The sequence below is a fragment of the Amblyomma mixtum genome, chromosome 7 (genome assembly GCF_055824585.1).
Source record: "Amblyomma mixtum isolate Tamu chromosome 7, ASM5582458v1, whole genome shotgun sequence".
Taxonomy (NCBI): domain Eukaryota; kingdom Metazoa; phylum Arthropoda; class Arachnida; order Ixodida; family Ixodidae; genus Amblyomma; species Amblyomma mixtum.
Window position 1 is genome coordinate 77,141,553 of NC_143018.1, and position 72,089 is coordinate 77,213,641.

The window sequence follows — 72,089 nt, forward strand, 5'->3', positions numbered from 1 at the left end:
GTCCTCGGAGCATTTAAATTGCTCTCCTCCTGTCTCAGTGTGCATGTGTCTAGTAACATCAGCAAAGTTCGCTGAAACGTAGCCGCAGGAGGGGCAGCTGAACACATCTCCTATCAATGCTGGTGATTGTCGCCCGAACGAATTCTGTTCCATGAGTGAATACAGGTGCTAGGGTTCTTTGCTGCTTGTGTTCAGAGCCCTTCCATGCTGGTCATTGTCCGCCAATTAGCCCAGAACACACTTCCGTCGTGGTAGTCAGGAAAGCACGCCGCTTCTGCAAATAAAATTGACAGAATTTGTGGCGTTAGGGACAACCAGTTTCTTTTTTTTGTCGCGCTTACTCCGTCCGCATTATTTTCATGCGATGGTTTAAAAATGCCAGGTGTTTGGCTGCATGAAGAACAATTCTCGCCAAGATTCATGCTAAAATAACACACCGTTCGCGCACATTTTTAGGAAACGCACCACCTCAATGACGTCTCCAGTATTAAGGAGAGAATTCATGGAGCCTTTCAAATTAGTACCTATAGTGTATCAACCGTCGTGTGCTGTTAAGGCAGCTCTGGTACCACACATAAAGTGGGCAATGCTGCCCATGACATTGTGCTGTATAAACCACTTTATGTGGTGGCGTTTTACTTTGACGTATTTTGTAACGCTCTAGCCCTTAAAGCTTGAAGCGGTCAGCTGTCCAAGTTTTGTGCTGAACGTTGGGTTTGATACTGTATTTTATGTGCTTTGATGCGATGAACTTCAAGCTATTTTCCTCCTGCACGTCAGCCCTAACGAAAAAAAAAAATTGGCTGTGGCTTAGCTAAGATTAAGCCCGGATATCTCGAAGCGAAAAGCGAAAAGGGCACATCTTGTAGTTGAACGTTTTTTCCTCAGTGTGCGTACGTTTGCCTCGAGTTAAGGGTGAAGAGTGTGCAGCTGTAAGAATTTCTATATCGCACTCTGAAGGTTTCTCGTTGGGGAGCGTACTGTCATGTAGAGTCCCACTTCTAGACCCTGCAGGTTTAGGACACGTGTCGCGATTGATGGGGCTTTCGCCAGTGTGCGTATGATTGTGCCGAGTTAATGTTATAGAGTCTTCAGTTGTGAAAGGGCACATCGGACACTCATACGGTCGTCCTCCTCTGTGGCACCGCACATTTCTACTACCATCACACTTCGCTAACTCCGCTAGGTCCTCGGAGCATCTAATTGGCTCTCCTGTCTCACGGTGCTTGTGTCTCGTAACCTCGGCAATGTTCGCTGAAACGTTGGCGCAGGAAGGGCAGCTGAACAAATCTGCTTTCAATGCAGGTGACTGCCGCTGAACTGAATTCTGTTCTATGAACGAAGACGACGCTAGGGGTCTCCTCTGATTGTGTTCTCCACTCTGGGACGATGGTCGTTGTGCGCCAATGAGCCCAGAACATACCTTCTCTCGTGGCAGTCAGGAAAGCACACCGCTTCTGCAAATAAAGTTAACAGAATGCGTCGCGTTAGGGAAAATCAGTTTTTATATTTCGACTTACTCAGTCTACAGTGTTTTCTCGCAGTATTTTAAGCATGCCATATTGTTGGCTGAAACGAAGAATAATTCTCGCAAATATTGATGCTAAACTAGCACTCAGGACGGAGACATTTAAAGGAAATGCAGCACGTCAATGACATCTCAAGCATTCGAGAGTTGTCTCAAGCAAGATTTCAAAATAGCGCGCGTAGTGTATCTACTGCCGTATGCTCATGTACAGCCTATGTTGAATCGCGTTAAGGCAGCTCTTATGTCACACTTTATCATAGACTTTATTTCGTGCGCTCGTTTTCTTTGTGGCAAGGGAAAAGGCGGTGGTGGTTCAGGGACAGCAATTTGGCGCAGAAGCTTAATCTTAAGATATTTCGGGTGTTGCATAGAAGCCGGAGTTATGAATAGGCTTCAAATACGCTTTTAACCTATGAAAAAATTACCGCCTCTCATTACCTGCACAATGCATTTAACATTCAGCATGTGAATTCCTGCCGTTCCGAGAAAAGTGCTCTGGCCACAGTTTGATTGAAAAACGTTGGCGAGCTCCAGTGGATCACCTCTCCGGCCCATCCTGGGGTTCGTTTCACTCACGGAGAAATTCCACGGGGGCGCCGGAGGTTTCCCTTCCGACATGACCTCGCATACGGCACGCCTGGTTTGAATGGAGCGGCTGTTTTGTAGGTTAGCTCTGCGTAGTGATGTGATAACAACGGGGACACAGCGCCAACAGCATTGGCGGAGGAGGTGTGAAAAGTTGTCTCCTTCTGTGCAGCTTGATCTAGCTTATTTCGTTTTTGTGACAACTACTCAAATGTCGATAGCTTATCAACCATGGCCATTTTGATACCTTGAGTCCATCAGAAAGAAATGTAGAGGCGGAAAAGCGACGGCCCAACACCGAGACGTAATCATGTCTCTATATAATTTCACCATTACAACTACAAACGTCAGAATACCTTAGTAAGTTTGTTATCAACGCGCTTGCTGTTGTTCGCCTCTCCTTTCCTTCTCCGCATACAGAACCGGATGGTTATGCCTCGTGCAATTTAATATTTTTTCTACGTCAGGAGAAAAATGGTTACAGCACAATTATTACAGCCCGACTAGAAAGCAAATAAATCTCATATTTATTTTGTATGCCCTCAGTGACCTGCTGTCACTGAACCCTTCGCTACGGCGTCCATCATAGCGTGAGTGGCATTGGGACGTTAAACCCCAATCAACGAACCAACCTCTCACACTCCTTCCTTTCATCATTTTCGGTGCTTTGCTGGGCAGGAGTGCCGATAGAGAATTAAATGGAAAATTCATAGGGACACATAATTACATCATGGGTCGGGCACGAATGCGATCGCATTCGAATCTGTACGTGCATTTGCTGTTCGGTTTGGTGAAATAAGTTGCCCCAAGCCAGCCAGGTAACTTGATAACCGAGGACACAATTTTTCCCCCTATGATGCAGCTAACACTCTCAGATTAGAGAGCGTTCGGATGTGCGGTCTCAGAACACGTAAAGAATTTCCGGTGATCTACATTGTTAATGCGGGAGCATTATATGGCTCTGTTGCGTAAGCAATAAGTGTCCGAAAATTAAGTCGCTCTCTGAACACAAATATGTGAAAGTTGAAAGTATGATCGTTACAGATAGTGCATGATAAAATGTTGCCGTGGGAAAAATTTGGTTGATCAGGTGTGATTAGGTGATCAATTAAACGCGAAAAAAATGCACTTAGACATCAAAAAAGCCATGGACGTCGATATGGTACATAGACGTCAGAATAGCCACGGACGTCGTATAGCCTGTGGACTTTTTGCTTTCGATTTGCTCCAGTGCGGGTCGCCGCAGTGATCCAGAACTTTTTCGTAGCCCTCCACTACTGCACCCTTTGCTGTCTTTTGTCTTTCGTTGTCTTCTCCATCCTTTCACGGCGCTGTTCGTGTGCGTGCCGAGAAGCGTCCGCCGCTACTTTGGCCACCAGTCTAGACTGGCAGCTAATGGGGTCCTTATACAGCTGTGGCTGGAAATTCACAAAGTCTACTCCAAACTTTTCCATGACAAACGTTTCCATGGCGCGAAAAGTCCACCTGAGGGACCTGCTGGTTGTTCCTGAGCCCTAACGACTGCATCAGTCGTCCCACCCCTTATGAGCCAGCTGCTTTTCATAACGGCGGTCCTGTAACGTAACTCGGTCTACAAATACCAGGGGCGTTTTGTTTGGGCGCACGAGTACCACAACTACTTCCTGCTAGGTGCTGCGACATTTGGTCATGTCAAACGGCGTTTGGTGAATGTTGGCCCTAATAGAGACTGCAGCCTTTCCTGGCGTTTCAGTCTCTGCTCTTGCTCATTTATCAGGGGCGGAAGGGCACTAGTACCCTTATATCCTGTGACTGGACACAACCGACTATGTTCCTGTGTCAAGAACGGTATGCATGAAAGCAATGTCCTGTTCTGTGTATCTTCTTCTCCAGCTGCATCATCAAACAGCTCTTGCGACAGTGAAGCAAATCTGTTCCTACAACCACTAACAGTGCACTTTGATTCCGTCGCCCTGCCCCTTCTAACTCAAGCTTTCACTTATCTGTCAGACACTTAAAATAAGTGATTTCATTGTGGTCATATCTGCATAAGCCACATTCGAATTTCGCCTCGCCCGATTCTGCCACGTAGTCTGGTTTAACTCCATATGGACAGAATTTTTGCTGATGCCCTTCTCTGTACCACCTGTAGCGGCGCACCGGTCTAGGTTTGTACGTTCTCTTGGAATTCTGTCTTTTTTTGTACTTTCGCGCGTGGTGAAAAGAATGCGTGCGCACGCGAAGCGTTGTTTCGTGACAAAGAAGAAGCAGCCTTCCTGCAGCGTCGGTCATGGACCTCGACCCTCCGGCCAAGGATGGCACGAAGACGCCAAAGGCATCCAGAATCTCCAAGAAGGCGACAAAGAAAGCACCCCATCACCCGAGTGATACAGAACAGGAAAAGGATTCGTCCAGAGCATCGCGTAAGAAGCGAAAAAGGAACGCCGAAAAATCACCCGATCATCGCAGAGACACAAGAACCCAAGAAGTCGCCGATGATGGTAAGCACGTTTCTGACCAGGCAGGCAAGCATGAAGCGCTTGCCGAGACATCGGCGATTAGAGCTGCAGGCATTTCTGGTACCACCAGAAACGATGAGCTGCCAACGTCGTCCCAGCTCCCGACTACTCAGCGCGGTGACGTCACCGCGAGCAGATTACAACCGCTCGGCCCCACGGAAACAGAGCGCACCATAGTGCCAGCTTCGAGCGAGGGACAAGCGATGCTCCCAACAGCAAGCGACGAGTCAGCTGCTGCTGCCACAGGCGGCGTTCCTGGTGACCTCGCCACCGTTCCAACTGAGGAAGTCCAGAGCGCTGACGCAGAACCGCCGCACACGACGCGCACCATACGCAACGCGTCTGCAGACCAAGCCGGCGTCGAGGCTGTGGAAGCGACCAAGCCGAGCTGCCCTGCAGACCAGCCGAACGCGAGGTCTCAGAGCGCGCGGCCGCAGCCCACCGTGGAGCGCCCTCAAGATGGGAAGAAGCCTTCGGGGTTTCGGATTACGGTAAGCAAAGCACTGCGAAAAACGAAGGATAGGTTTTAACCAATTTCCATGAGTGATGACGTCTCTAGCGCTGTACTTCTTTCATCACGGACCCCATTGGGCCCAACAAAGAGCACCGCAGACAGCCTGTTACATTTCAAGTGGGAGAGGTTTTGCACTGTCCCAAGTTCGTGGGCAATTGAATATGTTCATGAGCTCATAGAATTTTTCAGTAAAAATTTCCATTTTAACCCTTCATCAAGGAGGCTCACAGGAAACCATAGTATTAAAATGAGTCAATTTAAACTTGCGCCAATAATATCATTTTGAATCAGAGTGCTTATGTCCCACCATTGCTCCTGCTTTTCTAGTTCTGTTGTTTCCCACTCGCTGCTGCCTGCTGCCTGCTGATTGTGGCCTGAAGCTGCGTATTATCAAAATTTGGCTGGTCTTGTCCTGCAGTGCTGCATTGCCGTTTTGTGGCACGTTTTAATACTTTTGTGGACGATGTAACTGAGAGTTGTTGCTAAGGAAAGGATAGAAACTATGTGTACTTGAACGCACACTGCACACAGGAAAACAACAAACGCTGCTGAAAAGTTTCGTTCCTAGATGGATAGTAACAGGCTGTAATGTCTACTGGTCATGGCAGCTACCGAGAATTTTGCACGTTTTTGACCACTACGGCTACGTTCGGCGAGCTTTATATTGACAATAACTGATGCCGGCAGATCAGTTAATAATGCAGTTCCACTTTTTCGAACAATGCGGACAAACAGTGCGTATATCGTAAGATTTAAACGCACACCATAGGCAAAAAAACACAAGGGACGCGCGTTCACTGGAAAAAATTTGCTCCAGGTTTTCGCCGTTGCCCAGTCGCCCGGTATTAAGGCGAAAGCCTTTAATGCCTCATACGGTCGTTAGCAGCCGTGTCGGCAGCCGTGTCGACAGCCTTGTCGGCGGATGTGTCCGCGTTTTGAAGGGTGTTCACCGAGATATGCGAGACAGTTATTGAGAAATTTTCTTTCCGCAAATACAATTTTTAGTTTCTTCATTATGCCCTTCTTTCTTCTTTCACTCCCACTTCCTGTCTTCCTGAACGGTGCGGTTCGGGAGTCCACCGAGATATGCGAGACAGTTACTGAGTAATTTCCTTTCCTGAAATACATGAGTAATTTCCATTTCTGAAATACAATTTTCAGTTTCTTCATTACCGCCGGTCTTTCTTCTTTCACTCCCACTTCCTCCCTTCCTGTACGGTGCGGTTAGGGTGACCACCGAGATGACAGAGAATTTCCTTTCCTCAAAAATCGTTGCGTTCAAAGGGCAAGGCATCGCACCGAACGTGTGGTGGCGTTACTCCCTTCCTTTACGATGCCGTTCGGGTGTCCACCGATATGACAGAGAATTACTGCTCCATTTCCTTCCCTCAAAAAGCATTGCGTTCAAATGGCAAGGCATCGAGCCGAACGGGTGGTGGCGTGCCTCCCTTCCTGTACAGTGCGGTTAGGGTGTCCACCGAGATGACAGAGAATTACAGCGTAATTTCCTTTCCTCAAAAAGCGTCGCGTTAAAAGGGCAAGGCAACGCGCCGAACGGGTGGTGGCGTTCCGTGGACTGCCTGGCAGCGCTGCAACACGCTGTCGCGTTCCACTACTAAAGGCGAGCTTAAGCGTCATTAATTAGCAGTTAACTAGTATTAAGGCGAAAGCCTTTAATGCCTCATAATGTCGTTAGCAGACGCGTCGGCAGCTCAAAGAAGTTTGTTCCGGAGAATGGAGTACCACAGGGATGCATTTTAAGCACTACACTCTTTGTCGTAAAAATGAATTCGTTAGCCCAAATCATCCCAAAATCAGTTATGTACTCAGTTTATGTTGATGACCTCCAGATCGCTTGCACATCAACCAACACATCAACGTGCGAGCGACAAATACAATTGACAATAAACTAGCAGAATGGGCAGACAGAAACGGATTCCAGTTCTCTCCTCAAAAAACAGTGGCCGTGATGTTCTCTCTCAAACGAGGCCTTCAGAACAATCCCGCTCTCCACCTAAAGGAAATAGAATTACCGGTAAATGAACAGCACAAATTCCTAGGTATAATTTTTGATAAAAAGCTAACGTTCCTTCCACACATTAACAACCTGAAAAAGAAAGCTTCCCGATCCTTAAATGTTCTGAAGGTGCTTTCACGTAAACGGTGGGGGTCCGACAGAGCATGCCTTTTGCACATTTACCGTGCTCTAGTACGATCCTGTCTAGATTACGGGTGCATCGTGTATGGGTCAGCGAGACCATCATACCTAAAACGACTGGACCCCGTGCATAACCTCGGTTTACGTCTCTCAACTGGCGCTTACAGAACATCCGCCATAAACAGTCTCTATGTCGAAACAAATGAACCCTCCCTTACAAATAGAAGAGCTATACTGACATCTGCATATGTACTAAAAACACGTTCATTGCCAAAGCATCTCTGCTACCCCATAGTTACAAAATGCCAATCCAGACAACTCCTTAACAACAAACCACAAGCAATCAGACCACTACTCCTCCGTTTTGAAGAAATATGTGAAGAATTAGGTGTACTGGACACATTGCCCAATATTGCCCCGAGACCCCGCCCACTGCCACCTTGGTTCATCTTTCCCTCAGTATGTGATCTTACGTTGACCCACATACACAAAAATCGAAGTCCACAAGAATATATATTGCAGGAGTTCTTGGCATTAAAACAAAAGTACGACAACTTCATAGAATTTTACACAGATGGCTCTAAAACCGCACACTATGTTGGGAGTGCAGTAATACATGAAAAAGAAGAAAAAATAGTTAGGCTACCTGAGTGCGCATCAGTTTTCACCAACGTTTTTAGATCACTTTCAGTTTGCAAGCTCCCCCGGGCCGAGCCCGAGAAAGCGGCCCCCGTCCGCTTCCACTCACCACGCGGCGCTGCTGTCGCTGTCGGCCCGGAGCCGCCGGAGCGCTCGCGCTTGGCAGTTGCTGTGACAGCCTGTTCTCATCCGCGATAACTTTGGGAGCGAACACGTCGAACTCAAATTTGCTGCACTTTTGTAGCTGTCACGTTGAAACTTCAGTCTCATGGTTAAATAAATGTTTCGCCTGGCTAGTAAGGGTGAGATAAAGCGCAGGGTGATGCCAGTTCGCAAAATACCAATCGTTTGCATTGCGCTTTATCGCATCGCGTTCGCGACCTTTAGCGCTATGCGTATCTTGGAGTAAAGCTATCAATATTTTTTCGGTAGGATGCACGAAACATCAATGAAAGGTTAAAACTAGCGATGTTCCACTTCTAGATCAGTCCCGAAATTCCGCGCTATATTATCAACGAAGCACCGTCCATACCAGCAGCATTTTGCACGTTCTTTAGAATGCCAATTTCAGTGAACACAACTATAAATGCAGACACACTTAGCTGGATGCAGGGAGGGAATAACTATAGAAGAGCTTTTTATTCGCAATGATCGCACAGACGGGAGTAGCGTCCTGCACTTTCATTTTTAGAATGTTAATTTCATTGAACACAGACAAGCATTAAATGCAGACACACTAAATCGGAAGCACGGAGGGAATGACTACAGAAGGCGAGCTTTTTTATTTGCAATAACCTTTTCTCTGTTCTCCAGCCGAAGGTTGTCTCTCGCATAGAAGTGCATGCGTTTCACTATGACAAAATGCAGCAGGTGGCATGTAAAAGTGGCCATATGCTCTGCACATCCAAGCCGAGCAAGGTTTTGCAATTGCAGCTCGTCTAGCACCTCCCAAAAAATGTCCCCAAAAACGGGACCTTCTTTCAAAGAATTCGAGATTGCTTAGTTTACAATGTTGGTAAACTCTAGCATCTTTTTGGTGGGATGCTTTAAGCACCTTTGCTTGAAGCTTTTGTATACTGTAAGATAAGCGTCACTGCCAACAACTGGCACAGGAGTGCTGATATCTTCCATGCTGATATCTGCTGGCTGCTCCAAATCAGGCGGCGGCGACGATGGCGTAGGCGCGAAGGGCCACGCTGGTCGGGCAAACAGCGTGGCGAGCGCCACCGCGCGGCAGGAAACGGGAAGGCGACAACCCGCGCACCGCAGCTTTCTAACTGAAAGGGATCTAAAAACGTTGGTTTTCACAGCAGAAAGTTATGCCATTGCTGCGGCAGTTAAAGAAATAATCACGAAAAATATTCCAAATAGTGTCATCTACACCGACTCACTCAGCGTAATTACAGCACTCAACTCCAGAAATGCAGTTCAGCCTATAATAGGAGACATAATACATAACATAATTAAAGCAGACACACAAAGACTGGCAATAAAGTTCTGCTGGGTCCCTAGTCATGTGGGAATCATGGGGAATGAGAGGGCTGATGCATGTGCCGCACGTGCTAGTAATGTACAAATAAAACAAGTAGATATACCTTATAACGACTGCATGAAACTAGTAAAAAATAAACTTAGAGGAAAATGGCAGGCCTCTTGGGACAACGAACTTAACAACAAGCTACATTTAGTAAAGCCTGTCCTTGGTGAGTGGAAGACCTGCGGGCATCAGGAGCGTTTTATTGAAGTGATTTTATGCCGTCTGCGAATCGGACACACACACATTACACACAGCTTCCTGCTTGCAAAACAAGAAAAACCAGTGCGAAAAATGTGGAAACGAACTTACAATTAATCACATTTTATTCTCATGTGTGAAACTTGAAAAAATAAGAAAAAAGTACTTCACTCAATTTTACAATGAACGCATTCCTTTTCACCCTGCACTGATCTTAAGCGACAATGCAATTGTTAACATATCGTGTGTTTTTAGCTTTTTAAGAGAAGCAGGTTTTCTCGACAGACTTTAATTTCTAGCTCAGAGCTTTGCTCCACTTTTTATACACCTCAGTCGTCTTCTCATTCCCGAGAAGAATGCTGAGGTTTTTACTTGAATGGTTGGGAGCCTCGGGATCCTTGCCCAGCCAAGGATTGCCACTGAGGTTACTCGACCTTCTTTTAAAGGTTTAATTCTCACATTTTCAAAATTTTTATTCCAGCAATACACTGTAGCAGCAAATCAATTTTTAGGCTCTTTACACCATCGATTTTTTTTCGCTTTTTAGTAAAATGCTACAGAAATCAATTTTCATACACCTTGAGCTTGGCGCATGATAGCCTTAGATGCTTATGCGCCACTAAACCCAACACAACACAACAAGCAGCCGTGTCGACAGACACGTCGGCAGAAGTGTCGACAGACGTGTCGGCAAATTCGTCCGCCTTTCGGCGTCACTGCTTAAAAGGCTCAAGGATCCAGCATGAATAAAGGCGCATCTAGTGAATGCATGGGCTTCATAAAGTATAAGTAGTAGTCAAGAAAAGAGAAGAAAAGAAGAAAACAAAAAACAAAATAAAAATAAGATGTGGAATTAAAAAGTAAAAACAATAAAATTAAGAAAAGAGCAAAAAATTAAATAAAAACAAAATATGAAAAATAAAAAGTAAATGAAAACAAACAGTGGCCAGGAAACGCTTTCGCCTTGCAGCACTTTTGAGAGCCAAAGTGCCCCCTGAAAATAAGTCATTAACCTGTAATTAGTCGCTAATTAATAATTGGTCATTACTTCGTCATCAATTATGTGTGAAGTCATCCAGTGGTGACGTCACCAGTGTCATATAGGCAAAGTGGTGCGGAAAACGCTTTCGCCCCTACGCACTTTAGATAGACAAAGTGCCCCTGAATGTTTTGTTTCTGGAGGCTACAGTATGAACGTTCCATCATACCATGAGACATTTTAGGCAAGTGGATTACTAGACAGCTCCGAATAAACTATTTACCTCATATTCACGTTCCATAAAAGTTTTTCTGGCCATAAAAGGGGATAGTGGGGCAGAACGAGGCACGGAGCAAAACGCAACAGCTTGTTACTCACCACCCCGTCGGATTTAAATGAGCTAACATGCTACCTTGGTATTTATGCGCTATGACCCGCCGCATGAGCATCATCGAAAGGTGCTGAAAAGGCGCAGCATTTTGTCCTTTAGACTTGTCAGAACTGTGCAGCTAAATCAACCTGGTGTCCAAGGTTAGTGCAGGTTAGGAATTACCGTTGTTTATTGGTGTCATGTTATGCAAAGTTATAGAATTTTCGCGCCCCTGGTGACTGAGATAAAATCATTTTAGCAGCATGCTAGATGCTGAGCAAAACGCGATATTCTATCGTAGTTCGGTTGGACTAAATAAATGTAATGGCTTTGTTGCTTTCTCTAAAAGCTGTGCGCGTGTTTTTCCGCGCTCTAGGAAAGTCTGAACGTACAAGAGAAAAAACTTAGGCAGTGGCTTAGCTCTGGTTAAGCCTGGATACGCAAGCGAAAAGCTGCAGTTATGCTTGGTTTGACGTTATGGCTGTCGCAGTTCGCGCACAATGCACTGGGAGCACCACGATAACAGTGGGGGCGTTCGGCCGTTCACACACTGCCTGTGCGGAGGCGGAGGAGGTGGTGGTGGTGAAAACATTTATTCAGAACAGGAGGTGTTTGGATCGGCCCGTAAGGGACCGATCCTTACAAACACTAGGTGGAGGTCCCTAGTTTGGGACCCCAGTGGCGGTAGCCGCCGCCCGGGCGCGCCCGACTAAGGCTTGTTGGGCCTGTAAGTCGTGGCAACCGAGCAGGGTCGCCTCCCAGTCCTCCCGGGTTGGGTTGGGGATAGGGGGAATGGCCGGGTTGGAGGGGCAGGCCCACACCATGTGATAGGTGTCCGAAGACACCGCACCACAGTGCGGGCAGTTGCCGCTAAAAGGAGGGGTCAAAATGTTTTAGTGCTGCCGGGCACAGAAATGTATTGGTGAAGAGGCGGAGAAGAAGCCGCTCATCCGCCTTCTTGAGGCCTTTACATGGGCTAGGGTAAAGGCGATGGCTATCTTGAAAGTAGGTTGCGATATTTTTGAACGTATAAACCGGATTAAAATCGGGTTCCTGATCAGGTGGGGAGGAGAAAACAGCCCGGTGAGAGAGCGCGCGGGCGGCTGCGTCTGCTGCCTCGTTTTCTGCCAACCCCTGATGAGGAGGGGCCCATATGAGGTGACGGTGTGCGGGGTCCGTATCCCGTATGCAATTTTGGTATATTCGATAGGCTAGGAAGGGAGTGCTGCCTTGTTCGACGTTCCGACAGGCCCCTCGCGAGTCGGAAATTATGTATTTTGAATTGGAATGTGAGGCCGCGAGAGCAATCGCGACCTCTTCTGCTTGTGTTGCACTGCGGGCTCTGAAAGTTAGGCCGTTAACTGTGTTGCTGTTGTGAACTACCGCGGCCGTGTACCATCCCCAGTGATGAGGGCCGGAGGCGTCCACGTAGTATACACCAGTTTTGTTGCCATAATATCGGGCTAGCGCTTCCGCTTGTGCCAGGCGCCGACCATTATGGTCTTCATGTGACATGTTTGCTGGAAGAGGCCGCACGTGGAGGGCACGTCTCCACAGTTCCGGGATGCGAAACCTGTCTTCCATTGGAGGGGTGTATTGTATATGGAGTCGAGCAAGAATGCGGCGACCCGACTCCGTTAGCGACAAACGCGTGTACTGGTTTGTAAGGTGCGCCTCCCGGAGCTCCCGGAAAGTATTCACCACCCCAAGTGCCATAAGCCGGCTGTTCGAAGTAGTGATGGGGAGGTCAAGGGCACGTTTAACAATTTTGCGAAGGATGACCTCAAGGGCATCCTCCTCTTGTTTCCGTAGGTGGAGATAAGGAGTCGAATAGAGAATTCGACTAGTTACGAAGGCGTTTGCCAGCCGCAAGGCATCCTTACTTCGTAACCCTCCGCGTTTGTTGGAAACCCGGCGGACCATGCGGCCCACCTGGTCCCCCACCTTACGGAGTTTGGCCAATGTAGTGTCTGGCCGCCTGTGTTTGTGGATGTAGAGTCCGAGTACCCGTATCTCATCACTTTCGCGTATGGGACCACTCTCGAGAGAAAGAGATATTTTAGTTGTGCACTTCTGTGAGGGGCGGAGGTGCACAAATTCCGATTTTTGAGGGGAACATTGAAGACCGCAGCGGCGGGCGTAGCGGTCTACTATCGTCGCCGCTGTTTGCAGGCTGGTTTCAATATCCCCTGTGCTGCCCTGCGTGGCCCACAGAGTGATGTCATCGGCGTACAGGGCGTCCTGCACGCCGGCGACACCACTCAGCTGGGCCGGCAGGTGCATCATGGCCAGATTGAAGAGCAGCGGGGAAAGTACCGCGCCTTGAGGGGTTCCCCGCGTGCCGAGTAGGTAAGGGCCATGGTCTCTATCTTGAATTCGAATGTAGGATTGACGATCCATTAAAAATTGGCTTATGTATCGGAATGTGTTGAGGCCACAGTCGGTGTGACTTAGGTTAGTGAGTATGATCTCATGTGTTACATTGTCAAATGCCCCTTTAAGATCCAAGGCGAGTACGACCCGGTCATTATGGGGGCATTCGAGGGGGTCAAGGACTTCCCGATTGAGTTGCAGGAGGACATCCTGTGCGGATCTGTGTGGGCGGAATCCGAACATGGTGCTCGCAAAGACATGTTTGTATTCAAGATATGTAGATAACCGATCCCGCACCATCGTCTCCATTAGTTTGCCCACACATGAGGTGAGAGAGATGGGGCGGAAGTTATCTGTGTCAATTGGTTTGCCAGCTTTAGGAATAAAAGTGACCAAAGCCGTTTTCCATTCGACTGGCAGGAGGGTGTCCCCGCGCCAAATCGCATTGACGTATTCCAGGAGGGACTGGTATGCCAAGTCGGGCAGGTTCGTCAAAAGCTTGACGGTGACCTTATCCCGTCCTGGCGCAGTGCCCCGTTTCATTTTGGCGAGTGCCGCCCGCAGATCATGGAGCTGGAAAGGTTGATCCAGCTCCGTGTTCTCTCTGCCTGCATAAGAGTACGCAGATCCACGGGGGTCTTGGGCTGTACACAGATACTGGTCCCGATGTTTCTGTGCCAGTTGAGTCGTGTTGCCAGGAAAAGCGTGCATTGCTCGCTGCAAATGTTTTTGTGTTTCGGTTCGTGTTTGGGTTGGGTCGATTAGGGCTCGAAAGAGACGCCACGTGTTTCGGCTGGACATTTGTCGCGCGGCCGTGTTGCATCTATCTACCCAGGTGGAGTCGGCGAGTTGGGCCGCGTACTCTGCCGCTTTCTGGGTAAGCTCGGCAATTCGAGCTTTAAGCTTTCTATTGTGTTTCTGGCGTCGCCAACGGCGGACGAGGCAGCGACGGGCTTCCCAGAGGTGTAGAAGGTGGTTATCTACGTCCGCGACCGCCTCTGAGAGCTGGATGTGTGTTTCGTGCGAGGAAAGGTGTGCCAGCAGCTGTTGGGACCATGCTGTGTAGCCTTGCGCGGAAATGGGTGTATTATCAAGTGAGTTAAAAGTTTGCCTGAATTTCGTCCAATCTGGGATACGGGCTTGTGTTCTAGGACGCTTGAGAGGGCGTGTGCGTAGTGTAGTGTTAATGATGCAGTGGTCGCTACCGAGGGTCTCCTCGGTGTTGAGCCAGTCTGCGTGTTGTATGTTGCGAGTGAAGGTTAAGTCCGGGCATGTATCCCGTGTCACGGAGTTTCCTAGCCGTGTTGGGTGGACGGGGTCCGTGTGGAGGGTGAGGCCCAACGTGGACGCAAGCTCCGCCAGCCTACGTCCGCGCGACTCCTCCTTGCGATACCCCCACAGCTGACTGGGAGCATTAAAGTCGCCCACAATCAGCAGGGGATCGCGGCCCGCTACTCTTAGCGCGCGGCTAAAGAGGTCCGCAAAAGTCACTCGCTTGAGTTTGGGAGCGCAGTACACGTTGAGTATATGCAACGGCGGGTCCCTGCGGCGGAGTGGTAGGATAGTCACCATTACATAGGAATACTCGAGCTTGAGGTCGAGATCCACTAGGTTGGCTGTGTAGTCTTTGTGAACGAGAAGACAAGACGCGGGATCCTGTTGGAACGTCGTGTAATTTGAAATTGTGGCGCCCAGGCCTGGCTCTTGGAGGGCAACCACGGCTGGTAAGGACCCGAAAGGTTCAAGGTAGAGGCGGAAATTGGCCCGCTTAGTGCGGTCCTTAAAGCCTCTACAGTTACACTGTGTTATTGAAGTTGACATGGCCGAATTGGAGATGGCGGGACTCCTTTGATTAAGGTGTCTCGCCATGATTTAAAATTCTTGGGGGGGAGGAGGAGGGATTGGCTCCCTCAGAGCCAGCTACTTGCGCCATCAAGGGGGTGATGATGGAAGGAGCGGGGCAGCTGTCCTCATTGTCCGAATCAATAATCAGACGGTTGAATTTTAAAGGACGGGATACGTCCCTAATGGACCCCGTCCGACGGAGGAGGCGGGGGTTGTCCAAGATGTGTTTTGATACTACCGCGGGGACGGCAGATTTGACCTTGGTCAAGATTTGGTACATGGCGGTCTCGATCATAGATCGTAATTTAGAGGTTAAGCGCTCCTCCATCGCGGAGATGGCTGTCACGAGGGCAGGCGAGATCTCCGCGTCGCTCTCCATTGCGTCCGAGTTCTGCGGGCTCGGAGCGGCGGACGCCAATTTTGATTCTAAATTTTGAATTTTGTTGAGCAAAAGCTCATTCTGTGCCCGGAGCACGTCGATCTGTTTTTTGTATTCCGCGTCGAGTGCGGAGACGGTAACTGGGGAGGCGGGGGAATGGGAGGAGGAGGAGGCGATCTCAGCCCAGCTGCTCACCTGTTGTTTGCCGTGTTGAGACGCTGATGCCCGGGCGCCGGCAGCGCCATTTGTCTTGAGCGCAGGGAAGTGGCCAGCGTCCCTGCCGCTGGGCGGTGGCGGTGGGGGCGTAGTCTTGTTCCCGGGCGGTGACTTCACCGAGGATGATGATGATGACGTTTTGTTGTCGATGCCGTCAGCCCCACGCGGCGTTCCGCCACCGGCACCTGAATTGGGATGACTGGGCTGCCGGCCAGGTCGCTGTTTTCCAGGGAACTCGGAGCGCCTAGCCTTGCGGCCGGGCACCTTGAGCTGCCTGAATTTCCCCGTGCATTCCCGGGAGTTGGTGGCGTGGGCTTGTCCACATACTGCACAGGACGGAGTGCACTCATGCGGTGTCTCCACCCCGTCGACGGTCGACACCGCACTGCCACAAAGGCCACACGTTTGATCCGGGCAGGGGCATGTGTCCGCTCGGTGTCCCACGGTACCGCACCGCACGCAGGCCGGGACCGTTTTCTTATAGGCACGCACAAGGGTGACTTCTGAGTTGTAATGAACGTATCGCGGCACCACTTTGCCCACAAAGGTGAGCGCCGCGACGTCTGATTTTCCAAGCTTGCGGATATCGGCAAGCTCTCCAGCACGCCACTGGATCTTGTTTTGCAGAGTCTCACTGGTCTCGTGCTTGGCCACGGTGATGACGCCGCGGCACACGTCACCAGTGAGCTTCAACTGGCCGTACATAGAGAGCTGGCCTTTCGGTGTTGTTAGTTCGAAGTCCCGCAATAGCTTGTCTGCGACGTGCGGCTCTCGGGTGCCTGCCACGATCAGGTTTTGCTCCCATGTGGGGAGCAGGCTGAGCGATGCTGCGGCCTTGGCGCCCAGGTAGGCCGCGAACGCTGCTCCCAGCTCACCATGTTGAAAGACATCCTTCAGAGCGACGGTCACCCGGGGCTTCAGGATGATAACGATGTCTTCGGGATGAAGCCGCGGAAGCCGCTTTGGTTTCCAAGCAGGTCCCTGGGGCCCACCGTGAAGCGCTGCAGCGCGCGCAGCAGCGCTGTGCCGTGTTGAGCGGCCTGGCGACGTGGCGTCCGCTTTCTTGGAGTTAGCTTTCCGCTTGCGGGAGCGGCGTTCCACTAGCTTGAATAACTTCAAGTTCTCGATGGGCGCAGAGTCCGGGCTATCAGGCGCTGGATTTGCTGGAACCTCGGACCAGGCCATGGCGTCCGGGTCGTAGCCACGTTGTAAGCTTGGCGAAGCCATCTTGCCGCGGGTGGGCGACTCACTCACGGCCGGGCGCCGGCGTAGACGTTAGGCCTAGCGCCGCCGCCACGATACCCAAGTGAAGATCGGCCCTAAATGGCCTAAATTTTGCCCCACCTGTGTGCGAGAGGTATGCACAGGTAGCTGTCGTCTTCGGGAAGCCAGACGCGGCTGTGTTGACGGGGTTGCGGTCGAAGATCCGTGGCTCCAGCCAAAACTTGGCGGAGCCGATGCACTGACGTCCTCTCGCTCCGCGCGCTCACAGCGCCCCCTAGCAGCGACTCGGCGGAGGAGGAGACGGTAATCGGCGCGGTTAAAATTCAGGGGGCACTTTGGCTCTCTAAAGTGCTGCAAGGCGAAAGCGTTTCCTGGCGCAGTTTTTCGTATTTTTTTTTCATTTTTGTTTTGTTTCTTTCTTATTTTTATGTTATTTTTCTTTTTTTTCATTTTATTTTCATTTTCATTTCTTTCCTTGTTTTTTCTTTGGCATATTTTGTTTTTCAATTTATTTTGATATTTGTTTCATTTCTTATTGTTTTTAATCTTCCTTTGCTCACTTATATTGTTTTTTATTTCTATTTTTTTTATTCATTTTATTTTATTTATGAAACCCATGTATTCACTACATGCGCCTTTATTCATGCTCAAAACTTGAGCATTCGTTGCGGAGTGGTAGCGTCTCCGCTTCAAATGCCGAACGCCCTGGTTCGATTCCCATACACGACGCAGTTTCTTTCCAAGTGAAACCCATGCATTCACTAGATGCGGCTTTATTCACGCTCAAACATTGAACCTTAGTGACGGAGTGGTAGCGTCTCCGCTTCAAAGGCCGAAGGCCCTGGTTCGATTCCCAGCGCCTGCGCAGTTTCTTTTATTGCGAAAGCAATACTACTCGCACTTTCAAGCCTTCGCGTGAGCCGGCCGCAGTTACCTTTGACCTTTAGCGGAGTGAATATGGGCGACCAACTCGCTGCTTCAGATAGCCCGGCTACAGTTACGCCGCGCCGCGCCGCGCACCTGTGGCGCTACTGCCGCTGTGACGTCATACCAGATGTAGATTGTTTTCTTTCTCTCAGTCGCAACAACATCAAAAACAAAATATAAAAAAAAATTACCGTAGACTCTGAGTCGCCGCGCAGCGGCGGCCGGTAGCCACGCGTGACCTGTAGACGCGGCGCACGGCGTTCCTTCAGTTGGAGGCGCTGCGCTTTTGCTTTCGCAACCTATCAGGCTTAACCAAAGCTGAACCCCCGTCAATTTCTTTTTAAGTAGTGACGAGTAGGCGGCGACTGCTGCGGCCACCTGCGCCGGGTGTGACATCACTCCTTTCGCGCATGAGCAGAAGTGGCAAATCTGGGCTCCGGCTCACGCGAAGCGCGGTGTTGACTATCCTAGTACAGCTTTCCGCTTCAAAACAATGAATGCCGACCAGCGCACCGAAAACGTCAAGAAACCTGTGCGGAGAGGCAAGCTCGGAGATATCGGGGCTCTACCCTGCGCGGTAAATTTTGGGTGGGGATGTTCAACAAGTGCCAAGCAGGGGTGTGAATCTTGCCTCTGGCAATGCTGGACAGACTCGTTTAAGGTGTATTTAGCATCCCAATGTGCGAGGGCTAAGGCGATGGCTGCCTCCTCTGTCACCTCAGGCGTAGAGCCCGATGGAAGACTGACTTAGGGAGGGGGTTAGGGTTGGACTGTAGCCACCTGTTACAGCGTCATGCGTTGTTCCTGCGGCGTCTAGCCAATTGGTGTCCTGAGCTTGTCCGTAATACTTGTAAAGGTTATTAGGAAGGGGTTGAACACCGAGAAGTGTATGGATGTAGTAAATTCAAATAGGGTTCGTTGTGCTTTTCAGGGGGCCTCAGGCCTCTCCAAAAGTGGTGATTCGGCGGTGATGAAGAAGGAGACTGCTGATGATAAAGATCATGAAACAAAGAAATATATTTACAGAATTTACAAGGGTAAAGAAACTGAAAGTTAAAGAAACTAAGTCACGCAGACAAATCAACAACTGCAAGTTAAATAAAAAAACAACCTCCAACAAAGAAATAACTTACAGTAACTTACTTATCGACTAAATGCATTAGTTAAAACCTAGGTGCTGTGAAAGATGCGGCCAAGAACAGAGGTTCCACCTAGACTGATGTCCAAAACTTTCGCGGCCCATTTTAAGGGTTCCAGGAATAAGGAAGCTAGGGCGACAGTCTATCTCTCGAGTAGGCTCTAAAAGATTGCCTATAGCAGTTAATGGAGCCAAGTTCCTATGCTTTCGTTGCAGGGAAGAATAGTATGGTGATTTTACTCAGTCGGTCTTGTGCACTGTTATATTTTACCTCATAGAGTGGGGCAAAATGCGACATTTTAATGTTTTAAGTTTAATTACATTTGACTGTGTTCCTATTAAGCAGTAGCCTTCATCTTTGGTGAACGTGATGCCGGGATGCTAGGGAATGAGTCGGAAATATGTTTTTTCACGTCTGAGAAAAAATACGGCGACAGTTTTCATATTTATACCCTGTTTTGCCCCACTCCTCCCAAGTAGTCAGTCGCCTGAAGCATTATAACAAAAAAAAATTCTTTGTTTGCTACACTCCTGAATCATTCGCAACGTCCACCTGACTAAGCAAAAGGCCCCGGCCAAAACAAGATGTGCCCTTGCTTTAAGCAGTGTGGTGAGCCGAGAATCTTAATAGAACACCAATGAAAAATGGTTGCAATGATGGGCAATAAAATTCAAATCCAGGCGTATTTACTTTTACGAATCATGAATTGGTTACCGCATCCTCAATTAAGTCTTTATGAAACGTCAGTCATATCGGGTTCGATCCTAGCAGCGTGTTCGCCAAATGCAGCCGGTACAGCCAGCGATGACAGCGCCGCCCACCGGCAGGTAGCAGCCACCATTAAGGCTGGTTATAAATATTCATTCAGAACGACGGCTTGACATCGCCGCTATGGCGCAGTGGATTAGAGGCACGTGTTGCGTATGGAAGGTCGGCCGTTCGACTCCGCTCTCTGTACTGTAATTTTATTGTTTTTTTAATTTCATTTTTAATTTATTTTCCCTTTTAGGTCGCAAATCGTGATGCATAGTGGCATATAACGCCGTTTAAGATTTTCAAAAAATTTACTGCATACTTTTACACAGATTATTCACAGCACTGGAATATCACTTTTCAATTTAAACTAAACATTACATGGTTAGTAACAATGGGTTGGTTTAGACTTTTAAGCATTATTTATGGAATAATTATCCCTTTTACGTAAGCCGTTGTGACAATCTTCAGTCACCGTGATCAATTCACCGTGGTTTCAAGCCTTGTGGCTGTACAGGCTGCAGTTGGCGAATACGCATCCTGGCCGCGGCGGTCAAATTTGATTTGAGGCAAAATTCTAGTGCCCCGTGTACTATGCGATGCCAGTGCACGTTAAAGAATGCCAGGTGGTCGAAATTTCCGGAGCCCTTCACTACGGCCTCCATCATAGCCTTCGTCGCTTTAGGGTGTTAAACCTCCGTAAACCATAAAATGTATTCTATATGACTCAGGTTTAAGAAAGTCTTCATTGAGGATGCAGTAAAGGATTCATGATTGTTAGAAATGAGTAGGCCTGGATTTAAGCTTTTATTGCTCATCATTGCAACCTTTTTTCATTTGTGTTCTATTAAAATTTTCGGCTCTGCAAACTGTTTAGGCAAGGGTACATTTCGTTTTCGCCGGGACCTTGTGCTTGGTCAGATGGACATTAAAAGCAGGAGTGTAGCAGACAAAGGATTACTTTATACACATTCATGTGCTTTCTGATATATCGCACATACAAAACTCTTGAGCCCGAAGTAGCGGCGACCTAATTCATTTTTCTGTGGTGCACCCTTTCAGAGCCCCGAGGTCCCCAAGAGGCGCATCTGCATCAAATGTTGCGCCGGAACATCCTGCCTATTACTAGCCGTCTTCGCCACTGTGCTTCTGGCATTTCGAGGCCCCTCCCATGGACGTCAATACAAGACCTGCGACACGCTGGCATGCGCCGCCTACTCGAAGCGGCTGCAAGAGTCCATAAACGTCTCTGTGAACCCTTGCGACAGCTTCACACATTATGTATGCGATGGCTGGAACAGTCGCTACGAAGCCAGCGTCAACGACATTGCGCTCCTGTCCGCTCTCACTCGAATGTACCACATTGTTCGAGATATGAACGTACCCAAGAGAGGTCAAAATATGATGCAACGCGCCGCAGCGTTCTACCTCAGTTGCGAATGCGTTGGAAGAGGCCGCTGCAACGAACTACTACACGTCGCGCTGGCGCTGGAGGGAGCGAACATCGTGTGGCCTCTCAAGGCGCACAGTCCAGATTTCCTACACTCCCTGCTGCACGTGTCCATGAAACTTCGTTGGGCAGGTATCCTTACTTTGGAGGTAATCAATACTAAGCGAAAAAAGTACCTGCTGCTGCGACCACCGCTAGCTTTCTTCATATTAGGCCGCAGGGCAAAAGAGCAACTTCGTTCCCCTGGCAGCAGGGAGCATTATTTCGAGGTATTGAAAACAAAATTCAATGCCGCAAGTAGCACCGCCATTCAAGGTGACCTAGTGACATTTGAAGAAACACGAAATGTCGAAATAAAGATATGGGACGAGCTCTGGAAAAACGCTGCCGCACATCCCACGTTCAAGATGAAAAAGGAGTTATTCTACAATTCCGTCCCAAACCTCACGCTGGAGCGGTGGAAGCGAGCTTTGAACGACTACGGAGTGTGGTTGCGTGACGATGAAGATGTCGGGTTCCTGAGCGAGTCAGTGCCCTTTCTTCGTGCCTTCCTCAGTTTGTGGAAGAAGTACGGGGAGGAACAGATGCACCTTCTAATGTCCTGGTGTACGGTTCAGGTGGCGGCGTGGTTTGCTAACCAGGAGCTGCTAGTCAACTTCTACGGCACCGAGCAGAAGGTGCAGCTCATACACCGCGCGTTCTGCTTCAGCAAAACTTTCATCGTCACCGGCGACAGCCTGCTTCACAGGTGCGTTGTAGTGTACAATACTTTGATACTTCGGTTCCTGACTGCAGCGATAGTTCGCGGCTTTTCTCTATCAGCGACCATACCTCGGCAAAATCACGAGTGCTCCCTCAGTCTCACTCACAAAACTTTGGTCAACCTACGCGCTCACTGAGCCTCACTGTCATAAAAGCCTCGGCACATTCCAACTCATGAACTCACTCATTTACGATTACAACTCACTTGGGATCACTCAAACTCACCTCCCTTCAGGTGTCAAGAACCAATAACGAGTCACGCCTCACGCAGACTCACGACTTATCAAGGCTCACTCAATCTTTTCAACTCACGACTCATTTGGTCTCACTGGCTCATTTCGACTCGCGACTCATCTGGGCTCACTCATTTCGACTCATGACTCATGTGGACTCACTCATTTCGACTCACGACTCATCTGGGCTCATTTAAGTGCAATAGGTATTACGAGTGAACACTACACGCGACCGGACTGACCACTATTCATAAAATCTCAATGTCAGCATGCATCACCACGACTCGGATCACGATCTGAATGGGAGCTCAGACTTACCTCGACTCAGATCATGATCTGAACATGAGCCCGGACTCACCTCGACTCAGATCATGATGTGAATGTGAGTCCGAACCCACAGCTCAGATCATGATCTGAACGTGCGTCTCGACTCACTCACGGCTCAGGTCAAAATATGAACGTGAGTCCGGAATCACCCATGACTCAGATCATGATCTGAACCTGAGTCTAGACTCACTCACGAATTGGATCGTGGCTTTAAATAGCATGAGTGAGCCCGGGTGAGTCCACTCATTAGAGTTCACCCACCTACGTCGGCGACCCACAATCAATTTCTTGCGGTTAGCCGGTGCAAGCATGATGATCGGTTTTTCGTCAGGATTCCGAAGCAAGCTTCATTTTTCTTCTTTACAACCTGAGACAGACAGACAGAGCAGGGCAGAGCAGGTTTGCTGCAAGTGAGTAATTCGTATGGAAGAAGCTAGTTCGCTTAGGTAAAAAAAGGAGCAGTGTCTATAATAACAACTTTCTGCAGTCGTTTGGCGTACAAGCTGCCTCCAAAATAATTAGGAGGTTTTTCATCCCGCCTAGCCTTTCTGTATAGCTGTGCAATCATTAAGTCCGAAGACGACGCAGTAAAGCCACTAAAATTAAGTGTACTTCACAGACTCATCTGTCAACAGAGAACCGTCAGGAAGAGTTTCAGAGAAGCACTGGGTGCTTTGCACTCTAGAGCCGTTAAAAGCGCTGCCTGTGGAGACACACTTATTTTCCAGGCTTAAAATGACTCAAGCAGCTTGAGATAAAAACACGAAAAAAATAGAAATAGCACTGCTGGTCTTGTGTTCGTTTGTTTCTTCCAAATACGAGGAAAAAATAGGTCATGAAGCAGCTAGCAAATCAATTAACGGCAAGTTACTTTCATTATATCGCTTTTTTTGCATTGTAACTTAAGAGACTGAAATGAGCGCAACCCTGCCCATTCAAGATTTTAACGGCGCGTGATATATTCCTGTGTTATGCGCTGTGTGTCACGGTCAACGGTCAAGAATGTACTGCCGTACTGCCCTCATTCATGTGTATATGTCCGATTTACGCTGAGCGGGTTGTCATGACGATTTAAGAAATGAGAAAGAACTAAACAGCGGGCTGCTTCCTGAACCCCACGGTTCTTCAGCTTCATTTTAACATAACGCCACGAGACGAAAGTGACACATAGTGCACATTTACAGATTCAGCGACGCCACTCTCCCTGGGGATCTTCGGCCTCAAGCACAGGCGCTGATTTGGGACGTCCGTCAGTCTCTGCATGGGCAGCTTCTCCGCTGGAAGCATTACGATGAGAACGTGACTGTGGTCCACGACTGGAACTCCACCTCTCTTGCACTGCAGTACTTCGACAAACCAGCTGGAGAGGACTACGACGGCGAATCGGGTACGTACACGCGCGGATAGGCACCCTTATAAACACTTCTCCGAAAACAGTTCCCGTTAGTCCTAGAGTTTCCCTGCGGACACTCAAGTTGGAGTATATGTCACAGGAAGTGAATCAGTTCATTAAACCCCAAAGTTCTAACTTTCTCTGATAGCCCGGTGGCTGCAAGATTTGTTCCTGTTCCTAAATCCAGTGACACTTCAAATGGGCGCAAATACAGGGTCTGTTCTGAAAGTAGTAGGACTGGTTTTTTCCTGGGTGAACGGGCGGACGAGAGGTGTTTTGCGCGTGCAGGATCGTTGAAGGGGGATATTGGGAATGCTGGGTAAAATGGGCAGTCGGCACTCGGCCGTTGAAGAGAGGAGGTCGCTTGTACTGTGAACCCCTGTCATAACGTCTCGTCACGCAGAATCGTCGAGCGTTTACTGGATCAGCGATACGCGATCAAAGTTTGAGTAAATCTTGGTAAAAAAGGCGAAGAGACTCACAAAATGATTAAGGCGGCCTACAGTGACGCTTCCATGGGTAGATCAGGTGTTTTTTGAGTGGCACAAGCTGTTCCGAGAAGGTAAGGAAAGAGTGGAGGAAGGCGACCGCTCCAGACGCCCTTGGACCAGTAAGACCAACGAAAATGTGTAGCGAGTGAAACATTTACTTAACAAACAGTGATCATAGAATGAGTATCAGAATGATTGCTGATGACTTGAACATTCCTCAAACCCAAGTTTTTGACATCGTGACAAAAAACTTATCCATGAGGATAGCGTGCGCGAAGTTGGTGCCTGGATTCTTGTCAGAGGAGGAAAAGGCCAACCGGTAGGATCTTCTTCATCATGTGAATGAGGACCCCGATTTTTTGCCCAGCACAAGGCGGCAACGATGCCTCAGCCCCCTACAGCCTCGACTTGGCCCCGCCAGACTTTTTTCTATTCCCGAGAATAAAATCGACGCTTAAGAGGGAACATCACGGATCGGTAGAGGTGGTTCAGCAGGCCGTGACAAGGGAGCTAAATAGCATTCCGGTCCAGGCGTTCCTGGATTCGTACGAAAACTGTAAAACTCATTGGCAGCAGCGTGTAGGTTAGGAAGGATGCTACCTTGAAAAATTTTAATGGTTTGTACTATCCCTTGAATAAATTTTGTTTAAAAAAAATGAGTCCTACTACTTTCAGAACAGACCATGTATGTCGCCCCATTTCACCTACCTGGGCTCAATCGAATATCAGTGAAAATATCCTGAAGCTCCTCGTAACAATCATTGGCAAAAACAATATAATTGTTTCTAAAATACGGCTTTAGGAAAAGGCTACGAACTACAACCCAATGATAGACGAAACTGTCTTGGACGTCCAAGACGTCCATAGGACATACAGGGGAGTTTTAGTGCCCACTGGAAACGTACTTGATGAAAACCATTCATGGCCTCACATTCGCTCTTGACAAACACAGCCACGGTGACGTCTTATTCCTTCTTTATTCAAACTCTTTTGGTGCCAAAGCACTGATGCGCACACCAAAGCCCACCATGAATTTTCCAACCGACCTTACGGACTTCAGCCGTTGCCTGGGAACAGCGACGCCAAGTTAAGTTTTTTGCGCGTGAAATAAAAAAAAAGATTTAATGAATTTAGCCCTGACGAGGGTTTGAACCTGTGCTGGCGCGAAGAGTTCAACTTCGCTGGTCAGTGCAACAAAGCAAAATGATACCGCCTCAATTGATCACACCTCGTGCTAGTCTTCAACACACCCGCGCTATGCATTGCACATCGTGGTCTTCATCAGCTTCGATTTGCGGCGCGAACCGATCAGATAAGCTGAACCTCGACCAGAGCTTAACCAGAGTCGAATACCGTCGACAGAGGTGCCGACGACCCAGCAAAGTAAAACCATCAGCCAATCAGACTAAACACATGCTTCGCACGTCCGCTCGGGTTAACTACGTTAAAAGCGTACCATTTTTTTTTATCACGTGCAATTCCAAGGCCACGCATCAGGCCTTTTTATATAAAAGTAACGTCTGGTGTGCAGTATGGAGTGAAGAAATGCGTGTGGAGCCATCGTAGTTCTGGTTACATCAACGACCTGACGTCAAACCTCAACGAAACAGTGCGAATGATCGCAGGGGCTGCATTATTTAGGAAAATTAGGCCGCTTGAAGATCATGTAATTCTGAACCATAGAACAGCAAAATGGGGTCTGGAATGAAAGATGACGTCTAGTTTCGATAAATAAATTTTTACGACCACATCGAGAAAAATTGGCAGTTGGCGTCCGTCATGTGTATGTACCGTCAGGGACAAAAGTGCTATACTCCACGCGGCGGGAGACGGAGCAGCGGAAAATGGAGGCACTTTGACGAGCTAAAGCACGTAACACTGAAACGAGCCAAGCGACATGCCTGCTGATGATAAAGGTCTCGCATTGGCTATCTCGATTCCAGATGCCACCTGCAGATGGCGTTGCAACGCAGTTTTTCGTTGCTCCCGCTCCCGCCGCGTGGAGTCTACCACTTCTGTCCCTTATAGTACATATTGTATGTACGCGCACTGTAGATGCGCTCTGACACTTTCACCTGTGCCCGTTCCCGCTTTACTCACCGCTATCGCCGAGCGCCTCACCTGCGTTCGACGATAACAGTGAACAACGTATCTAAATATGAACGCTTTCCTAAATCATTCACTTTCCAGCCCACGCAGATGATATTCTCATTGGTCACCACGTGATTGCTTGAGGATTATGTTTTGCGAGTTACTGCAACTGAGGGCTACGCTGGACCTGCTGGCTTCTAGGAAGTCACATGTGGACGTAGTACGATTGTACACCGTTTCCGTTGCCGGATTACAGAGCCCAAGGATGTCGACCAGGAAGGCTTAGTGGACATGGGCGGCTCGCTGGTGGCCAACTGGCAACTCGCCGCTCGAGCTTCGTTCCGGAACCGTTCTTCCCGGCGTCTGTCCAAGGTCATCCAGGAGCTGGGACTGTATGTACTCCGCGCTGATGGGTGGGAACGCGACGTGTCCCTGCTGCCGCACGCCTTCAGCTTTCCGTACTTCGATCATGGTACCACTCACGCGCTCAACTACGCCGGGATCGGCAGTCGCTTGGCGGAAGCGCTCAGTGAGCTCTTCCTCTGGGCCTACTTAACGTCTCGTCAGGCATTAGGTGCCTTCAAGGACCACTTTCGTTGTATGGAGAACGCCACATCAAATAAGGTGAGAGTACAACCAAGCCATTCAGAGTTGTTAGCATACTACCCGAGTATTATGTGTACAGTCTTGGACGCCTCACTACCGCCTCCTTGGCGACAGAGGGGCATAATGCTGTTGCACCGAAACAATCTACAACTACAACGACATGCTGTAGCTGAATCGGCGGTTTTCGCACTGACCGCAAGGTGGTGCTCGAGCAATGCTCTGGAGTGGTGAATACTGCGTTCTTCACACTGCCCTTGCTTTATTAATCTTCTCTTAACGGACCAGTTTTTTTGCTCTTAAGCGTCAAAGCCTTGTTATAATAAAACGAACTGATCAGCAGTATTGAACACGAAGTGTTGCCTTCTGCGTGTCTCTATGGTTTTTGAGCGAAAAATAACTTATGATGTCAGATAAAGACAGACGTCTGGCATCGAGCACGTAGCTACGGACGTGTCATTACGCACTTATATTTTGCGATACAAACTTAAAACGCTCGCATCTGAAGCTCGAAGCTTCGCTTTTCTAGCTAACGTGTGCATATTCGGTAGCACTATAGAAAAAGCACGATGATAGCCAGACAAATAGAAAAAGCACGATAGCAGAGCAGATCAACTTCAGCATTGGTACATCTTGCTAATAAAATCAATCTAAATTATTTCCAGCAAATAGTCTCTATACAGGGTGTCAGTCCTGTCGAGAGGAACTTTCTAGCAATCGTTTCTGGCAAATCAACAATGACAGAATATTTCTCGCGACATTCGCCTCAGGGACAGCAGGGACGTACGCAGCCAGTTTCGAAAGTTTGTTACGCACTCTACGCCTGCAAGAAAGCGTGCGAGTCAGCACACCGACGTCCAGCTCTGCGGCTGCAGTGTCTTCCTCTAAATCGCACATCACTGCGCACTTCTCATGTCGGCCCAGACCCAATGGACACTGAAACCCCCTTGGACGTCCACAGGACGTCTAAGGGAGTTTGGGTGTTCATCGCGGAGTTTAATTCTCAAAAAATTAACGGGTCAGTATTCGCAAGCCAGGAAAGATATATGCAGTCGGAATCAACGAAGGTGATCAGTTTAGCATATGCACTGCGATAGAGTGCTCTGACGCAGTTTATATTTGCAAAAGACTGTTTATACCGTAATGTCAAAAGCACAGACTGGTGGTCGCGTTGGCGTTGCATTGCACACCACGTGTCTATCTTCGTCCGTGTGCGCATGCACATGGGCTGCACCGCAATATCTGCGGCCGTATCATTCCGAGCCTCACCAAAGTTTCCGGTTTGTATATTCACTCTCGCAGATCGACCGGAATTCTTTCGCGCCTTACCTGGAGCCCCTCTCCCTGAAGACTGCTCTGCACGCGTACCGAGCGCGCAACGCCGCGACAGACGTTCGTGTCCGCGGCCTCGAGTTCCTGAGCCCAGAGCAGCTCTTCTTCGTCGCCGCGTGTTACGTGCGCTGCGCGAGGAACAGCGGGCCTCCGGGCGTCGCCGACGGGCAGTGCGACAAGGGGTTTCGGCACGTCGCCGAGTTTGCGGATGCGTTCGGATGCGCGCCAGGCACGCGCATGAACCCCTCGCACCGGTGCGACATTTTGTGACCCCTTCGTGCGGCTTTTTGACACTCGTGTTGTTGTGATTTGAGTGAATAATGGGGAAAACGTTACTGAATGTTCAAGACAACCGAGTCTGCTACTCCTAGTAAAAAAATTGTGGGACGAATTGTAAATGGTGCCACTGTTAACGCTAAAGACAGTTTTTACGTAGATATATCGGATAGCAATCGCCACCGTATTGTTATATGCAAGCAGTCAAACGCCACAAAATTTCGGAAATCTTTCGGAAGGGAAATGGACTTCGTGAGGGCATTATACCAACGTCAGGAAGGCTAAGGTCTCATTTTTTTTCCTTGGTAAATTCTGGACAAAGCATGACACTGAAGCAATTGGATTCATCAATTGCTAATTGCTAATCAATGCTAATGAATTGCGAGTTGGTACATCATCATGCACCAACTCGCCGCTCAGGCCATTCTTCTCAATTGGATTTCATTTGAATGGCATCCCGTCTTTCCATTACTCCGCGTAACGAAGAAGAAATGCAGCGGATTGAAAGTTTTTCGATTAATAATTATTAATACATCATCCTTCACTCAAATCTTTATTTTTGTCTTAAGCCTCCGTTTTCCTATCCATGGGGATATTTAAAAAGGGTGTTACAAGAAAGGCAACGCCTGGTGACACGTGCGTATGACCAGCGAGGGGGGGGGGGGGGGAGTAGATTGCTGCTGCCACGCACGGAAGTACGTCATAACCAAGTGACAACATATTTTATTTTAGGGAAGCAGCGCAACGGCACAAGGCCAAGGGAAGAAGAGGACAAACACAGCGCTGAACTGACAACAAATGTTTATTCCGGATGCTAACAGCATATATATACTCTTTTGCACCTTAGAAAAAAACAAAGAAACAGAGAGCAGCAGAAAGTATCAATCCCAGTCATGATGCGCATGCAGCTGTATCGCGTGTACATCGATCATTTGAAATCAGGAAGTTGTGCTCTTTCACCGAGATGGCAACGGAAGGAGTGCTGATACAATTCGCACCCAGCTTCATGATCTCAGATGCCTCAATAATCTCTCGTGTAAGCTTTTTCTTGTGTTTGGTAACAACTTGGCTGTTTTTGAATTCTGGGTAACATGAACAGTCACGACAGTGAATACCTATGTGGCGGGCCGCGTTCTTGACATTGTTTGCGTGCTCTTTAAGTCTTTCATTTAGACACCGGCCAGTTTGGCCGATGTATGACCCACCACACTTCAACGGGACTGAGTACACCACGTTGTCTTGGCATGGCACGTACTTCATCTTGTGGTTTTTCTTGCAATTATGACCAGATTCCGATCTTTTATCCGGGCGATTAACTCTCGCACACAAGCCACTCAGTCTGACAGGAGCCGAAAAAACAACATCTACTCCAGCCTTTTTGCCTATTCTCTTCAAATTGTGGGACACAACATGAACATAAGGTATTACTGCCAGATTTTTTTGTTTGGAATGGGGGACAGCTTTGCCCTCCTTCAGCTTTTTCAATATCCCTTCTGCTACTGATGCCAGAATATCTGGCAGTAATACCTTATGTTCATGTTGTGTCCCACAATTGTCCCACAATATTCAGTTTCAGCTTAAATACTCACCTGTAATACAACTTTTAAATTTCGTTTTTATATTTAGTTGAAATTTTTTTAAAGCGCATGAGTTGAGGCATAGTTGAGGCGAGGCGGCGGCCATGGCTTGAGGAGGAGTTCCCGCACATGAACAGTAGAAAACGAATTTCGTCCAGACCGTTGGCTCGAAGGCATTTAGTTCGCCCATATGGAGATACTCGATGCCGAGCAAGCGTACGACCGCGTACCCCATGCCGTGCTTTTACCCACGTTTTTACCTCCCTGTCGGACGTGGGGCCTCCGGAGCTTCTGCTGGACAACATTCTACGTCTCTCTGAGGAAAACACGGTCTTCGCGCACTTCGGGTCCTCGATCGGCCCCATCGCAGTGAATAAAGGTCGGCGCCAAGGTTGTCTGTCGCCCCCACTCGTATATTCTCTATGGCGAGCATCGAGCGAGAGCTGCTTAGGTAGCAGATTGGTTTCCGCCTCAGCTGGCATGGATGACGACCGCCGCGGACGATCTAGTGCTGCCTGTGGAATACTCCCGAAGGGTTTGAAACTTCTGCTAAACAACTGCCAGAATGTGGTTACTCGTCCGAACCCGCGGCTCAGTTCCAAGATGACTGTGGTTTTCTGTTTGGGTGGAACCAACACGGCGTATTCAAAATTAACATTGCGAAATAAGACCTTCGCCCCGAGTTTATAGTTCCGATGTCTGGGAGTGGAGATATTCGCTGAAAATCCGTTACGGCCTTCACAAGGCTACCGATAGGCTGCCTTTACCTTCCGTGGCGCCGATTTGATTAGCCAGTGGAGAGTATGCTATGCTGAATGTGTGGGCAAGCAGACAAAACTGCGGAACACTTGGCTCTCTGCTGCCAAGGCCTTTCTAGTCCACCACGGATGACAAAGCCTGCAAGCATTTGGGTCTCCATTTCCCACCCATATAGAGGAACTGCATCGCGATCACAGCAGCAAGCGTAATATCCGAGCCCCAGTGGAAACCATCGAGAAGCACCTTGCTGGTTGGTGGGTACTGTGTTCCGACATTACTAAGAGCACCTCTAAAAACACTGGTTGGGGGTGGCAGCAGTCACTGAAATGGCCACCAACATTACGGTGTGATGCTGTCGTTTCTTTTCTAATGCGTGTGTGCGTGCGTGTGTGCGTGCGTGTGCGTGCGTGCGTGCGTGCGTGTGTGTGTGCGTGTGTGCGTGTGTTGTGCGCGCGCGCGCGCGTTCGCACTATGCATGGGTTTGTGTACTCTGGCTGTGCACTATACCAGCTGTGCTCGTCTGATTCAAAGTGCAAGGCCACAGTCATCAGCCTTTCTCGGCCAGCTGGGCTCTCCACTGTACCACAAGGTTGAAAGAATTTTCATGCAGGATCTCAGAATTTTCATGGAGTGCAATTTCTAACTACGTACAGGGCTTCGATGGCGCACTGCGCCCGATGCCACTGTGATGCTTCAAGCTTTTTGAAAACAAAGCATTCCTGGCCTTCCCTTATATATAACCACCGAGAGCGACGCACTATCTGGCCCGGTGAGGCGCTTTTTGCGCAAAGACTGTGGGCCCCCAGATTGTCGCAGAGGTGCCCCACTGGTCGCATTTAAATCTCGGGGCGATCTGGAACCGAATTTCTAGTTCAAACTTGCGTCAGGCACAGGTCAGGAGTTGAACTGTCAACCAACAGATACGCGTGTGTCTAAGGGAGCGTGCCGACCTTGCCAGTCAGGGTCCTTTTCGCTGGTATATTCGGGCCCGGAAGTACCCAAGGCGCCTTGCCGGTATAATGCTATCACGTTCTCCGCACGTAGTTTAATATAAATGGTGATTAGCTTCCTGCTAGAAGTTACCATAACCGAAAGGGCGAAAGGAAAGAGAGAGTTCTCGCTGTTCCCTGAAACGTCATTTGTAGCCCTAGATTGTTCCACGGTAGCCTGAAGTTTAAAGCAAATATGTTTACGCGGACTGCCCATGGGTTAGAATTTTAGTATACTTAGGACGGATTAATTGCGTCTTCACGAAAGTACACTTTAAATACATTGCCAACACGAAAATGCGTATTTGCGTAAATCGATTTCGATCATTAGATTGCAGCAAAACCATGATCTGGGCTAATTGTTACATCACAACTTCACCAGCGCTGCGACGAGGAACAAAAACAGAGATGGAAGGTCAGGGACAAGCTCTACTAACAACTGAAAGTTTATTTGAAAAAACACAGGTTATATTCGCTCAAATTACTGCACTTCCTGGTAAAAAAGCACACAAAATAAAGTTAGGAATCCAGATACGAAACTTCGCACTCGTGGTTGGTTACAGGTGTGCTAACGCACGTGTCGCTGGTCTTGTCAATATGATAGGCTTCACACAACTGCCTAGTCAACTGATCTTGATGTCTAAACATAATCTTAGCCTTGTTAAGAAGAGGAAAGCATGCTTTTTATTACACCTTGAACATACCGGGTTTGTTCAGATGACAATCTCTGTAATGAAGGGACCGATTTGATTAAGGAGCACCATTCGAAGAAGATTTATGCTGGCGTAAGCGCGGGTTTGTACATTTCGCGGTTTGCCCAATATAATTCATGCCGCATTTAAAAGATATGTCATAGAGCACTCTTTCTGCTCATGGCACAAAAGGAGATTCATGCTCCACTTGGCATGCATTTGTTCTTTTCCCTCTTTTTTGCTGCTGTTCCCGGGCTCTTTTGTCAACAATAGCAAAAACCTTGTCTAGGTAATTAGGGACCGAAAGGAGCGCTTTAACCCCATATCTAGTACCAACCTCCTTAAGCCAGTGGGATAACTGATGGATGTAGGGTATTACCGCTTACTTCATTCTGTCATTACCGGAATCACCATGTGGTTCATCTCAACCAAGTGACTTCATCTTCTTCACGATTCTGTTGCTAGCAAGCGCTATCACATCATTCGGGAAGCCCGCTAACCTTAGGCTATGAGCCTGCTGTTCGAAACTGCTGCCTAAAGTATGAACACATGATTTCGTAAGTGCAGATCCTAAACAAGACACTGCTATGCCGCATTTTACTACATTCGAATGTCCAGACTAATAATTTAGCATAGGTTTTCCGACCATTGTAGGAAGGACCAACAAACATATTTCACCTTTTTATTCAATCTAATATCCAAGAATTGCAGCTTGAAGAATTTCAGAGTAAACCCGCTGTTTTCAAAAGTCATTAAAATGGCATCCACGTGCGCCTTGAAGTCATGGGTTTCAACAAAAACGAGATAATCGTCTACATATCTGAAGATTTGTTTTACATGTTTGTCTAGGTTCTCTTAATGCACCTATCCCCATAAAGAAAGATTTTACTAAGAACTGGTACCACTTTTGAGCCAATGCACACCCCTGCTTTTTGAACAAATAGCCTGCCTTCCCATTCAACAAATGTGGATTTGAGATAGAATGACACTAGCTCCTAAAACGAGCCCACAGATACACCGCACTTTGAAATGAATGCTTCTTCATCATCAGCCTCTGCTCTACATTTCTTATCACACTCAAGGAGCCTATCATGTGGAGCCTATCTTGTCCCTGTCCTTATTTCACTGTCTTTGTTCCTCGTCACAGCGCTGGTGAAGTTGTAAGCATGAGATTGTTCAACGGCAACTTGAAGTTTGCTGCGAATATGGTAATGCGGACTGCCAATTTGCAAGAATTTAAGTATTCTTTGGACGAATTAATTACGTATTTACGGAAGTGCACTTCAAGTACATTGACACCATGCAAATACCATTTCCTGAAACACGATTTCGACAAGCGATCTGGAGCTGAGAATAAAACATCTATTCCTACTTTTTTTCCTATCCTTCTTAAGTAGTGTGAAATCTTGTGTGCGTAGGGAACGACTGCGAGTTTATCCTTATATATTCTTTTTCTTCTTTGTCTCTCAAAAAGACCTCAGCAACTGAGGACAAGAGGGTAAACGGGTAACCAGCCTGCAGTAATCGGCGCTTCCGGGCTAAGAAGCTATCTTCCAGTTTGGGGTTGCAGGATTTTGTTGAATGCATTGTTAACGCATGAAGTGATGATGCTGCGCTTAACTAGCTTCGAGTGCGCTCAATCAAAAGAGGTAAGAGGTTTGTTGGCCCGAGGCACAAAGGCCCAGCAGACGTGACTGGGGTTAAAATATATTCCTAAATCTAAAAACCGTGTGAAGCCTTTTCTTGGTAGTTCTTGAGCGAAAACCAATGGGTCAGAATGCTTGAAAAATTACTAAAAACTTTGGAAACTTCGGAAGTGAGGACGTCCTGCTAGCATTGCAATATCACAAAGTAATCATCCACGAATCTAAAGATTCCTTTCGCATTGTTGCACTGAAGGGACCTGTTTAGCGCTCTGTCTTCCATGGCTAAGTAAAGAACACTGAGGATAGGTGCAACTTATGACTGATACAAATGCCATAGTTTTGAACGAAAAGCTAACCGTTCCATTCCGCGGATGTCAATCTTAAGAACCGATATAGTCATTAAGCCTGCAGACAAAGGATTTAGCATAGCTATCCTGCCGGCCGAAAAATACAAAAAAGCTTTTAGGCAACTCAACAACCCTTGTCATTATAGGAAATTAGATTCACATCCCACTTCAGAGTTCTGCAAATTGATTCTGAACAAACTGGCAAACTTATTATCAAGGGAACTAATCACGCAGTCCGACTACCACTTCTTAAATCCGCTAAACAAACAGGCAGGACGCTTTTACCTACTTCCCAAAATCCATAAGGTTTCCGCAGAAGACTTGTTTACCGCAGATATCCCCGGCAGACCTATCGTTTCAAACAATAACACGCCCACAGAGAACTTATCAATTTTCCTGAACAACTATCTTGCAGATATTACCACCCACCTCCCTTCCTCTGTCGGGGATACACCGCACTTTCTCCGCATAATAGAGTCTCTGAATGACGCTTCCATTATCCCAGCAGATAGCATACTTGTCACACTTGACGTCGCCGCTTTGTACACAAATATTCCCATAAATGAAGGTATCGACGCACTCTCCAAAATTCTAACTCAAAGTCCTCACCCGCACGAAACTGAAGTGTACCTCAAGCTGCTTGAATTGGTACTAACACTCAACTACTTTGAATTCGATTCTTCTTACTACCTTCAAGTATTTGGAACAAGCATGGGCACTCCCTTCGCACCCACCTATTCGAACATTTTTATGGGGCTACTAGAATCTAAACTTAAAATTCATTTCTAAAAAAACCACTCATATACCTGCGTTACATAGACGACATTTTCATGATATGGGAGCATGGGGCTGAGACCCTGAAGGCATTCGTCACACATTTCAATTCATGCCACTCCAGCATTAAATTCACCTTAAACGCCTCGAAAACGCAAGTCAATTTCCTTGACACCACTGTCCATTTAGAAAATAGCAAGCTCAAAACCACACTTTACAGGAAGCCTACTGACCGACAACAATACTTAGATTTCACTAGCCATCATCCAAGACACTGCAAACAAGGTATATTCCTAGGACAGGCAACGAGACTAAGAAGAATATGTAGCGACGACGACGACTACCTGAAACACCTCCACTCGCTAAAAAACACACTAATCACCAGAAACCATCCACAGACAACCCTTAATAATGCGTTCCAACCAGTAACCACTTTGAAACGAGATGTAGTTCTTAAAAAACGAACAAAAGCAAACAGTCAACGACCTCCTGCATTTATAATGAAATACTCAAACGCGCTTCCAAACAAACAATATCCTGCGGAAATACCACCCCATTTTAACTGGTAACGACCGTCTCAAGAAAATATTTCCCGGCGCACCAAGGGTAACATACACACGCAACACAAACCTGAAGGACATCCTGGTGCATGCTAGGCTCGGTAAAAAACCACCACCGACAGTAACTTCATGCTCTCGACCTAGATGCAAGACAAGCAGACAAAGGGGCACTACAGTTAAAAGTACGGCAAGCGATTTCAGTTTCGATATAAAGACCAGTTTTGACTGCACATCGTCCAATATTATCTACATGCTCCAGTGCTCCTTCTGCCAGAAACAATATATCGGAGAAACCGGGCAAACAATGAGTGCCAGATTAAACGGGCACCGGGCTGACACAACACAGAATGAACAGAAGGCAGTGTCGACCCAGTTTAACCAACGCCATCACAAATTCGACGAACTCAAATTGTTCATTCTTCAGTCCGGCTTCAAATCGACTAGGGACAGAAAATACAGAGAAGCATTCCTAATCCACAAATTTAAAACACTGCAACCAACAGGGATTAACATGTCCAGAGGAAACCTAAAATCTCTCAGGTGCATTCCAGGGTTAGCATAATTTTAAATTAACAAGTGTCTTGCACGTGGTCTGACCATTTCCTAGAACCTCGCATAAGTATATTATCGCTCTTTACACCCTTCCCACGTCATATCTTCCACCACATTTCCGGCCTTCTCGCCCTCTCCCCTTGGTCGCCTTTTTTTTTCTCCTAATCCCCTACTATCAGTTCTCGGAAACCATGACATTCCTGTTACCCCCTCTGCCCCACCTTTTGGCTTTCTCTTAACTCAAGCCATTCCCCCCCCCCCCCCCCCCCCCTGCGTTGTCCTTCCTTCGAAATGCCCCCCCCCCCCCTTTCTTTCTCCTTCCAGTGCCAGCCTATTTTGTTTGCCTTGTTCTCATTTCCCTGTACCACCCTGACTAATCCTCTAATCTGAGTTTTCCAGGTCCACCCAGCGCCTCCCCCCCGTCGCAGCCCCTTAAAAGCCTTTGTTCATTACACACCCCCCGGATATAAGTTTTTTTCCACTATTGCAGCTTAACGAATCAAGATTCACCTCCCTCCCCTTCCTGACACGCATTACCTCTCACACCACTTTCCTTCCCCACCCCCGGGGCCTTCCTTCTCGGAGCGAAGGCCCTATTTAATCCCTGCCAATGATGAACGCTTTGCCCAGACGAAGACAAGTCCCCTTGTCCAAACGTTGGCTCAAGCAACCTGAGTTTCCCCTCCCTTGTTCATTTTGTGATCGCCAAGGACCATCTACCACACCCTCTCTCTACCAAGTACTACACAGTAGCTCAAGGAAGCCGGCAGTTGTAATGCAACTCGAATTCTGGAATTTTACAGCTCCATGCTGGTCTATACAGTTCTTGATGCAATTGACCAAGTCGTCATGAGGGATGGCATAATATAAGTCCTTTACGGTGATAGAAGATCCTGTAAATGTCATTTCACAGTCGTCTTATAGGAAATCAACCGCAGGTCCTACATTTTTTACCAAAAATGGGTTGTCAACTGCTAGTAGATCAAGTTGTTCTTGTAAAAATGAATCAACAGACTTCTGCAACAGAAATCCTGAAACCAAAAACTGTAAGATAGCTTTTCAGCCTATACACGCCAATTACTGCAGGCTGCTTACCCGCTGACCCTCATGCCTTCAGTGGCTGAGGCCTTGTTGCGAGCCAAAGAAGAAAAAAGAATAAGACATAAGGATAAGGTCGCAGTCATTCCCTACACACACGGGATTTCACACAACTTAGGAAAGATAGGAAAAAAAATCGGAATAAATCTTTCCTTTTCAACTCCGCATCGCTTGCCAAGCCTCTGCAAGCGCGTTAATCAAGTGGGTCGTTAGCACTCAGGATGCATCATAAATCATCGCGACCGGTTCGTTTCCTGTGCTCAGGGCGTCGTGTGTTCAATGCCCTTGTCCCGAGGCCATGCATACGTAGGCCAAACCGGCATATGCCTTAATAAGGGATGGTCCGAGCACAAATACAGTGTAACACAACAAATCTCAGGTGATCTCGGCATTCACTTCCAAGATTGTAAATGTGCTCCTGAGCTGGGCACAACACCTGCGCTGCGCAGGTGCGATGAAAAAACCACGCGAGAAATCACTGAAGTCGTAAAAATCGCGCATCGTAAAGAGACTTGTGTCAGCACCCCCTCCATAGCCCTTAAAGATAAAGAACTGCGATTCTTATCGATAGCTGGATGATCTGAGTTCTTTGTTATTTCTGGTGGCGATGACTTTTTAAGACTCTGTTGTTCTTATTTTCTTGATGCTACTGTACATTTTTACCGAAGTGTGTGAAAAAAATAAACCTTTTTGTAGGTCAGCGCTGTGTGTGTCTCGACACCTTTCTTGTCCCTTAGTAGCTCGCTGTTCAGCCTTGTTATGAACCAACTAGCCCGCAATGTGTCATTCAAGCTTATAAGGTATCGTAACGTGCGCAATAAAAAATGAACTAAAAACTATTTTTCTGTATTTCACTCTAATAAGAAATGCAGTCGGTGGGAAAAGCAGGGAGATAAACCACTGCCATAGTGGAGGGCTTCCGATTATTTTCGATCACGTAGATATCTTTAACGTACACTGACATCGCACAGCACACGGATTCTTTTCAGCTTCGACCCCAAGTAAACATTGCCTCCAAAGCCGGGATTAGACCAGCATCCTCGGGCCCACCACCCGAGCGCACTATTCACTGAGCCATTTTGGATGGCGGTCGAGATCCTGGCACAGCTGCAAGTTCGGCAAGAAAGATATTTTGACGCTATGATAAACCCGTCAGCGCAATGACCAACGGCTGTCCCAAGTTATTTTCCATCGAAATGCTGCGGAAATAGATGTCATCTTGGTGCTGGCGGAGTGGTGTATGTTTGTTTCGAAGCGCTTTACAAAACCTATTAACCCTAGCTATATCAGGAACGCATAACGAATAAGGTTCGACTTGCTTTTTTTAAACCACAGACATCCCCCTCCCTGCCCACTCCCACTGAACGCGCTCGTCTACTCAGCCGCAGTACACGGGTTGCAACCGCACCGCGCCGGCCGATTTCGATGCAGACGAGGCCTGTGTGCGGTGCGATGTCAGTGCACGTTAAGGATCCCCATGTGGTTGAAATTAATCCGGAGCCCTCCACATCGGCACTTCTTTCTTCCTTTCTTCTTTAACTCCCTCTGAACTTTCCCCTCACGGCGCGGTTCAGGTGTCCACCGGTATATGCGATACAGTTACTGCGTCATTTCCTTTCCTCGAAACCAACTAATTATCCCCTGTTCAAGGATTCGTCATCGTAGTCGTCCGTGTCGGCGTTGCCACACAACACCAAATGACAACCATGGTAGGTAGTAAAAGAGCGAAACGCCACCTGCCACGACGAGAGTGGAGGAACGGACAAGCGGAAGGTGGCTGCCACGGGAAGATCCCGGAGGGTGGCTAGCAGCGCAAGACGCCCCCCTCCAGCGGTGGCAGGTGGCGTGTGGAGAGCTGCGTTGAAATTTCGCATTACCGACTATCGTAGTCGCCCGTCAATTTTTGTAGTTTTAAGCATGAAATGCTTTTAGCTCCCGTTGTCGGCAGTGTGGTGACGTCACGCCGAGACCGACAGCCATCATCCGGGCACTGAAATCCACTCATCCGGGCACTGAATTCCAGTCATCCGGGCACTGAAATCAACTCATCCGGGCACTGAATTCCAGTCATCCGGGCACTGAAATCCACTCATCCGGGCTCTGAAACGAGAACATCCGGGCACCGTACGAGACTTAACGAGATTTAACGAGACTCTCTAAGCCCTCCTACGCGACCGGCATGCAAGCGCCGGTTGGTCTCCAAATGAGACAAAAAATAACTGCTGCCAGTGCCTTCTCAATGTTTATCAAGATATCAGTGGAGCTGTGGGTTTGATAATGCACGGAATTATAATTTCCGATTTCTAATAACGCATGCAAAAAGCACATAAATGCCACGTTACACTTCGTTGTCATACGTGATCCGGGGGAGAAGCGCTGCGTTCAAAGGGCAAGGCATCGCGCCGAACGGGTGGCGGCGTTCCTCCCTTCCTTTACGGTGCGGTTCGGGTGTCCACCGAGATGGCAGAGAATTACTGCGCCATTTCCTTTCCTCAAAAAACCTCGCGTTCAAATGGCAAGGCATTGCGCTGAACGGGTGGTGGCGTTCCTCCCTTCCTGTACGGTGCGGTTCGGGTGTCCTCCGAGATGACATTAGGCCCATAAACATTTCATGCTTACTCTACTCTCGTTTACGGGAGAGGCAGAGATTTTATTCATTTAGCTTCAACGGGGAATCACTTGTAGGCTTTCTACTGGCCCCCCGCATCAGCTGGTGTAATGGAGCGCATGCATGGTGTAATGAAGCGAGTCTGAGAAGTCTGCTTCATATGGAACAAAGTTCGAGTATTCTGACGATTTTCTTGTAACACAATCTTGAGACATTTAGTAAATTTTCTGTTTTCGATGTCGAAGTGCAAATGAGCAGCTTAGATTCAACGGCTGACACCACAAGACGCAGTGAACACAAGAGCCCCCTGGCGAACTGCCATGGTAATTTTATTGCAACGTACAGAATGTCCGCAGGGCGACTTTTTCCATTGTCACTGTAAGCAGGAATTTGAAAATGAGCTCTGCGTAGCGAAATTGATTTCGATCAAAGATGTCATGAATGTTTTACACCAAGTGACGCTCTATTACAGAAAGGAGCATACCCTGAGCGGCCAAGCCGGCTGTAGTCTGCAGTTTATCATTGCGAAACCAATATGTGGCTCATGGGGAACGAAACGCCGTGTCAGAGTTCACCAGCTGCAGTGGTCTCAAGAGTGCCAGATGAAGTCACCGTGGTATACACAGAAAAACAACATTTCTTCCACAAATGCAAGGGATTGAATCAAGGACTTTCAGATTGCGAGGCGAGCATACAACCACAAGCCATTAAACCACGTTGCTGCTTGGCGAACAAAGGTGAACGTAAGATATGCGTTGCCTTATGAGTTTATGCTAATGAGTGGGCGTGTCATTACAATGCAAGAAAAAAATCATCACAACATAAATGAAATTTAAGAGATTAAAATAAAAAACCGATGCTTTCGCATTCATAGCACAAAAGTATGCTTGAGTGCGCTCGCAATTTTTGCGACATAAATCCGTCAGTACACAATCTTTGACTTTCAGACAAATATCGAAGCAGTGATGCTGTGTCCAGTTCTAAAATGTCACTTATCAGAAAGACAATGCCGCAGCCCGCATAGGTGAACAAAGAATAAAACCTGCGAAATCGTGCGTTTATCTCCCTGCATTAGTAACCAAGTGATTAATACTGGATGTCCGTCAGATTTTAGGAAAATTACATCTCGCGTGACGGCTAATCATGGATGCTTAATAATGTGGTAAGGCGCATGAAATTGTACCAGTTGCAGGAACATATTTATGATATAGGCACGTCTATTTCACTGCCTGTGTCCGGACAGGTGCTCTCTGAGGCTCTCCTTATCTAAGCACGTGAATGAGCACCGGGTACACCGATAGCCCTCAGCCATAATGTGCGTCAGCATATGACACCTTAAATTCCCTAGCTCTGACGCTGCATAAGCGCATATATCACACTTGAAGGGTCTTTCCCCAGTGTGAATTCGCTTGTGCCGATTTAATTTTGAAGACCATGCACATCTGAAGGCGCACAAATTGCACTTGTACGGTTTTTCGCCGGTGTGCGTACGCTTATGTGTAGTGAGGTTGCCGGACTTTGGAGCTGCAAAAGAGCACATGTTGCATTTGAAGGGTTTCTCGCCAGTATGCTTTCGCTTGTGCGTGATGAGATGGGAGGAGCACGCAGCTGTAAAAGTGCACAGGTCGCACTTGTACGGTTTTTCGCCGGTGTGCGTACGCTTGTGACGAGTTAAGCTTGAAGAGTCGGCAGTTCTAAAAGGGCGCGTGTCGCATTTTAACGGGTTCTCACCAGTGTGCACAGTATCGTGTCGATTGACGCGTGCAAACTCTGCAGCTGCAAAAATACACGTATTGCGATTGGACAGGCTTTCGCCAGTAGGCATAGTATCATGCGGAGGGACACATCCAGACTGTGCAGGTGAAAAAGTACACGTGTTGGCATTGAACAGTCTTTCGCCAGTGTGCATGGTATTGTGTGGACTGACACATCCAGACTCTGCAGGTGTAAACGTACACGTGTCGCGATTGAACCCGCTTTCACCAGTTTGCGTACTAAAATGTGGAGTGACACTTGTCCAGTCTGCAGCTGTAGAAGGACAGATGTCGCGACTGAAGCTGCTCTTGCCACTGTGCGTACTATATTGTGGAGGGACATTTCTCGGGTACGCAGCAGCAGAAGGAGACGTGTCGCGATTGAAGCTGCTTTCGCCAGTGTGCGTACTATATTGCGTATTGACATTTCTCCAGTCTGCAGCTGTAGAAGGACACGTATCGCGGTTGACGGTGCTTTCGCCAGTTTGCGTACTATTTTGTGAAGTGACATTTCTCGGGTACGCAGCTGTAGAAGGATACGTGTCGCGATTGAAGCTGCCTTCGGCAGTGTGCGTACTGTATTGCGTATTGACATTTCTCCAGTCTGCAGTTGTAGAAGGACACATGTCGCGGTTGAAGCTGCTTTTGCCACTGTGTGTACTATATTGTGGAGTGACATTTCTCGGGTACGCAGCTGTAGAAGGATACGTGTCGCGATTGAAGCTGCTTTCGCCAGTGCGCGTACTATATTGCGTATTGACATTTCTCGAATCTGCAGCTGTAGAAGGACACGTACTGTATGAAGCACCAACTAGCCCCCGCTCTTGCATTGAAGGACACGTGTCGCGGTTGAAGCTGCTCTTGTCACTGTGCGTACTATATTGTGGAGTGCCATTTCTCGGGTACGCAGCTGTAGAAGGAGACGTGTCGCGATTGAAGCTTCTTTCGCCACTTTGCATACTACATTGCGTATTGACATTTCTCGAATACGCAGCTGTAGAAGGATACGTGTCGTGATTGAAGCTGCCTTCGGCAGTGTGCGTACTATATTGCATATTGACATTTCTCCAGTCTGCAGCTGTAGGACACATGTCGCGGTTGAAGCTGCTCTTGCCACTGTGTGTACTATATTGTGGAGTGACATTTCTCGGGTACGCAGCTGTAGAAAGATACGTGTCGTAATTGAAGCTGCTTTCGCCACTGCGCGTACTATTTTGCGTATTGACATTTCTCGAATCTGCAGCTGTAGAAGGACACGTGTCGCGACTGAAGCTGCTCTCGACACTGTGCGTACTATATTGTGCAGTGAAATTTCTCGGGTCTGCAGCTGTAGAAGGACACCTGTCGCGACTGAAGCTGCTCTCGACACTGTGCGTACTATATTGTGGAGTGAAATTTCTCGGGTCTGCAGCTGTAGAAGGACACATGTCGCGACTGAAGCTGTTCTCGACACTGTGCGTACTATATTGTGGAGTGAAATTTCTCTGGTCTGCAGCAGTAGAGGGACACGTTTCGCGACTGAAGCTGCTCTCGCCGCAGTGCGTACTATAATGTGGAGTGACATTTGTCGTGTCTGCAGCTGTAGAAGGAGACATGTCGCTATTGAAGCTGCTCTCGCCACTGTGCGTAGGCTTGTGCCGAGTTAGTGTTGTATTGTCTTCAGTTGCTAAAGGGCACATTGGAATCTGATGCGGTCGTCCTCCTGTGTGGCACCGCACGTCTCCCTTACCATCGCACCTCGCTAACTCCGCTGGGTCCTCGGAGCATTTTAATGGCTCTCTTCCTCTATCAAGCTGCATGTGCCTAGAAACATCGGCAAGGTTCGCTGAACCATAGGTCAAGGAGGAGCAGCTGAACACATCTCGTTTCAATGCAGGTGTCTGCTGCCCGAACGAATTCTGTTCCATGATCGAATACGGCGCTGGGGTCTGTTCTGGTAGCGTTCACCACCCTCCTGGTATGGTCGTTGTCCAGCAATGAGCCCCGAACACAGCCTCCGTCGTGGTAGTCAGGAAAGCACACCACTTCTGCGAAAAGGGTTAGAAGAATGTGTGCCGTTAGGGAACTTTAGTTTTTTTTTCATTGGTTCAAGCATTCCAGTTGGTTTTTGGAAAAGGGAGTAATGCTCGATTATATTGACGTTAAAATAACACACAGGACGCGTACATTAGGAGACTCGCTACATCAACGGCATCTCAAGCAATAATTAGTGAATTCAAGGAAGCTTTCAACATAGTGCCCGTAGTTTATCTATCGTCGTATGTGGTTCTACGGGGTATGTTGGAGCGTACGTGTTAAGGCAGCTCAAGCATGCCAGATTCTTGTTTGCGTCGAAGAATAATTTTCGCAAAGATTGGTGTTCTGATAACAAAAAGGAGGCGGAGGCGGAGAATCTCAAGCAAGTGAATTGAACTGTTTTCCCTGTGTTGCTTTGGCAGAGCCGAATATAAGGGCTGCAAGAGCAGCTGGTCGAGTGCGCCCACCTCTACAGTACGTGGCAGCAGAAAGCAGTGACGAAATATAAGTACTGATACAAAACACACACAGATAAAAACAAGTCAGTCAGCCCTACAGTCTGAGGTCGCAAACGAAAATGCAGAAAAAAAATGGGCACTTATGTGCGCAAAAACAAAGGGAAGAAGTAAGAAGCAGTTTTAATACTGTTAGAGCAGTGCGATCAGTTTAAAAGTGAGTAGCGCGAAATTTCAGCAATATTCACATCAACTGTTTATTAGAAAATGTATTCCTTGTTTTATATTTATTTTCCTAGTCATATTCTTCTGTATTTATTAACACTATTCCAGATATAGAAATTTACTGTTTGTACCTTTGTTCTTTTTATTTTTTGTGCTTATTTTTGTTTTCGAACTGGTTTGCAGAGATTTATGAATATTTTAATAACATTTTTATGTACAGTGTGTACGCCTCTGCATCAGCCACTCCCCTCTGTAATGCTCGTTTGAACCCTGGGGGTATAATAAATAAATAAGTAAATAAATACATAAATAATCAGCGTTCAGTGTGTTCAAACATACGTGGCAATGTGTCTGTATATTTATTTTTAATAGAAGGTCTAGTGAGCGCCGCAGTTGGTTGGTATTAATGCTAAAGCATTTCTTGTGTTTTGAGCGGTGCGTACAGCACCTCTCGGCAGAGCATGTCATCAGAGCGTTAAATGTTAAAGACCAGATATAATGGCAATGCATACTATGCTGATCGAAAAAATTCGCTGTGTGGGCGAAAAATGTGGTTTCATATTGCACGTAAAACTTTCTGAAGCAGATATATCTCTTCATTAATGTGGGCGAAGACTGGTGGTGCCTGCAAACGGTACTGAAGCTCCTGGAGGTCTACGGGTTGCGGTGTTTTCCATCGACAGTGAACGTCTACGTTTCTCACCTGCGTCAAAAGCGACGGCAGTTTGACAACGGCCCTTTACAAACCGTTTTCTATGGATAAGGGTAAAGCCTAAAAATGTCTTCAAACGGCTTCCTTGTCGGTTTGATTCGGGAAATATGAATTAGCGACTGTCCTTCCCTGGCCTGATCCCACTGTGTCCTTGCTGACAGTCAGGACCAAGTTTAAGTAGGCGAAGCGGAACCTTCGTGGCTTCAGCCTAAGTCGAAAAATTATGCCGGCGTCTGTCACTTGCTTCAGCATCCTTAGGTGTGCGTCGAAACTCATCGCGAAGAATATATCGTCGTCTAATTAAACAATAGAGTTCTGCCCCCAGATTCCTGCAGACCCCTTGCCAGTAATCCGCAGAAAAAATGCAGTTGCGGAGCAAAGTCCAAATTAGGTTCTCATGGACTAAAACACGCCGTATGGCGTGATTTTGAGAATCATAGACGAGAAGAAGTACTTCGAGTTGCAGTCAGATCCGGGTGCCATGGATACAGGGGAGTGGTGCAAATCTTAGTTATGTTGTTGCGCCCTCTGTCATTCACGCAGTAGCAAAGAGAGTCTTTCTTCTTCACCAGAACAAAGTATGACCTCAATGGGCTCTTAGACCGCTTGATCACGCGGTGCCACATCATTTTTTAGACCTCATATCTCATAGCGTCATGCTCTCGAGCTGTCACTTGCTATGGATATCGAGCGACTCGCGTATTCGTCAGTTATCATGAGGCGTTTCGTGAATTCGCGGTGTCTGCCGAGGCTTTTCTCGTGAATGAAGGCATCCTCTATACGCCGTTAGGAGGTCTCTCAATTCATAAGAATGTTCTCGAGTGCTTGAGCTACTGCAGTCGTTGGCTAAAGCTCTAGAAGGGCGAATCCTTTGCTTTCCTCGGCACTGCCATCTAACAGCGCATTTGTAGTGCTCTTGCGGAGGTTTGGAGATTCATTCCAAAATTTTACGCCAGAACCTCAGCAATTTCCGAGACGTACAACGCCTCTTGTAATGCCAGTCCACGGTTCAGGAGCAACTACATGTTTCACTCTACGGTGCATTCAATGCATTTCTCTGTAACCCAAGCGGGCACGGAGATTACGACGGCTGACCAGGGTGAGAAGGTACCTGCTTCGATGGAGGAGAGATTCTAGAGGGCCGTGTACTGTGCGATGTAAGTGCACGTTAAAGAATCACGGGCGATCGAAATTTCCGGAGTCCTTCACTATGGCGACCCTTTTAGCCGGAGTCGCTTTGGGATGTTAAACCTCAGTAAAACGTAAAGCTTCATCGAGCTCACTTGCGCAATGTTATATGCTGGGTGGCCTGAGGAGATACCTCGATGTCCATCGAAAGGGAAATGGGCTTGGATCTGAGGTCATTGATTTTTTTATGTCCACTGTGGGAAGTTTATGTCCGTGACAAGGTCCTGATAACACAGCCGCAGGACTACAAAGGTCGCAGAACAAGTAACTACGTCCGTTCAGCACCACTCGAGCAAAACATGATCGTCAAAGGGCAACTGCATATGTTTCAGAAATTGACGAACTATAGGGGTCGAATGGCTGAAACTTGCAGGTAAAGTATGCGAAATCCTTTAGGGCTAGTAATCGAAATGGTGACGTAAACGCCAATTGAACTCATGATGGCATTCAAGCTTCTCCGCAGCACACAGGGCTAAGTGAGAGGGCGCATGATGACGTCATCGAAGGTACCTGATCATTTAAAACGTTTAAGAGTTCGGTTTGAAGGAAAAAGCCAACGCCACTGAAGGCTGAACCTAACGAGGGTTATTTGCCAACATCAGATAGAGCACGGCAGGATTTGTTTGACGGCTGCGGAAGTCTGAAATCTTTCCTTCCGTGACGTGACGTCGAAGATGCCCGCACTTCTTCGCTTTGAGGGGAGCCTAAAATTGAATCATTGATTGCGTCACTATTTTAAATAGAAGCGCGAAAACACTTGACATGTTTTACCTACAGCCTATATAAATTTGAATCTTTGAATATCGGCTAAGTCTTGGGCTCGGTGACTGCACCTGAGCGCAGCCATCCAACCCGCTAATCTTTGTGATGCAGACGATCAACCAGCTGTTCGTCAGCCTGCTGTTGCCGACTTTGGCAAGCAATCTTTCGGGTGCGTCGTTTGACTGCGCACCACCACGCTCCAGGGACGAGCCGGGATGCTACCGCTTGCCGCACGTCAGCTGCCCGCCCCGCATGACTGCGCCAACATAGGAACATTGGCTGCCGGCACCGAAGGAAACATGGACGGCCCCATCATTAAGCACATCAACAGCTTCGCGGCATAAAAAACCGCCCCCTCCGCCGACATCGTTCTGTGGGCTCGGTGACTGGACCTTAGCGCAGCCATCTAACCCGCTGATCTTTACGACGCAGGTTAGTAAATCATATGCCTTATCTGCCAAAAGAGCAAGCACTTTTGTTCCACAGGGGTGTGTTGCCATTGCTGTCGAGTGGGCTACTGTTGTTCATTCTTTCCTATTGTTATGAGGAGATATTGAAAATAACCCTGGTATTAACGGCAACAGTGCAGTACTCGCGGAACTCCAGAAACTAACCGCAGGCCAAGCCCAATTGATAGCCGAAGTGCAGGGCCTGAAATGCCAGCTCACTACTACAGATAAAACCATAACCAACTTAAGCAATCGTATGGCTCTGCTCGAAACACACTACCAAGCACTACTTCACCTTCGAAACGACATTGAAAAGATGCAGCCTGACACAAGCAACATGGCGCGTATAATCTAGGAACTAGAAACCCGCATAGATGACGCTGAAAACAGTTCACGCCGTAACAACCGCATCTTCTATGGTATCCCTGACACAACTGATAGCGAAACATTGGCAGAATCTGAAAACCTAATCACTGATATTTGCCGTAATAACCTTCAAATAAATGTGGAACTTCACGAGATAGAGCTCATCGCCTCGGTTGTCAGTCACAAGATAAGAATCGTCCCACGATCGTGAAATTGAAGGGTTTCGAAACTAAAAAATCTCTCCTATTAAATGGGCAAAATCTGAAAGGCATGGTTTATAGCGTTGGAGAGGAATTCTCGCATGCCGTTCGTCACGCGCCAAAAGAACTTGTTACATTTGCCAAAGCCAGGTCTGCCAAGTTTTCCATGTGATTTAAAACACTTCATATCGGCTCGAACCGTTATATTTTAGGCATTTCATCTGTCACCGTAAAGAAACTCGCGTATCAATCATACCTTCATCCTGTGCCAATAAAACGCCAGCGTTCGACACCCTCAAATGTTCTCGCGTTTTCCGTGATATCACTAGCATCCGCAGCTTCCTCCCAAAGCATGAACTCACATCCAACTCAATTTCGTCATCCAGGAGCAATATACTTATACTAACTGAAACTTGGTCGAACAGTAACGTGTCCACGCTGAATTTTTAACTGACTTACCCGAATTCAACGTCCACCGAAACGATCGAAACGACTCGGGGGAGGGGGGGGTGTTCTTGTTGCAATTCGCCGAGGTATATCATGCTCTATTGCACACCTCACATCAGATATGGAATTATTATGGTTAATTTGTCACGCTCCCCCTGTAACAGTGCTTCTTGGCCTTTTTTATAGGGTCCCGCAGTCAAACCGAATCTTCTGCCGACATCTGAACGATACTATAAATCATCCTGTGGTTAAATACCCAAATGCGCGCATTCTCCTTTTCGGGGACTTGAGTTATCCGGACATTGATTTGCAGCGTGTAGGTACTTCCTCATTAACATGCAATACAGAGGCCAAGAACTTCAATGATGTCTGTTTAAATTTTAACCTAACATAGACGCGGAACCTACTCGCGTCACGCATTGCAATCGCAAACACTCTTGGCCTAAAACTAACTAATAGCACTGAGTACCTATCATCCATTAGTTACCTTCCAGAAATCAGCGACCATAAATTCTTACACGCTCTATTTTCGTTTACCCCCGCTCAGAAGCATCCATCCAGAAAAACAATGTCTTTACGATAAAGGGAATTACGATGTAATAACTAAAGACCTTAACATGTTTTTTTTTTTCGGAGTACCAACCCACATTCGACACGCACTTTGTTCACGAAAACTGGTTGATATTGAAAAATAAGTTAAACATGCTGTCTAATATGTCTATCCCACGGGTTACTTTCAAAAATAACCGCATAAACCATGGTTTACCAACGATCTAAAACGTCTGAAAAACAAGAATAAACGCCTGTTTCGTACAGCCAAACAGACTGACAATCAAGCCGCTTGGAAAAAATACCTCATATCTGAGAAATCATACTTCCTTGCAATCCGCAGCGACAGGCGCTCATTTTATCACACTGACTTACCGAAGCTACTAATAAGCAAACCTACACAATTATGGTAGGTTTTAAATTTTAAGCACAGCCACGATATTACAATGACTAACGACTTGCGCGAAGCGGTTACTGAGCATGAATGCGCAGAAAAATTGAATAACGCTTTTGCATCTGTTTTGACTAGTGAATTTGACACGCCTTCACAGTTACCATCACTCAACACAGAAGCCATCATGCCAGCTATCACATTCTTCGTAGATGGCATCGCTTCCATAATTGATAATATGAAACTCTCATCATCAGCTGGTATGGACATGATTAATACAAAACTGCTAAAAAATGTAAAATAAACATGGGCAGCCTACTTTGATATTTTCGCAGTCGTTCTCTCTAGGGATCATTCCAGATGACTGGAAAATGGGCAAGGTCGTTCCAGCATAGAAATCAGGTAACAGAGACTCCCCAAGAATTATCGCGCCATTTTGTTAACTAGCGTACCCTGCAAAATCATAGAACATGTCATCTACACTCAAAATATAAATTCCTTAGACTGAAACGATTCCTTCCATTCTTCACAACATGGGTTTTGTAACGGCCTGGCTTCTGAAACCCAATCAGCGTTGCTCCTTCACGACTTGCACACTAATCTTGACCGTAAGATACAGACTGATGCCATCTTCTAGATTTAGCAAAAGCTTTTGATAAAATTCCTGACCGTCGTTTATTAGTAAAACTTTCACAGCTGAACTTACATCCTAACATACTACAATAGATTGAGCAGTTTCTCACTAATCGTCCTCAATCAGTGTTTGATAACGGCCACCTGTCTAACAGCCTCCCGGTTACATCATTCGTTCCGCAAGGATCTGTACTCGGTCCATTACTCTTCTCACTATATATATATTTGACTTAACTGACCATGTTTCATGCAGTATTCGAATGTTAGCTGACGACTGTGTTATTTACCGCTGTATTATTAACTCTTGTTATTAACTTAGTCTTCATACAGATCTTAACAGCTTGCTTAATTGGTGCAACAACTGGTTGATGGCCCTCAATCCTAATAAATGCAAACTTTTATCCTTCTCTCGTCGCCACAGCCCGCATTGCTTCCAATATTTTATTTCTAACACCTCAATTGAATCAGTATCACTTCATTAAGTATCTAGGAGTCACCTTGTCTTCTGATTCATCTTGGCGCACCCATATTGGCAACATCATATCAGCATCGAATAAAACACTCGGTTTTCTAAAGCGCCCTCTCCGCCTTGCCCCTCTACACGTAAAATTATTCGCATATTAATCGCTTATCAGACCAAAATCAGAATGTGCCTCTGCCATATGAAGCCCTCACCAAACTTAATCAATGCATTCGAAGCTGCCAGAATCGTGCCACTGGATTCATCCACTCTTTGCACTCATATGACGGCAGCATTTCTTCACTGAAATCATTATCAGGACTACCGCCTCTTTCGTTCCGTCGTCGCATTGCAAATCTCACCTTTTATCACAAATTATTTCATTCTTCACTCAACCGGTCACCGGGTATCAGAGCTGCAGCACGCATATCTCACCACACAGTCATTCCCTACAAGTTTCCCGGCCGCTATCGCATACTGCCACATTCTCTGCTTCACTTTTCGTTGGAGCAGCAACGGACTGGAACGGCCTACCCCGTGACATCGTCACATCGCTTCATCCTCTACTTTTCATGAAAATGTAACCAATCACCTTCAGTGCTAAATAATATTCACAGTTTTGTTTCCTCATTTCATTAAAATCTCACCCCTTATGTAATACCCCCGATACAAGGGGGCCTTTAAGGAAAATAAACTGAACTGAGCTGAAGTGGTGAAGTTGTCCTTTAATATGTATAAGGAGCCGTTTTGCAGTGTGGATTCAGAGCCAGTCGTGAGTGAACATGACTTAATCATGATGGCTGCAGAGAGTCCACTGATGGCAGTGTCGCCACTCTTGTCTACCATGTCGCGAACCCTGCGGCCATGAAATTCCACATCTGTGTCGATGGCTGCCTTCGAAATGCGCGTTAGCCTCTGAGCTAGTAGGGTTAACGCTGCGTCGCGTATCGAAATATGGCTCGGGCATGTCGTCGTAATGGTTCGCATCATTTTAGAGTTGCCTCGCGTCACTTTCGGGCTCAACTACCTACGCGAAGTCGTCGCAGTGGAATGAGGCGTAGTCGTGCGTTTTGCTCAGTGAAGAAACTTGAGAAATCAGCCCTAGAGACACACAAAACACGCAAGCCTGTATCTCAGTCCACCGAGAATGCTGTAGCATGCACTCTCGTGACGCATTTGATCAAGCTAACTGAAACCAGATGACTGCGGCAGGACTTCGCAGTTGCAGTTTGTAGCTAAAGTGACACTACTTGCAGAGACCTTCATGTCTACTCTAGACAAATGTGATCGCTACAGTACCTAACAGACTGGAGGAAGTGAAAACAGCTAACGCATTTTACTGTCATCGAAGAACACAACCGACCGCTGCTCTCAGCAGTGCTAAATTTAAAGCTGGCAAATGAAGTTTCGAGGCAAGGTCCAAATGCTAAGCCTACTATCTCCCACAACATTGAAGCAGTAGCACATAACTGCGGTAATTCGAGGTAAAAGCCGCCGCGTTGGCTCAGTGGTTATGCGCTGGGATGCTGACCGAAAGACGCAGGTTCGTTCCCGGCCGCAGAGATCGAATTTCGATGGAGATAAAATTTTGAACAATGGTGTATTGTGCAATGTCAGCGCACGTTAAAGAACACTAGGTGGCGGACATTTCCGGAGCCCTTCACTGCAGCGTCCCCATAGACAGACGTCTTGGCACGTCAACCGCATAAACAAATTCGAGATAAATACCGTCGCGCTCCCCTCACAGGGTGATAAAGTCACGTACCAACATTAAGAACCGATAAATGTTACAGAACTTTACGATAATATAATCAAGGCACTTTTAATGGCACAGCTTCTTTCTCCTGTTTTCACGCTCCAGAATTCGGCCAGCTGCAGCTAAAAATGTACGAAGTCTCTTCATCCCTGGAATCGGTTCGCTGAGTGAAAACTAATGCACCAATTCTTTAGGTGAGAGAATGAGCAGTCCATGAACTTTCTACTTCTGTTCCCGCTTTGGACTTCTTGGGTATATTCTGTGCGGAAAATGTGATATTTGGTGAAGGATGCCTGGGTGCAGACAGAACGAGGGCTGCTAGTATGGGGCAGGCAGGAAAGCGTGCGGCTTTCCTCGACACCCTCACAAAAAACACCAATCCAGTGACGTGCAAAAGAACAAATGCACTCACATAGGGTCTCCCCAGAGTTGCGTCGTCGGCGTCCCGGTCCTACTTGGTTTTTTAAGATAAAGTGGGCGCTGCAGATCTAGGGAGAATAGCTTGAGTTGGTGGCTTGTGGAGCGTCTAGACAAGTTGCGAGAGAGCGAAAATGTTTTTGAGTGCTGCGCCATACCAAGTGGACGAAAGAAGAAGCAACACTGCGGGGCGCGTGTTAGGCCACACCTCGTTGTGCAGACGTAAACTGGGTAGAAACAGCTGGTACTCTTTCATAAAGCAGAGCAAAAGCGACGATCACACGAACAGATAGGCAGAAGGAAGACTGAGTTCCACCAAATTATTTCATATCCCCTGAAACAGATATTAGCGCTGGAAACATAGCTATAACGCAACCCTAGCACGAAAGAAAGGAGGCTTGCAGTGTGAAAAATACTCACCCTGGGTCTCCCTAGATTTGGGTGTTCGGCGTACACGTCCTGCTCTGTCATTCAATGCAAAGTGGACGCTATACAGCGTCCTACAAGTGCGTCAGTTAGTAGCCGTGTAGCAAGCAGACACCGTCACAAGTGTCACAAATTTCGCCGATTCTCTACTGCACCACGTACTGTTTGTCTGAGCACCACGCCCCCACACTCTCGATTTTTTATTGTGGCGCCATCAAGCGGCAACCACGTGAAGCAAGACTGCGTAGTGTGTTTTCTTTTCTCCCTCTTTTTTTGATTCAATAATGCCCGCCGCCTTTTGGTAGCCAAGGCAGGAGCGGGTATATGATGTGTACAAATGCATTATCTATAAGAGGTAACAAACAACAAGAAAAAGGAAATCGGCACATAGTCGACTTTTCTGCGCGAGAATCTAGCTCACAAAAAAAAAAACGCCGCATTTACATCCAGGGCAGAAAGCATCAAAAACAGCCTTTCCGAGAACGAAACCAAGTACATAAAACTGACTGGATTGGTCTGACTGCAGCTAAAAATGCTTCGGTGATGATAGGGTGGCTACATCGTGAGTTACCAATTCGAATAGTCTATCGTACTCGGAAAGAACGACATGTGGCATTGTTTCTGCACTGAGGGATTAGAATTGTTTTGTCATGTTCGTACGCATGGTCTTTCGTGTTCTGTTATACATAATATAAGCCTCAAATTCTTTTTTTTTTGTATGATGATGGCGAAGAACACTGCCAAGCTAAGCATTTTTAGACGACATTAAAAGGTGGGCAAACCGGAGCGGCTGAGAAGGTTAGATACAGATACCTGTCTTCAGTAGGCATGGCATATAAATTGTAGTGCTTTATTTTAACCCCGCCCTTCTGCCTAGACTTCTAATGCGACTTTTCCTATGTGGAAGCCATACGAAATCTAGACCGCGTTGTGGGCAAGTAAATATTCTAGAGATAGCTAATATAATCGCATTAAACACTGCGAAACGGAGAGTCAAGCTGATAAAAAAAATTATGGGCCGCATAACACAACTTACAGCGATATCGGACGTGCGGCAATGCGATAGCAGTGTGCTTTGCATAACTTGAGCACGGATAGAAATTGATGAAGCCAGCGACATCGAAATCACAGAGGCACGTGAGATAGGCAGTGAAACAGGCGGGATGTGCAGCTGCGGCGATGGCGTAGTGGTCTAATGCAGGGGCCACTGCCTGCAGCTGTTCTCTAAGTGGCGCCGCATGTGTCGCGGCTGAACGGGCTTTCGCCAGTGTGCATAGCATCATGTGGAGTGACACTTCCAGACTCAGCAGGTGTAAAATTGCCCGTGTCGCGATTGATGGGGCTTTCGCCAGTGTGCGTACTATAATGTGGAGTGACACATCTAGACTCTGAAGGTGTAAAATTACACGTGTTGCTGTTTAACAGGCTTTCGCCAGTGTGTGTATGCTCGTGCCGAGTTAACGTTGCATAGCCCTCAGTTGTGGAAGTGAACATGAGCCACTCACACAGTCGTCCTCCTGTGTGGCACTCCATATATATCTTACCCTCGCACTTCGCAAACACCGCAGAGTCCTCGGAGAATTTAAGTGGCTCTCCTCCTGTCTCAGTGTGCATGTATCTCGTAACATCGGCAAAGTTCGCTGAAACGTAGGCGCAGGAGGGACAGCTCAACAAATCTCCTTTCAATACTGGTGCCTGTCGCCCGAACAAATTCTGTTCCATGAGTGAGTGGAGGTCATCGGGTTCTTTGCTGGTAGTGTTCACCGCCTTTCCATGCAGGTCGTTGTCTTCGAATGAGTCCAGAACACAACTTTCGTCGTGCCAGTCGGGAAAGCACACCGCTTCTGCAAATAAAATTGATAGAAAGTGTGACGTTAGGAAAATCCAGTTATTTTTTTGTCGTGCTTACTCCGTCCGTATAATTTTTGTGCGATGGTTTAAGCAAGCCAGGTTGCTGGTCGCATCGAATAATAATTCTCGCTAAGATTCATGATAAAATAACACACCATTCGCAGACATTTTTAGAAAACGCACCACGTCAACTACATCTCTAGTATTAAGGAGAGGATTCATGCAAGCTTTCAAAATAGTACTCGTAGCGTATCTACCTTCGTATGCTGTTAAAGTAGCTCTGTTATCACGGCCAATGTAGGCAAACCTGTGCATGACATTGCGCTCGTATGAACCACTGTATGTGGCGGAGTTTGACGTGGACGACTTTTGTAACGCTCTAGCCCTTCAAGCTTGAAGCGGTCAGTTGTCCAAGTTTTTGTGCAAAACGTTGTATGTACTGCCGCATTCTATGTGCATTGATGCGATGAACTTGATGGTGTTTTCTTCCTGCACGTCAGCGCTAACAACAAAAAAATACTTTTCATTTAGGATGACAAATTTGTTTTGAGGAGAGAATTCGTATTGCAATAAGCACTTAGCGATACCTATCTGCTCATCGCACAACTGAGATCATGCCTGCAAGTCTCATATACTGCGAAAACGAAGCACGAGCTCTCCAATAAAAGTTTGGCAGTCATAACCTGCACGTGCAGCAAAGTACAACTTGTCAGCGTTAGTAGCAGACAGGAAAAATCTGAGCATATTGAGTAATCCGCATATCTAAAAGTGGCTATAAATCATGAAGAATAATGGAAAGATTAAGAAAGATTGAACGGTGCATAGAAAGCATAGATAATTGATCTAGCTTTTTAGCATGCATGCGAGGCATCAGTATATCGAGAGTGAGAGGCAAAGAACGTCAGATTTAAATATTTGGCTCTCGGTAAATGTGCTTGATAATTTAACAAAACAAAAATGTGGTTGAGTTGCGTGCGAAAGGAAGTACTTGAAGACAACAGATTTAAAACTGTAAACAAGTCTTCGTGTTTTGAGAGCAAGGAGGGCATTGGTCTTTTGAGCAATATTCAAAAGCACAAAAGCTGTGGTGGGCTCTGCTTACCTGAAAGTCCTGGTATACCTGCGGGAACGACATGGTTCACTTCCGGAAAGGTTCGCACGAAAACTGGCGAAAAATGATCTAATTCCCACATCGATGCCGTAGACTCTGAGATGGTGATATAGGAATTGAAATAGACGAGAAAAATAGTTAAATTCACTGCATTTTGATCCCCGTGATGCTGTAGATGCCGTAGACTCAATAAACACCAGTATGCAGATGGGCGGGCGTAGCCTGCATAATTAAACGTCAGAAGATTTTTCCAAAGCTTGCAGGTTTTTATTTAAAACTGTGAGAAGTATACGTCGGTGTGGTATGCGCAGGCAGATTGTAGAGCAAAACGAAGATTACGAACCCATTATGTATGAATAAGTACACAATTAGCTAAAGTTAACTAGTCATCTTTTTTTTGACATTTGAGGGGCAAAGGTGGTAATCCAAAATTCATTGGTTTGGTTTGATTTTATGGGGTCTAATGTCCCAATGCGCCTTAGGCTACGATGGATGCCGTAGTGGAGGTCTGCGGATAATTTCGACCATATGGGGTTAACTTCCACTGACATAGTCTTTCGCTGCCGCCATTTAAATGCGGTCTTCTTGGTAGGTATCGAACTCGCGTATATCGGGTCAGCAGCTGAACAACGTAATCACTGAGCTACCGCGGCGGCTCGCAGATATCTATACAGTCGAGCCCACTTTTAACGAACCTGAGGGTAGCCTGGATTGCGTTCGTCGCATCCCAGGTTCCTAGTAAGCCGACTTTTCATTTTCGGCCAGAATTCCGAAGTCCGACGAAACAAACTTTTATTGCTCAGAAACGTTCATTATGGGCGTCGGCTTCTTCGCTGTAGACCATAGCGCGGCGCTTTACAAGCTCCGCAGAGTGGGCACACATATGTTTCCGCCCGAGGCCAAGCAATAAGCTGCTTGAAGAACACGATTTTACTAATCGGGGTTAAAGCGTTCTTGGCAACCGGTGACAGCTTGGCATCCTCCTCAGCAGATTCTTGCCAGTCGGGGAGCGCTCGCACTTCGCGTACAATGGCTTCGTCAGAGTATTGCTTGAGAAGGTCTTTGTCGTGATCCGCACCCCTCGAAGTAATCCGAAGGCGAAGTCATGCCCGGCCATCTGTGCACACGCGTCAGATCACGCGTGTTTCCAACAGCGTCTTACGTCATTTTTTGGCCCATGAACTTTGCTTCCGGGAAGCAAATTCCTATTCACTCCGCCGTAACCCGCCTCTACAAGTCCTCATTCATTTCCACAGCGGCGAACAAAGGTACTTGAACCGGAACATCGCCACCTTCGGCGTGATGGGGTATGCGCATGCATGCTGTATACAGCGCCGATGCTGGCACATCTTGAGCGCGGGAATGACGCCTATGTCCGGTGGCTGATTTTTACACTTTCCATTTATTCACGAGTAGAGCATTGGCACCAAATTCAGAGAAAACAACACGTGCTGCGTCTCAAATTTGTCAAGAACGGGCAGAACCTCCTATATTTTTCGCCATGTCATGGATGAGTTCACTAGCCACTCGATGAGATATATAGTGAATCGCCCTTATGAAACTCACGCTTGCTTTTGCGCTCCAAGAATTAGGACAAATATGCGGCATTACGCAGGACTCTAAATTCTGTTTGAAGCGTACGAAAGTGCATGTCCTAAAGTATCAGTTATGAGGGCTTTCCGATGACAATAGGTAGCAGCCTTCCCCGTTAACGTAAAATTTTGCGGTGCCTTCCACCAGCGCAGGTGTCGCCTTTCAAGGTATTCTTTATTTTGACGGCGCAATTCGGTAAAACTGTCACTTCGTGGTCAATGTGTCGCCTTTTCTACTGAATTTTTTCGTCTCCGCATTCACTCAGAGGCCGGTTGTCACGAGGGCTCGGAGGCGCTCCTTAAAATCCGTACTTACCAGCTAAGCGGATCTTCGGCTGCGCGGGAGAACTTGCTGCGCCTCTCCGTTCGTTCTTACCTAGACACGCTGTGAAGGCGTTTGTATCTGAAATGCAGTCCCAATTAATAATCTGCAAATTTAGACAGTAGCGCTACCCCCCGTTCGCAATAACCAAAAATTCGTTATAATGCAGTCTTTATAGGCGGGCTCGACTTTATATCTACGGGCATAAAGTTTTCTCAGTTGCTACGTACGCAATGCGCGTAAGGTAGGCGTGTTGGTACAGAGATGCTTGCATGGGGCGAAAGTGCCGGGAGGCGCCGTTAGGTGGCGCAGACCGTATATTTGCCACACTTTCCCAAGTACCGCAATATTGAGTTCAGAGCTCTACTTAGAGCTTGGCGGCGACGATAGCAACAAGCTCGCTTTGCGGTCACCGAACAACACAATGACCGCTGCTCTCAGCCGCGCTAAATTTAAAGATGAGAAAGCACTTTCAGGTAAGACGCGAAACGCAATGACGTGACTGAGAACCTTCAGAGCATTAATGTGGTAATTCGAGATTAATATAGTCGTTCTTTGGATCATAAAGTTAAAAAGCCCCGTACCAAGGTTATGAACCAAAAAACATTACAAAACTTCACGGAATATATTCCATGCACTAATATTTGCGCATCTTCATTGTGGTGTCTTCTCCGCACCCTAGAATTCGACCAGCAAAAGCTAAAAATTTACAACGAGTTTGCATCGCTCGAAACGGCTTGCGGAGTGACAGCTGATGCACCAGTTCTTTAGATGAAAGAATGCATGTTTCAGGAACTTTCTACTTCTATTCCCGCATCACACTTCTCGAGAATAATCTGTGCAGAAATTGTGATAAAGGCTCTTTGGATGTAGACATAACTCTTGCTGCTAGTATGGTGGAGGTATGAAAGCCTGCGGCTTTCTGCTACACCGCCCCCCCCCCCCCCAAAAAAAAAGAAAAAGAAAAAAAGAAAAAAAAAAACAACCGAGCGATGTGTAAAAGAACAAGTTTACTCGCATAAGTTCTCTCCATAGTTGCGTCGTCGTCGTCCCAGTCCTAGTAAGTAGTCCAAGGTAAAGTGGGCGCCGCAGAGCGAGGTAGAATAGCTTGGGTTGCCTGCCTGTGGAGTGCCTAGACAAGTTGCGAGGGCGAAAAAGTTCCGCCTTTTGACTGTTGCACCCCGTAGGTTGTCTTATGAGCATTCTCAAACTCTTCTGATTATTTATGCGGCGACAACAAAGACAAAGCAAAAATAAGTAACACAGCGGGACCCATCCTATGCGGCCATTCGTTTTGCAATGTCAATTCGTTTTGGAGTAGTATTCCTTCATAAAACAGAGCGTTAAACAACGCGATCTCGAGGAGATCGACAGAAGCCCCCGTAAGTTCGACGAAACCATACATTTCATGCATCCTGGAATATATATTGGCACTAAAACATAGCTATAAAAAAGAACACAGCATGGGTGCAATGCGGAAAAGAAAAGTCTTACTCACACAGGGTCTCTCTAGAGCTGGGTCATCGGCGTTCTAGTCCTGCTTGAACGTTCATTGCAACACGGACTTTACACAGCGGGGCTATAACTGCGTGACTATAAGCAGCCAGTGACGGTGCTGGACACCGTCACAAGTGCTAGAAACTTTGCTGTTTCTCTGTTACGCCCCGTACTCCTTGTCTGAACACCACGCCCCCGCTCTCTCATGTTTTTTTATGTGGCGGCACCACGTTTTGAGCACGAGGAACACGACTGCGTGGTGCATTTTTATTCTTTTTTTGTATTGAATACTGTTGATTTCCTATTGGTGGCCGTGGTACGACTGAGTGCCAGATGTGTAAAAATGCTTGGTCCATCGCAGACAGCAACAAATAAGAAAACAGAGCATATAAGCATACTGTCAAGCTCCTGCGCAAAAATCGAGCTCGTAAAGTGCACAAAAAGAACTCGTATTTCTTTGTAAGCGTCGAAAGCACCGCAAACCTACACTCGCAGAACCAAACGAAATAAGAAAAGCTTACTGGCTTGATCTGACTGCAGATAAAAATACTTCGGGTGATGGTAAGTTGACCGCGTTGCAATGTAAGTTATTGGAGCCGGCTATGGTTCATAGAATAAATGACAGCTTGTTTGAATTGGTTGTGCACAGAGGCGTTAGTGTTGCTTATGACATGTTTGTTCACCGCCTGTCGCGATCTGTTGTACTGCATATAAGCCTGGAATTATATTTTTGTATGATAATTAATGACTGTAAACCACATAATCGAGCGATGCATTTGTCGACTAAATTCCGAGGTGAGAAAACCGGAGAAACTGAGTCTGGTAAACAGTTATAGCCACCAGAAATCACAGAGGAGAACTCAGATCATACAGCTACTGAGAAGAACCGCAATTCTTTATCTATAAGGGCTAAGGAGGGGGTGGTGACACAACTCTCTTTAAGATGCGCGATTTTTACGGCTTCAATGATTTCTCGCGTAGTTTTTTCATCCCACCTGCGCAACACGCTCGTGTTTCCCAGCTCAGGAGCGCATTTAAAATCTCGGCAGTGAATTCCCATCCAGCCTGAGATTCGTTGCATCACATTGTATTTGTGCTCGGACAATCTCTTATTTAGTCACCTCCACGTTTGGCCTACGTATGCATGGCCGCAAGTCAAGTGGATAAAATACAGGACGCCCTGAGCACAGGAAACGAACCGATCGCGATGATTTATGGTGCATCCTGTGTGCTTACGAGCTATTTTATTAACGCGCTTGCAGGAGCTTGACAAGCGATCCGGAGCTGAAAATAAAACATCTATTCCTACTCTTTTTCCCATCTTTCTTAAGTTTTGTGAAATTTCGTGTGCGTAGGGAACGACTGCGATTTTATCGTTATCTCATGTTCTTTTTTCTTCTTTGGCTCTCAAAAACGCCTCAGCCACTGAGGATAAGAGGGTCAGGGGTAACTAGCCTGCAGTAATCGGCGCTGCTGGGCTAAAAAGCTATCTTCCAGTTTCTGGTTTCAGGTTTTTTTTTTTTTAATGCATTGTTAACGCATGAATTGATGATGCTGGGTTTAACCAGCTTCGAGAGCTGTGAAACAAAAGAGAGAAGATGTTTTGTTGGCCCGAGGCACAAAGCCCCAGCAGACGTGATTGGGGTTAAAATATATTCCTAATTCTAATAAACCGTGAGAAGCTGTTTTTTTTGTAGTTCTTTAGCGACAGTCAAGGGGCTCAGAATGCTTGAAAAATTACTAAGAACTTTGGGAGCTTTAAAAAGGAGGACGTCCTGCTGGGATTGTAATATCACAAAGTAATCATCCTGGAATCTAAAGATTTTTTTCACATTCCTGCCCTGAAGGGACCTGTGTAGCGCTCTTTCTTGCATGGCTAAGTAAATATGACTGAGGATAGGCGCAATTTATGAACCGATACAAATGCCATTTTCTTGAATGAAAAACAAACCGTTCCGTTCTTCTGATGTCGATCTTAAGTACTACACAGTAGCTCAAGGAAGCGGGCAGTTGAGATGCAACTGGAATTCTGAAATTTTACAGCTCCATGCTGGTCTATCCCGTTCATGATGCAACTGATCATGTCGTCATGGGGGATGACATAATATAAGTCCTTTATGTCGATAGAAAATCCTGTCAATGTGATTCCGCAGTCATCTTTTAGAAAATCAGCTACATGACCTACATTTTTTACCAAAAAATGGGTTGTCAACTGTTAGTAGCTTAAGTTATTTTTGTAAAAATGAAGCAACAAATTTCTGCAACCGAAATCCTGCAACCACAAACTGCAAGATAGCTTTTTAGCCCATACGCGCCGATTACTACAGGCTGCTTACCCGGTGAGATTCTTTTCTTAATTGGCTGAGGCCTTGTTTAGAGAGAAAGAATAAAAAAAGAATGACAGATGGGGATAAGGTCGCAGTCATTCCCTACACACACGGGATTTTACATAACTTTAGAAAGATACGAAAAAGAGTAGGAATAGATGTTTTATTTTCAGCTCCGGATCGCTTATCAAGCCTCTGCAAGCGCGTTAATCAAATGTGTCGTAAGCACACAGGATGCACCATAAATCATCGCGACAGGTTCGTTTCCTGTGCTCAGGGCGTCCTGTATTCTATCGACTTGTCTCGCGGCCACGCATACGTGGGCCAAACCAGCAGATGCCTTAATAAGAGATTGTCCAAGCACAAATGCAATGTAACCCAACAAATCTCAGGCGATCTCGGCACTCACTGCCAAGATTGTAAATGCGCTCCTGAGCTGGGCAACACAACTGTGCTGCGCAGGTGGGATGACAAAACGATGCGAGAAATCCCTAAAGCCGTAAAAATCGCGCATCTTAAAGAGTTGTGTCAGCACACCCTCCATATCTTTTAAAGATAAAGAATTGCGCTTCTTATCGGTAGCTGGATGATCTGAGTTCTGTGTTATTTCTGGTGGCGATGACTGTTTCTCAGACTCGGTTGCTCTTCTTATTTTCTTGATGCTGCTGTATATTTTTACCGAAGTGTCTGAAAAACTAAACCTTCAGTTGTAGGTCAGCGCTATATTCGTCTCGCCTCCTTTCTTGTCCCTTAGTAGCTCGCTGTTCTGCCTTGTTACGAACCAACTAGCCCGCGATGTGTCATTCAAGCTGATAAGGTATCGTAAAGTGCGCAATAAAAAGTGAACTAAAACAATTTTTCTGTATTTCGCTCTAACAGACAATGCAGTCGTTGGAAAAAGCAAAGAAATAGAACACTGCCGTAGTGGAGGGCTTCCGTGTACTTTGGATCATATGGAAATTTTTAACGTAAACTGACATCGCGCAGCGGACGGATTCTTTTCAGCTTCGACCCCAAGTAAACACTGCCTCCAAAGCCGAGATTAGACCAGCATCCTGGGGCCCACCACCCGAGCGCCCTATTCACTGAGCCATTTTGGATGACGGAAGGGATCCTGGTACCACCGCAGGTGTGGCAAGAAAGGTATTTTGACGCTCTCACAAACGGGTCAGCGCAATTACCAACGGCTGTTCCAAGTATTTTTCCATCAAAATGTGGCGCAAATAGATGTCATCTTGGTGGTGGCGGAGTGATGTATGTTTGCTTCGTAGCGCTTTACAAACCTATTAACCATAGCTATATCAGGCACGCATAACGAATAGGGTTCGACTTGCTTTTTTAAACCACAGATATCCTTCCCCCCCCCCCCCCCCGCCCCTCACTCCCTCTAAAGGCTCTCGTCTACTCAGCCAGAGTACCCGGGTTCCAACCGCACCGCCCCTACCGCATTCCGATGCAGGCGAGGCCTGTGTGCTGTGCGGTGTCAGTGCACGTTAAAAATCCCCATGTGGTTGAAATTATTCCAGAGCCGTCCACTTCGGCATCTCTTGCTTCCTTTCTTCTTTAACCCTTCCCTTACAGCGCGGTTCAGGTTTCCACCGAAATATCGAGACGGTTACTACGTCATTTCCTTTTCTGAAACCAACTAATTAAAACCTTTTCTTGGATTCTTCATCGTAGTCGTCTGTGACGGCGTTGCCATACCACACCAAATGACAACCATGGCAGATAGTATAAGAGCGAAACGCCACCTGACACGGCGAAAGCTGAGGCACGGACAACCCGAAGGTGGCTGCCACGGGAAGATCGCGTAGAGCGGCTAGCAGCGCAACACGCCACCTTCCAAGGATGGCAGGTGGCGTGTGAAGAGTTGCGTTGAAATTTCGCATTTACCAACTATCGTAGTCGCCCGTCGATTTTTGTGGTTTTGTTCATTTAGCTTTAACGGGGAATCACTTGTAGGCTTTCTACTGGCCCACCACAGCACCTGGCGTAAAGAAGCGCATGCATGGTGTAATGATGAGAGTCTGAGAACTGTGCTTCTTATGCAACCAAGTTCGAGCAGTCTGACGATTTTCTTGTAACAGAATCTTGAGAAGGGGAGTGAATTTTCATTTTTCAATGTCGAAGTGCAAATGAGCAGCTTAGATTTAGATACAACGGCAAACCCCATAGGAGGCAGTCAACACAAGAGCCTCCTGGCGAACTGGCGTGGTAATTTTATTGAGACATACAAAATGTCCGCAGGGCGACTTTTTCATTTTCACTGTAAGCAGGTATTTGGAAAGAAGCTCTGCGTAGCGAAATTGATTTCGAATGAAGTTGTCATGAATGGTTTACACCAAGTTACGCTATATTACGAAAGGAGCATGCACTGAGTGGCCAAGCCGGCTATAGTCCACAGTTTATCTTTGCGACATCAATATGTGGCTCATCGGGAACGAAACGCGAGGTCAGCATTCACCAGCTGGAGTGGTCGTAAAACTACCAGATGACGTCACCGTGGTATACACAGAAAAACAACATTTATACCGAAAGAGCAACGCATTGAACCAAGGACTTTCAGATTGCGAGGCGAGCGTACAACCACAAGCCATAAAACCACGTTGCTGCTTGGGGAACAAAGGTGAACCTAAGATATGCGTTGCCTTACGGGTTTATGCTGATGAGTGGTCGCGTCATTACAAAGGAAGAAAAAATCAACCCAACATAAATGAAATTGAAGACAGATTTAAATGCAAAACCGATGCTTTCGCATTCATAGCACAAAAGTAGGCTTACGTGCGCTCGCAATTTTTGCGACATAAATCCGTCAGTATACACTCTGACTTTCAGACAAAAATCGAAGCAGTAATGCTGTGTCCAGTTCTAAAATGTCACTTGTCAGCAAGATAATGCAGCAGCGCGCAAAGCTGAACAAAGAATAAAACCTGCGAAATCGTGTTTATCTCCCTGCATTAGTAACGAAGTGATTAATACTGGATGTCCGTCAGATTTTAAGAACATTACATCTCGCGTGAAGGCTAATTGTGGACGCTTAATTATGTGGTAAGGCGCATGAGATTGTATACCAGTTGCAGGAGCATATTCATGATATCGGCACGTCTATCTGAAGATTTCACTGCCTGTGTCCGGACAGGTGCTCTCTGAGGCTCTCCTTATCTAAACACGTGAATGAGCACCGGGTACAGCGATAGCCCTCAGCGATAATGTGCGTCAGCATATGACGCTTTAAAACCCCTCGCACTGACGCTGCATAAGCGCATATATCAAACTAGAAGGGTCTTTCCCCAGTGTGAATTTGCTTGTGCCGATTTAATTTTGAAGAGTCTGCACATGTGAAAGGGCACAAATCGCACTTGTACGGTCTTTCGCCGGTGTGCGTACGCTTATGTTTAGCGAGGCTGCTGGAGCTTGCAGCTGCAAAAGAGCACATGTCGCAATTGAAGGGTTTGTCGCCAGTATGCTTTCGCTTGTGCACAGCTAAAGTGGAGGAATGCGCAGTTGAAAAAGCGCACAGGTCACAGTTGTACGGTTTTTCGCCAGTGTGCGTACGTTTATGCTTAGTGAGGTCGCTAGAGCTTGCAGCTGCAAAAGAGCACATGTCGCAATTGAAGGGTTTCTCGCCAGTATGCTTTCGCTTGTGCATAGCTAAAGAGGAAGAATGCGCAGTTGAAAAAGCGCACAGGTCGCACTTGTACGCCTTTTCACCGGTGTGCGTACACTTATGTTTAGCGAGGTTGCTGGAGTTTGCAGCTGCAAAAGAGCACGTGTCGCAGTTGAAGGGTTTGTCACCAGTATGCTTTCGCTTGTGCACAGCCAAAGTGGAGGAACGCGCAGTTGAAAAAGCGCACAGGTCGCACTTGTACGGTTTTTCGCCAGTGTGCGTACGTTTATGCTTAGTGAGGTCGCTAGAGCTTGCAGCTGCAAAAGAGCACATGTCGCAATTGAAGGGTTTCTCGCCAGTATGCTTTCGCTTGTGCACAGCTAAAGAGGAAGAATGCGCAGTTGAAAAAGCGCACAGGTCGCACTTGTACGGTTTTTCGCCGGTGTGCGTACACTTATGTTTAGCGAGGTTGCTGGAGTTTGCAGCTGCAAAAGAGCACGTGTCGCAGTTGAAGGGTTTGTCACCAGTATGCTTCCGTTTGTGCACAGCTAAAGTGAAAGACTGCGGAGTGGAAAAAGCCAACAGGTCGCACTTCAACGGTTTTTCGCCAGTGTGCGTACCCTTGTCACGAGTTAAGCTTGAAGAGTCTGCATTTCTAAAAGGGCAGATGTCGCAGTTTAACTGTTTCTCACCAGTGTGCATAGTAATGTGCGGATTGACGCATCCAAACTCTGCAGCTGCAAAACCACACGTGTTGTGATTGAAGAGGCTTTCGCCAGTGTGCATAGTATTGTGTGGACTCACACATCCAGACTCTGCAGGTGTAAATGAATAAGTGTCGTGATTGAACGCGCTTTCGCCAGTTAGCGCAATAAAATGTCCAGTGATATTTCTCCACTCCGCAGCTGTAGAAGGACACATGTCGCGATTGAAGCTGCTTTCGCCACTGTGCGCACTATAATGTGGAGTGACAGTTCCCGAGTCTTCAGCTGTAGAACGCCACGTGCCGCGATTGTAGCTGCTCTCGCCACTGTGCGCACTATAATGTGGAGTGACAGTTCCCGAGTCTTCAGCTGTAGAACGCCACGTGCCGCGATTGTAGCTGCTCTCGCCACTGTGCGCACTATAATGGGGAGTGACAGTTCCCGAGTCTGCAGCTGTAGAAGGCCACGTGCCGCGATTGCTGCTCTCGCCACTGTAGGTGCTGTAATTTGGAGTGACAGTTCCCGAGTCCACAGCTGTAGAAGGACACGTGGTGCGATTGAAGCTGCTCTCACCACTGTGTGTAGTATAATTTGGAGTGACAGTTCCCGAGACTGCAGCTGTAGAAGGATACGTGTAGCTAATGAAGCTGCTTTCGCCACTGTGCGCAGTATAATGTGGAGTGACAGTTCCCGAGTCTGCAGCTGTAGAAGGCCACGTGCCGCGATTGTAGCTGCTCTCGCCACTGTCCGCACTATAATTGGGAGTGACAGTTCCCGAGTCTGCAGCTGTAGAAGGCCAAGTGCCGCGATTGTAGCTGCTCTCGCCACTGTAGGTACTATAATTTGCAGTGACAGCTCCCGAGTCTACAGCTGTAGAAGGACACGTGGTGCGAATGAAGCTGCTCTCGCCACTGTTCGTATGCTTGTGCCGAGTTAGTGTTGTAGAGTCTTCAGTTGCAGAAGGGCACATCGGAATCTGATGCGGTCGTCCTCGTGTGTGGCACCGCACATCTCCCTTACCATGGAATTTCGCTAACTCCGCTGGGTCGTCAGAGCTTCTAAAAGGCTCTCCTCCTCTCTCAAGGTACATGTGTCGCGTAACATCGGCAAGGTTCGCTGAACCGTGGGTGAAGGAGGGGCAGCTGAACACATTTCCTTTCCATGCAGGTGTCTGCTGCCCGAACGAAGTTTGTTCCATGAGCGAATACGGCGCTAGGGGTCTGCTCTGGTAGTGTTCACCTCCCTCCTGGGATGGTCGTTGTCCTCCAATGAGCACCGAACACAACCTCCGCCGTGGCAGTCAGGAAAGCACACCGCTCCTGCGAAAAGAGTTAATGGAATGTGTGCCGTTAGGAAAATTGTTTTTTTTTCGGCTTACTCATTCCGCAATATTTTATTTCATTGGTTGAAGCATGTCAGTTGCTTTCTGGAAACAGAAATAATTCTGGATAATATTGATGTTAAAATAACACAAAGACGCGGACAGTTTAAGGAAACACGCTACATCAACGACATCTCAAGCAATAAGGAGTGAATTCAAGGAATATTTCAACATAGGGCCCGTAGTGTATCTACCGCCGTATGTGGATCTACAGGGCTCCTTGGAGCGTTTTATGACAGCTCAAGCATGCCAGATTTTTGTTTGCGTCTAAGGATAATTTTCGCAAAGATTGGTGCGCAGATAACACTCAGGAGGCGAAGATTTTCAGCCAACGCACCAAATAACATCTCAAGCATGTGAATTCAGCTGTTTTCCCTACGTTGTTTTGGCAGGGCCGAATATAAAGGCTGTAAGAGGAGCTGCTCGAGTGCGCCCACCTCTGCAGTACGTGGCAGCAGACAGCAGTGCAAAAATATAAGTACTCTGATGAAAAACACACAGATCAAAACAAGTCAGCCAGCAATACAGTCTGAGGTAGCAAACGAAAATGCAGAAAAACAAAATGGGCATACTTGTGCGCAAGAACAAAGGGAGGAAGAAAAAAAAGTTTCAATACAGTTAGAGGAGTGCGATCAGTTTAAAAGTGAGTAGTGTGAAATTTTTGCAATATTCACATCAACTCATTATTAGGAACTGCATTCCTTGTTTTATATTTTCCTTGTCATATACTTCTGTATTTATTAACACTACTCTAGATTTTGAAATTTACTGTTTGTACTTTTGTTCTTTTTTTTGTGTACTTAGATTTGTTTTCGAACTTGTTTGCAGATATTTATGTATATTTTTTACCAATAACATAGTTTTGTACAGTGTGTATGCCCCGGCATCCGCCACTCCACTCTAATGTACCTTTGAACCCTGACGGTAAAATAAATAAATATTAAATACATTAATCATCAGCGTTCAGTGTGTTCAAAAATACGTGGCAATGTGTTTTAATATTCGTTTTTAATAGAAGGTGTAGTGAGTGCCGCAGGTGTTTGGTATTAATGCGAAAGCATTTTTTGTGTTACGAGTGGGGTGTACAGCACCTCTCGGCAGAGCATGTTATCAGAGCGCGTCCGCGCGAACTGTCAGCAATCAATTATAGGGGTAATTAATAGAATGGTTTAATCGAGTAGTTTTGTATATAGCTAGTAAAGCTAACTCACCAAAATGGTTTATCAAATGGGTAACTAGTTGATTGAAGTCATTTACTAGCTGAATTAGTCAATCATTACAAAAATTGTTGGGTAAAGTTATTGAACGGACGTATTAATATTTGGAGAATTAATTATTGCTTGCTTTGGTCTATGGGGGTTTAACGTCTCGAGGCGACTAAGGCTTTGAGAGGTTCTTTAACCACCTCAGGTTCTTTAAAGGTGCACTGACATCGCACAGTACACGGCCCTCTAGAATTTCGCCTCCATCGAAATCCGATCGCTACGGCCGGGATCGAACCCTCGTCTTACGGATCAGCAACCGGGCGTCATAACCACTCAGCCACCGCGGCGGCTTTAGGCATGGAATTAATTAAACAATGAATTCAGTTACATCCAATAAAATCGCTATTACCATTAGCGAACTGGATTATTAAATATTTGAACTAATTAATAATTTAATTTGTTCCAACTATTGAAATACTTCAGACATCGGTAATGAATGAAACTGAATAATTACTTAATTACTGAATAATCAGTACTTTGGCGTGCTTACTGTACGCTTTATCAACGAGCCCCACGCCTTCAGATGTGGTATTCGCAGCAGTAAGAGAAATCCTTTCCCATCACTGCAGCTAAGAAGTTTTAGAAGCACCTCTGGAATTATTTCCAACTAGGCCAGTTCTTTAAGCGTCAAGCAGTCGTAAGTGTTAAAAGCCAGGTATTCTGACTACGCATAATATGCCAATAGAAAAGCTTAGCTGTGTGGGCGAAAAATGTGGATTCGTATTGCACGTAAAACTTTATTCTGAAGCAAATATATCTCTTCATTAAAGTGGGCGAGGACTGGTGGTGCGTGCAAAAGGCACTGAGGCTCCTTGAGCCCTACGATTTGCATTGTTTCCCATCGAAAGGGAACGTCTACTTTTCTCGCCTGCGTCAAAAAGCGACGGCAGTGGGACAATGGCCCTTTACAAACCGTTGTGTATGGATAGGGTTGCAGCCTAAAAATACCTTGAAGCGCCTTCCTCGTCGGTTGTATTTTGAAAATATAAAATAGCGACTGTCGTTCCTTGGCCGGATCCCACTTTGTCCTTGCTGACAACGAATAACAAATTTAGGTGGGCGAAGCGGAACCTTCCTGGCTTCAGCCTGAGTCCTAAAAATATGTCTGTCACTTGCTTCAGCCTTCTTAGGTTTTCTTTGAAACTCCTCACAAAGAGCATAGCGTCGTCAAAATAAACAACAGAGCTCGGCCACCACAGACCTGCAGACCCTTTGCCCTTGATCTGCAGAAAAATGCAGTTCCGGATCAAAATCGAAATTACATTTTCTTGAACTCAAATGCGCCGTATGGCGTGATCGTGAGAACCACCGACAAGAAGTATTTCGAGCTGCTCTCAGATCCGGGTGTAGTGGATAGAGGGTAGTGGTGCAAATTGTTATGTTGTTGAGGCTACCGTCGTTAAGGCAGTACCAAAGAGTGCCATCTTCCTTCTTCACGAGAAAAAGCATGGCTTGATGACGCCGTGCCACATAATTTTTTCGACCTCATATCTGATAGCATCACGCTCTCGTGCTGTCACTTGCTATGGGCATTAAGAGACAGGTCGCCCGCGTAATCGTCAGTTATGACGAAACGTTTCGTGACTCAGTGGTGTCTGCTGGGGCTTTACTGGTGAACTAAGGCACCCTCTATGCGCCGTTAGAAGGTCTCTCCATTGATAAGAATGTCCTAGAGTGCTTGAGCTACTGCAGTCGTTTAGTAAATGTCTAGAAGAGCGAGTCCCTTGCTTTCGTCGGTACTCTGATCTAAGAGCGGAATTATCGTGCTCTAGCTCAGCTTTGGAGATTCATTGCAAAGTTTTGAGCCAGAACCTCAGCTTAGCAACTTCCGAGACATACGTCGCCTCGTGCAATGCCAATCCTCGGTCCAGGAGGAACTGTTTGTTCCACTCTACGATGCATTCATTGCAATTCTCTGCAATCCAAAGAGCCACGGGAATTACGTCGGTTGACCAGGGTGAGAAGATACCTGCTTCGAAAGGAGGCAAAATTCTAGAGCCCCGTGTGCTGTGCGCGGTCAGTGCACGTTAAAGAACCACAGGTGGTCGAAATTTCCGGGGTCCTTCACTATGGCGTCCCTCATAGCCGGAGTCGCTTTGAGACGTTAAACCGTCTAATGTCAAACAACTCCTGTATTTCACTTACATCCGACCAATTCTTGAATATGCCTGTCCTGTATGGGACCCCAAGTTTGCTTATTTATGTGATATGCTCGAGCGCGTCCAAAATAATGCTGTGAGATTTGCGTCCAATAATTAGAGCTTCTCAACTAGTGTCCCGTCTCTTAAAAACCACCTTGGCTGGGGATCTTTAGCTACCCGTAGGAAACATTTCAGATTACAAATCATGCATCGCATCTATTTTGGAAAGCTGAGCATTGACAAAGACCGGTATCTGCTTCAACCTCATTTTTTTTTCTAGACGAGTTGAGCATCAGTGGAAGATCCGAGAGATTAAGTGTCGCACAGATGTTCACAAAACCTCGTTCTTTCCACGGACGATCAATGAGTGGAACAGGCTACCAGCCGGCGTCACTGAGTGCTGCACGGAAGGTCAATTCGGCGCATTTTTATCTGATGTGTGACGTGGCGCGCAGTTGTCTTGCGCGTGTCTTTTTCATTTCATTGGTGTTATTTTATTTGTGGAGCGCGGTTGTCTTCCTTCAGTGCATGTTTTTCCTCATCTATTAGCTGTGTGATTGTATTTCTGTTATTATGTGTACTTTCGGCCAAATGAGCAGAAGTTATTGTGTTTCCCGCCCTGCAATAATGCCCTTGGGCGCTGCCGGTATCTGTAATAAATAA

General features: G+C 47.0%; 1 protein-coding gene across 1 annotated transcript; it reads left to right on the forward strand.

The window, feature by feature from the left end:
• The first annotated feature begins 4,382 nt into the window (after positions 1-4,382).
• Positions 4,383-28,862, forward strand: LOC149336559 (endothelin-converting enzyme 1-like). The gene is made up of 5 exons (XM_089554732.1): positions 4,383-5,102; positions 20,925-22,060; positions 23,819-24,021; positions 26,866-27,233; positions 28,515-28,862. The coding sequence occupies exons 1-5, from the start codon at positions 4,383-4,385 to the stop codon at positions 28,812-28,814; spliced, it is 2,727 nt and encodes a 908-aa protein (XP_089410858.1). The 3' UTR covers positions 28,815-28,862.
• The last annotated feature ends 43,227 nt before the right edge of the window (positions 28,863-72,089 follow it).

Excerpts from the sequence above, each read along its gene's own strand:
- LOC149336559 (XM_089554732.1), top strand. The coding sequence starts at position 4,383 with ATGGACCTCGACCCTCCGGCCAAGGATGGCACGAAGACGCCAAAGGCA. Across the intron at positions 22,061-23,818 it reads GGCGACAGCCTGCTTCACAG|ATTCAGCGACGCCACTCTCC; the intron begins GTGCGTTGTAGT and ends GCACATTTACAG. Across the intron at positions 24,022-26,865 it reads GGACTACGACGGCGAATCGG|AGCCCAAGGATGTCGACCAG; the intron begins GTACGTACACGC and ends GCCGGATTACAG.